We start from the raw sequence: 72,089 nt of genomic DNA, 5'->3' as shown, positions 1-72,089 counted from the left end.
GACCTGATTGCTGTGGACTCCTTCTTGGCCTCACCTGGAACTGGTGACTCTGATCCTAACTGGGCTTCACCCAGATCTGGTGACTCTGGTCCTCACCTGTGGACCATTATGACCTGGATACTCTGTTCCACACCTGAGCCTCACCTGGACATGATGACTCTGGATCCCCTCTGGGCCTCACCCTGACAGGATGACTCTGGTTCCCATCTGGATGTCACATGGACCAGGTGTTTCTGGTACCCCTCTAGGCCTCAACTAGACCTGGTGACTCTGGTCCTCAACTGGGCCTCACCGGGACCTAGTGAATATGCTCCCCACCTGCGCCTCATCTGGACCTGGTGACTCTGGTTCTACCTGGGCATCATCGGGACATGGTTACTCTATTCCCCACTGGGACTGACCTAATCCTGGTAACTCTGGTCCTGATTTTGGCCTCTTCTGTACCAGGTGACTCTGGCTCCACCTGGGCCTCACCTGGAACTGGTGACTCTGATCCTCAGCATGGCCTCACCTGACCTGGTGACTGTGGTTCCCATCGGGACCTCACCTGGACCTCATGTCTCTGGTCCCACCTGGGCCTCACCAGGACCTGGTGTCTCTGGTACCCACCTGGGTAGCATCAGGATATGGTTACATTGTTTACTAACAGTGACCCAGCTGGACCTATTAACTCTGGTCTTCACCTGGGCCACACCTGGACATTGTGACACTGGTTCCCACCTGGGTCTCAACCTGGACCTGGTGAGTCGGATCCCCACCTGGGCCTCACCTGTAACTGGTGATTCTCGTTCCCATATGGACATCATGTGGACCTGGTGGCTGCAGTGTTTCTAGCTTCTCATGTACCTCATGACTCTGGTCCCCACCAGGGCCTCACAGGGACCTGGTGAATGTGGTTGCCACCTGCAACTCACCTGGACCTGGTGATTCTGGTCTGCACCTGAGACTACCCTGGATCTGGTGACTGTGGTCCCCACCTAGGCTTCACCTGGATTTGGTGACTCCGATCCCCATCTGGGCCTCACCTGGCCCTGTTGACCATGGTCCTCAACTGGGCAAAATTGGGACCCGGTGACTGTGTTCCACAACTGGACCTCACCTGGACCAGGTGACTTTGGTCCCCCTCTGGGTCTCACCGTGCCCTAGTGACTGTGAACCCCACTTTGGCTTGACTTGGACCTGCTGACCCTGGTTGCCACCTGCGCCTGACCTCGAACTGTTGACTCTGGTTCTTTCAAGGGGCTTCCCTGTACCTGGTGATCCTGGTCCCCACCTGGGCCTCACCTGGACGTGGTGACTCTTGTCACCACCGGGGACTCACCTGGACCTGGTTACTGTGTTCCACACCTGGGCCTCAAGTAGACCTGTTGACCATGGTCCCCAAGCCTGCCTCACATGGACCTGTTGCCTCTGATCCCCACCGGGGCCTCACGTGTACCTGGTAACTCTGGTCCTCACCTGGATCTCAGCTGGACCTAGTGACTCTGGTCCCCACCTGGGCTTCACCTGGATCTGGTGACTCTGGTCCCCACCTGGACTTCACCTGGATCTGGTGACTCTGGTCCCCACCTGGACCTCTCCTGGACCTGGTGACTCTCTTTCCAACATGGACCTCACCTGGATCTGGTGACTCTGGTCCTCAGTTTGGCCTCACCTGGACCTGGTGTCTCTCATCCCCACTTTGACCTAACTCAGAACTGCTGAATCTTGCCCCACCTAGGCCTCACCCAGACCTGGTGACTCTTGTCCCCAGCTATGCCTCAATTCGACCTGATGAATCTGGTCCTCTCGTGGGCCTCACATGGACCTGGGACTCAGCTGGATAGATGGCTCTTGTTCCCACAAGGGGCTCACCTGATACTGGTGACTGTGGTCTTATTCTATGCCTCACCAGGGCCTAGAGATTCTGATCCCCATCTGGGCCCTGCATGGCCCTAGTGACTCTGGTCCTCACCCAGGCATCATTGGGACCTGGATACTCTATTCCACACCTGGGTCTCACTTTGACCAGGGACCTCTGGTCCCATTCTGGGCCTCAAACTAAAATGGTTACTCTGGTTCCCCCTCTGGGCCTCACCCTTACCTGGTGACTCTGGTCACCCCTTGGGCTTCACTTGGACCTGGTGAATCTGGTCCTTAGCTGGTCCTCACCTGGATCTGGTGACTGGTCACCACCTGGGCCTCACCTGGACTTGGTGAATCCTGTTGTCACCTGAGCCTCACCTGGACCTTGAGACTCTGGTCCCACCTGGACCTCACCTGGATCTGGTGGCTCTGGTTCCCATATGGGGCTCTCCTGGACCTGGTTCCTGGGGTCTCCATCTGGCCTCACCTGGAACAAAATGACTCTGATCCATATTTGGGCCTCACCTGGATCTGTTGACTCTGGTCCTTACCTGGGCATCATTGGGACCTGGTTACTCTCTTATATACCTGGGCCTCACCTGGACCTGGTGACTCTGGTCCCCCTCTGGACCTCACCCTGACCTGGTGACTGTGGTCTCACCTGGGCTTCACCTGGATGAGGTGACTGGTTCCCACAGGGACCTCACCTGGACCTGGTGACTCAGGTCCTCATATGGGCATCATGGGACCTGGTTTCTCAGTTCCACATCGGGGCCTCACCTGGACCTAGTGATTCTCGTCCCCCTCTGGGCCTCACCCTGACGTGGTGACTCTGGTCCCCACCTGGATATCACCAGAACCGGGTGACTCTGGTCCCCCTCTGGGACTCACCCGGAGCTGGGGACACTGGTCCTCAACTGGGCCTCAACAGGACCTGGTGAATCTACTCCTCACTTAGGCCTCGTCTGGACCTTGTGACTCTTGTCCCACCTGGCATCAATGGGACATGGTTACTCTGTTCCACACCTGGGCTTCACCTGGACATGATAACTTTGCTCCACACTTTGGCCTCACCTGGCCCTGATGACTCTGGGCCCCCGACCTAGGCCTCAATCTGGACCTGGTGACTGTGGTCCCCACCTGGGTCTCACCTGGACCTGGTGACTCTCATTCCCACATGAACCACACCTGGACCTGGTGACTGTGGTGTTCTTGTAGACTTAAATTTACCTGGTGACTCCAGTCCCCACCAGGGCCTCACCTGGATCTGGTGACTCTGGCCTGCAGGTTGGCCTCACCTGGACCTGGTGAGTGGGGTTGCCACCTGGGCCTCACCCATACCTGGTGACTCAGGTCCCCACGTGGGCCTCACTTGGACCTGGTGAATCTTGTCCTTACCTGGTCCTCACCCAGAGCCGGGGACTCTGGTCACCACCTGGGCCTCACCTGGACCTAGTGAATCTGGTCCCCATCTGGGCCTCACCCAGTCCTGGTGACTTTGTTCCCCACCTGGACCTGATTGCTGTGGACTCCTTCTTGGCCTCACCTGGAACTGGTGACTCTGATCCTATCTGCGTGTCACCCAGATCTGGTGACTCTGGTCCTCACCTGGGCATCATCGGTACCTGGTTACTCTGTTCCACACCTGAGCCTCACCTGGACTTGATGACTCTGGAACCTCTCTGGGCCTCACCCTGACCTGGTGACTCTGGTCCCCATCTGGATGTCACCTGGACCAGGTGTTTCTGGTACCCCTCTAGGCCTCAACCAGACCTGGTGACTCTGGTCCTCAACTGGGCCTCACCTGGACCTAGTGAATATGCTCCCCATCTGGGCATCATCTGGACCTGGTGACTCTGGTCCCTACCTGGGCATCATCGGGACATGGTTCCACTGCATGGCCTGCAGGTTGACCTCACCTGGACCTGGTAACTCTGGTCCGTACCTGGGCATCATCGGGACATGGTTCCTCTGCATGGCCTGCAGGTTGGCCTCACCTGGACCCGGTAACTCTTGTCCTCACTTTGGCCTCTTCTGTACCAGGTGACTCTGGCCCCACCTGGGCGTTACCTGGAATGGGTGACTCTGATCCTCAGCAGCATGCCTCAAATGCACCTTTCCACTAGCTGCGTTCATATGGCCGAGAGAATGTAGCTACATTGTAAGTCAGGAGGTTCCATGTATACCGCTCTACTGCACCTAGAGACACAAACATTGAAGCCTGCAGCTACCTCCTTTTGTCCTATGAGCTTCTGACCAACACGTCTAGTGAAGATGTTTGAAATTTCATCTGAAGGTCATGTGGAACTGTGAGGGACTGGAGGTGAGCTCAAGTCTCAGAAGAAAGTACCCTTTGGACACTGCGTTCCACTAGCTTCTCATGTATGGGACTTACTATGTAGCACCAATCGTAGAGTGCAGTTCCTCACATATCTCTGGATTGGGCTTGGACACACTAGGCGTGTGGGCCGGCACCTTGCACTAACCTCTCACAACCCTTCTGTCACGATTCAAGCCTAGGCCTGATAGGAGCGAAGTGTACCTGCAGTCAGCATGTGGGAGGTACAGGGCATAATTTCAACTCTCAGAAGTGTGTATGCTTTACAGGCAGATGTCTGCTAGACACTTATTGATGGGAGGTAGAACCGATGTATACTCTAATTAAATAAGGACGTTGGCAATCGCTCCATTTAACTCAGATATACGTGAGTCAGGCCTGTCACTTCCACATGCTTTTCACACAACCTCTTCCAGCACCTAACATAAAGATGCTAGGACTTATGTCTACAGGCAGTCAGGATGTGGGACGGTCCTGCCCTGACCTCAGCTCGTACAAAGAAGCATGCCTAGAAGTCAGCTTTCAACTAGCTGCGTTCTTATGGCAGTGAGAATGTAGCAGTATTCTAATTCAGGAGGTTCCAAGATTACCACTCTACTGCACCTGGAGACCCCTTCCAGGCCTGCATTATTCCACTTGCGTCTCACAAGCTTCTGACAAACGGCTCTGGTGAAGATGATCAAAACTCATTCTGCAGGCAGTGTGGAACTGTGAGAGACTGGGTGTGAGCTCAACTCTCAGAAGGGAGACTCTTTTGGACTCGGGGTTCAGCTAGTTTCTCACGTATGGAAATTAGTATGTAGCACCTAAGACAGGAATTACTAGGAAGTCGCTGGATTGAGCTTGGAGGCACTAGTCATGTGTGCCGGGACTTTCCACTTACCTCTCACAACACTTCAGTCATGCATCGAGCCTAGGCCTTTTAGCAGCAAAGTGTACCTGCAGGCAGGATGTGGGAAATACAGGCCATAAGCTCAACTCTCAAAAGTGTGTACGCCTGGGAGGCAGATGTCTGCTACCCACTCGTCCATGGGAGTTAGAAACTAGCTACACTCTTTGAAGAAGGCCGTTTGAAATCGCTGTATTCAATTCAGATAATCGGGAGTACGGGCCTGAAACTTCCACATGCATTTCACCGACCTCTCCCAGCACCTAACATAAGCATATTAGCAGGTATGTGTATGGGCAGGCAGGATGCGGGAGGGTCCTTCCATGAGCTCAGCTCTCAGAAGGAAGCATGCCTAGAAGCCAGCTTTTTACTAGCTCGTTCGGATGGCCGTGAGAACGTAGCAGCATTGTAAGGCAGGACGTTCCATGAATACTGCTCTACTGCACCTGGAGACACAACCATTGAAGCCTGCAGCTGGCCCTTGCATCTCATGAGCTTCGGACAAACATGTTTAGTGGCGATTTTCGTAACTGCATCTGCAGGCAGTGTGGAACTGGGAAGGACCGCGTGTCAGCTCATGTCCAAAAGGGAAGTTCCCCAGAGAGAGAGCTTTCAGCTAGGTACTCAAGGTTTTAAAGTTAGTATGGAGATCCCATCTGAGGGAGGAATTCCTCAGAATTCGCTGGATGGAGCTAAGAGACACTTGCCTCTCACAAAACTTGCATCCCGTATCGAACGAAATCCTTTAGAAGCATAGCGTACAGGCGGTCAACCTGTGGGAGGTTCAAGTCCTAAGCTCAATCCAAAGGAGTGTGCATGCCTGGGAGGCAGCTGTCCGCTAGGCGCGAAATTGACAAGGCAGACACTTGGTTCTCACTCCGCTCCTCTCCCGCATACACCGAAATGCTGTGGAAGTGGAACGTCCATGCAGTCAGGATGGGGGAGGTACAGGCCATAAGCTCAACTCTCAGTAGTGTGTATGCTTTGCAGGCCGATGTCTGCTAGACACTTATCGAGGCGAGGTATACCCGAGCTACACTCTAATTGAACAAGGACGTTGGCAATCCCTGTATTGAACTCAGATACACGTGAGTAGAGTCCTTACACTTCCATTGGCATTTCCCCAAACTCTCCCAGCACCTCACTTAAGGATGTTAGCAGCTATGACTATGGGCAACCAGGATTCGGGAGGGTCCTGCCCTGAGCTCAGATCTCACAAGTGAGCAAGGCTAGAAGCCAGTTTTCCACTAGCTTCGTTCTAATGGCCGTGAGACCATAGCAGTCTTCTAACACAGGAGGTTCAAAGAATACCACTCTCCTGCACCTGGAGATACCTTCCAGGTCTGCATTATTCCACTTGCGTCTTATAAGCTTCTGACAAACGTCTCAGGTGAAGATGTTCAAAACTCATTCTGCAGGCAGTGTGGAATTGTGAGGGACTGGGTGTGAACTCAACTCTCGGAAGAGAGATGCTTTTGGACTCAGGGTTCAGCCAGCTTCTCACGTATTGAACTAAGTAGGTAGCACCTGTCTAAGACAGGAATTACTAATAAATCGCTGGATTATGCTTGGAGGCACTTGTCTTGTGTGCCAGGACTTTCCACTTACCTCTCACAACAATTCCGTCACACCTCGAGCCTAGGTCTGTTTGCAGCAAAGGGTACCTGCAGGCAGGATGTGAGAAATACAGGCCATAAGCTCAACTCTCAATAGTGTGTACGCCTGGGAGACAGATGTCTGCTACCCAGTTGTACATGGGAGTTAGAAACTGGCTACACTCTTTGAAGAAGCCCGTTTGAAATCGCTGTATTCAACTCAGATAATCGTGAGTACAGGCCTGACACTTCCACAAGCATTTCACCGCCCTCTCCCAGCACCTAACATAAGCATATTAGCAGTTACGTCTACAGGCTGAAGGATGAGGGAGGGTCCTGACCTAAGCTTAGCTCTCAAAAGGAAGGATGCCTAGAAGCCAGCTTTCTACTAGCTCGTTCTGATGGCCATGAGAACGTGACAGCATCGTAAGGTGGTACGCTTACAATGAATACCGCTTTACTGCACCTGGAGACACAACCTTGAAGCCTGCAGATGGCCCTTGTATCCCATGAGCTTCTGAAAACCTGTCTAGTGAGGATGTTCATAACTGCATCTGCAGGCAGTGTGGAACTGGGAAGGACCGCGTGTAAGCTCGTCTCGCAGAAGGAAATTCCGCAGAGAGAGAGCTTTCAGCTAGGTACTCAGGTTTGGAAGTTAGTTTGTAGCACCCCTCTGAGGGAGGAATTCCTCAGAAGTCTCTGGATGGAACTAAGAGACACTTGCCTCTCACAAAACTTGTGTCCCGTATTGGACGAAATCCTTTGGAAGTGAAGCATACAGGCCGTCAGCATGTGGGAGGTAGAAGCCATAAGCTCAATCCAAAGGAGCGTGCATGCCTTGATGGCAGCTGTCCGCTACGCACAAAATTCACAGGGGAGACACGTGGTTTTCACTCCGCTACTGTCCCGGATACAACGAAATGCTGTGGACGTGGAACATACAGGCAGTCAGGATGGGGGAGGTACAGGCCATAAGTTGAACTCGCAGAAGTGTGTTTGCTTTGCAGGCCGATGTCTGCTAGACACTTATCGAGACGACGTATACAGGAGCTACACTCTAATTGAACATGGATGTTGGAAATCGCTCTATTGAACTCAGATACATATGAGTACAGTCCTGACACTTCCACTGGCATTTCTCCAGCCTCTCCGAACACCTAATATAAGGATGTTAGCAGCTAGACTACGGGCAGGCAGGATGCGGTAGGCTCCTGCCCTGAGCTCAGCTTTCAAAGGAGGCATGCCTGGAGGCCAGCTTTCTACTAACTGCGTTCTAATGGGCATGAGAACGTGGCAGCATTGTAATTCATGATGTTCCATGAATACCGGTTTACTGCACCTGGAGACACAACCTTGAAGCCTGCAGCTTGCCCGTTGCATCCCATGAGCTTCTGACAAACATGTATAGTGAGGATGTTTATAAGTGTATCTGCAGGCAGTGTGGAACTGGGAAAGACCACATTTCAGCTCATCTCCGAGAGGGAAGTTCCCCAGAGTGAGCTTTCAGGTAGGTTCTCAGGTTTGAAAGTTAGTATGTAGCTCCCATCTGAGGGAGGAATTCCTCAGATGTTGCTGTATTGAAAAGAAAGAAAAGAAAGAAAGAAAAAGAAAGAAAGAAAGAAAAAGAAAGAAAGAAAGAAAGAAAGAAAGAAAGAAAGAAAGAAAGAAAGAAAAAGAAAGAAAGAAAGAAAGAAAGAAAGAAAGAAAGAGAAAGAAAGAAAGAAAGAAAGAAAGAAAGAAAGAAAGAAAGAAAAGAAGGAAGGAAGGAAGGAAGGAAGGAAGGAAGGAAGGAAGAAGAAAGAGTGGCACCTGTGTGGCTCTGTCAGTTAAGCTTCTGCCTTAGGCTCAGATCATGATCCAGGTCCCAAGGCAGGCTCCCTGTTCAACAGAGAACCTGCTTCTCCCTCTCCCTCTTCCCCTCTCGCTCATGCTTTATCTCTACTCTCTCTCTCAAATAAATAAAAAACATCTTTGAAAAAGAAACAAACAAACAAATCCACAAGGAAGAGAAATTGCCCATGTAGAATAATTTCAAACAATTTGTGAAGACATTCCACCCTCAAGTTCATGAGCATAGCTTCCCACTCTTTTTTTTTTTTTTTTTTTTTATTGGTGTTCAATTTACTAACATACAGAATAACACCCAGTGCCCATCACCCATTCACTCCCACCCCCCGCCCTCCTCCCCTTCTACCACCCCTAGTTCGTTTCCCAGAGTTAGCAGTCTTTATGTTCTGTCTCCCTTTCTGATATTTCCCACACATTTCTTCTCCCTTCCCTTATTTTCCCTTTCACTATTATTTATATTCCCCAAATGAATGAGAACATATAATGTTTGTCCTTCTCCGACTGACTTACTTCACTCAGCATAATACCCTCCAGTTCCATCCACGTTGAAGCAAATGGTGGGTATTTGTCATTTCTAATAGCTGAGTAATATTCCATTGTATACATAAACCACATCTTCTTTATCCATTCATCTTTCGTTGGACACCGAGGCTCCTTCCACAGTTTGGCTATCGTGGCCATTGCTGCTAGAAACATCGGGGTGCAGGTGTCCCAGCGTTTCATTGCATTTGTATCTTTGGGGTAAATCCCCAACAGTGCAATTGCTGGGTCGTAGGGCAGGTATATTTTTAACTGTTTGAGGAACCTCCACACAGTTTTCCACAGTGGCTGCACCAGTTCACATTCCCACCAACAGTGTAAGAGGGTTCCCTTTTCTCCACATCCTCTCCAACATTTGTTGTTTCCTGCCTTGTTAATTTTTCCCATTCTCACTGGTGTGAGGTGGTATCTCATTGTGGTTTTGATTTGTATTTCCCTGATGGCAAGTGATGCAGAGCATTTTCTCATGTGCATGTTGGCCATGTCTATGTCTTCTTCTGTGAGATTTCTGTTCATGTCTTTTGCCCATTTCATGATTGGATTGTTTGTTTCTTTGGTGTTGAGTTTAATAAGTTCTTTATAGATCTTGGAAACTAGCCCTTTATCTGATATGTCATTTGCAAATATCTTCTCCCATTCTGTAGGTTGTCTTTGAGTTTTGTTGACTGTATCCTTTGCTGTGCTATACCCTCAAAACTATAGAACACTTCTGAAAGAAATTGAGGAAGACACAAAGAGATGGAAAAATATTCCATGCTCATGGATTGGCAGAATTAATATTGTGAAAATGTCAATGTTACCCAGGGCAATATACACGTTTAATGCAATCCCTATCAAAATACCATGGACTTTCTTCAGAGAGTTAGAACAAATTATTTTAAGATTTGTGTGGAATCAGAAAAGACCCCGAATAGCCAGGGGAATTTTAAAAAAGAAAACCATATCTGGGGGCATCACAATGCCAGATTTCAGGTTGTACTACAAAGCTGTGGTCATCAAGACAGTGTGGTACTGGCACAAAAACAGACACATAGATCAGTGGAACAGAATAGAGAATCCAGAAGTGGACCCTGAACTTTATGGGCAACTAATATTCGATAAAGGAGGAAAGACTATCCATTGGAAGAAAGACAGTCTCTTCAATAAATGGTGCTGGGAAAATTGGACATCCACATGCAGAAGAATGAAACTAGACCACTCTCTTTCACCATACACAAAGATAAACTCAAAATGGATGAAAGATCTAAATGTGAGACAAGATTCCATCAAAATCCTAGAGAAGAACACAGGCAACACCCTTTTTGAACTCGGCCATAGTAACTTCTTGCAAGATACATCCACGAAGGCAAAAGAAACAAAAGCAAAAATGAACTATTGGGACTTCATCAAGATAAGAAGCTTTTGCACAGCAAAGCTTCCCACTCTTAAGTGTGGAATACACATAGTAACTTCCTTCTACAAAATATATTATGAAAAACTTAAAATAATAATGATAATATAATAATAATAATTAATAATAATAATAAAGAATCAGTTTACTACTGAGAAAGCTGACAAACACTACTTCAGCAAGATGATCAGATCGATACCAAGACTGATAAATCATGTTGATAGTATCTATCCTTTATATGATATAATGAAAATGGCAGTATATCTCTGTATATAATCCACAAAAACAGTTCAGTCATGAGATAAACAACAGACATGTCCCAACTGAGGGAAATTTTACAAAATACTCTACTTGTCAAAGTGTTCCAGTTCAACAACAAGAAAAGGCTGAAAGACTGTCACAATCCAGATGAGCCTAAGGAAAGAGGACAAATGGAATGTGATTTGAGGATTGATAACTTAGCAAAAACTAAGGAAATCTGAATAAAGTATGGTCTTTGTTTTTTTTGTCTTTGTTTAGTGCGAATTTTTTAATATTGATTCATTAGCTCATATTTGTACCATACTAATATAAGATATCAATAATTGGAGAAATTGAGTGCAAGTGCATGCGAATGCTCTGTACTATCTTCTCAGTTTCCCTATAAATCTTTGTTTTTTTCCTAATAAATAAGATTTATTTTGAAAATTGACAAATGAATCAGGCTCCAAGTGTGAAGACATTTTAAGAATTGTTGAATTGACTTTTGCCTTATTCTTAAAGAGTTCCTTTGATGGAAACAATTAAGAATTTTAGATCAAAGGAAAGAAAAACACTTAAGAACACGTATAATGCCTCCTCAACCTGAAAAGCAGGAAAGGATAATAAATAGCAAAAATCAGATAAAAATACTTCTATTATAATAGACACCATATTGCAAGTACATTTAAAATTAGCAATGCATAACATTTATTTCCTTGACATTTGACTTCCAAAGAGTTCACAGTGTTTCAGTGTCAGTTGAAACAGGGGAAGAAAAAAAAAAAAAAAAGAAACAGGGGAAGAATCTCAGGGAAGGATCCTTCACATAAATAATAGGACCATTGGTAATAATGTCTCTCAGTTCTTTCCAAATCGATAAAGATGCATTTCCTGATGAGTGACTGAGCTGTGAAGAAAGAGATGAGAAACCCTCATCCCTCTGAATTACTTGTGTCAGAATATATTGACCATAGTACCACGGATAGTAAATTATCCTTATTAACAGGAAATATGTCTCAGATTGGAATCTGAGCAATCAGATGGGCAGAGAAAAAATGCTTTGACTCGCTCTTCATCTTTTAAAGACAAAGGAGAGCTTTTTTTTTATTTATGATAGTCACAGAGAGAGAGAGAGAGAGGCAGAGACACAGGCAGAGGGAGAATCAGGCTCCATGCACCGGGAGCCCGATGTGGGATTCGATCCCGGATCTCCAGTATCGCACCCTGGGCCAAAGGCAGGCGCCAAACCGCTGCGCCACCCAGGGATCCCAAGGAGAGCTTTTTTATGTACAAAGTCTATTGTCAAGCTAGCCTTAGGGAATAAGAGTCTGCAGCATCGAATCCCCCTGCACAACTGGGAAGCCCGTGCCCCAGGTCTTCCTGATTTGAAATCCCTGGGCCTGTCCCCCAACACAGGCTGCCACGCTGAGGTCATTTTCAATTGCTCTCTTAGGAGCTCTGGGGAAGGGAGAAGGAGCTAGAGAGGATGTGACTGGAAGCGTGGAGGCCTAGAAAATTAAGGCCATTCCAATTTAAATTCAGTGTTAGCACAAGTCCAGCCATCCCAGGTCCCTGTGAAGAACAGCTGAAATTAACATTACTTCAGTTACTGGAAAAAGCAAAAGTTTACAGCTTAATGTCCTAGAAAGTCTCACAATAGAAACAAAACTGAGTCAAGGCCAAGGACAGGAAGCCTCTATTAGAATGAGAACAGAGCTCAATGCCCTTGAATGTCCCATATCAAAATGTAAACAGAACTTGAGGAATTGCTCCACCCCTTCTGGAGGTCCCTGAGACCAGCCCTTAAAACTAAGCTAAAACCCACCTCGGGGTTCAAGTCCCTGCTCCACTCTGTCCGGTATACTTGCACACAAGCTCTAGCTTGTAAATAAACCCTCATGTGTTTGCATCAGTGTCAGCTTCTCGGTGGTTTCTTGGATTCACAATCTTGGGCACAACACTCTGAGATAAAAAAAACAAAGCCAAAAGAAGCTCAGACGCAGGTAGAGTAAATGCAGGGTTCTGAGAGAATCGGCGGAGACCCAGGGGCTTGGGAGCTCTTCTGTGGAGGCCCATGCAGACTGGGGGGCAGGATGCTCAGCCCCAGAGCCAGAGGACCCAGAGACCCCACCCGCATCCGGCCCATCAGGGGGGGTCTCAAGGAGCAGCACTGTGCTGCTCACGGGAGGCCAGAGGTGCTGATGCCCACCCCACCTCTGACCCCGCAGGTGCATCTACCACACAGATGTGCACCTGATAATCAGCGCCAGAGCCCATCCCCAGACCCTGCACAGACCACTCACTGCCACCAATTTGTCGGACCACAGAGGATGCATAGATTCAGCTCTGCCTGGAAAGTAGGATATAGCTTCCTTTGTACTTTGTGCTTTATTGTCATTTATTTTCCTTGATTTTTTTCTTAATTGACTTATTTTAATTTTATGTATGTACCTTATATATTTCTTTCTTTCTTTTTTTTACCTTATATATTTCTTAATTTTACTTTCATGGTACTTTAATTGTGTTTCATATTTGGGGTTTAGAATCTTTTGAAATGCAGGCCAAAATAATCTGGTGTTTTTTTTTGGAGAGCAGTTGTTATTGTTTTCCTTGGTTTTTCTTTTTCTTCCCTCTTTCTTTTCTGGAAAAGGTAATGAGATGGAGAAATTCACCTCCATAAAATAACATGAGATAGTACTCACAGCCAGGAAGTCCATCAATACACATATATGATGTCTAACTACATTTTAAAACAATGATTATAAAGATAGCAGCTGGGCTTGATAAAGAGCACAGAAGAAAACTAGAGAATCCCTTACTGTAGAAGTAAAACAACTAAAATCTAGTCAGGCCAACGTTAAAAATGTTATAACTGAGATGCAGTCCCACGTGGAAGCCATAAAAACAAGAAAGGTTATGGACCACAGAGACAGACGTAGGGAAGTCAGCCACTTATTAAAAAATAACATTCATATCTTAGGAGACTAGAAGATGAAGAGAGAGAACAGATGGGCCTTGCTCAGCCATTAGAAATGACAAATACCCACCATTTGCTTCAACGTGAATGGAACTGGAAGGTATTATGCTGAGTGAAGTAAGTCAATCAGAGAAGGACAAACATTGTATGTTCTTATTCATTTGGGGAATATAGATAATAGTGAAAGGGAATATAAGGGAAGGGAGAAGAAATGTGTGGGAAATATCAGAAAGGGAGACAGAACATAAAGACTCCTAACTCAGGGGATCCCTGGGTGGTGCAGCGGTTTAGTGCCTGCCTTTGGCCCAGGGTGCGATCCTGGAGACCCGGGATTGAATCCCACATCGGGTTGCCGATGCATGGAGCCTGCTTCTCCCTCTGCCTATGTCTCTGCCTCTCTTTCTCTCTCTCTGTGTGTGTGACTATCATAAATAAAATTAAAAAAAAAGACTCCTAACTCAGGGAAATGAATTAGGGGTGATGGAAGGGGAGGAGGGCGGGTGGTGGGCGTGAATGTATGATGGGCACTGAGGGGGGCACTTGACGGGAGCACTGGGTGTTATTCTGTATGCTGGCAAATTGAACACCAATAAAAAAAATTATTATTAAAATAAAAGAAAGAAAGAAATAAAGAAAGAAATAGAAAGAATGAATGAAAGAAAGAAAGAAAGAAAGAAAGAAAGAAGAAAGAAAGAAAGAAAGAAGAAAGAAAGAAGAAAGAAAGAAAGAAGAAAGAAAGAAGAAAGAAAGAAAGAAAGAAAGAAAGAAAGAAAGAAAGAAAGAAAGAAAGGAGTGGCACCTGGGTGGCTCAGTCAGTTAAGCTTCTGCATTAGGCTCAGATCATGATCCAGGTCCCAAGGCAGGCTCCCTGTTTAGCAGGGAACCTGCTTCTCTCTCTCCCTCTGCCCCTCTCGCTCATGCTTTTTCTCCTCTCTCTCTCTCTCATATAAATAAATAACATCTTTGAAAAAGAAACAAACAAACTCAGAAGGAAGAGAAATCTCCCATGTAGAAGAATTTCAAACAATTCGTGCAGACATACCACACTCAAGTTCATGAGCATAGCTTCCCACTCTTATGTGTGGAAAACATATAGTAACTTCCTTCTGCAAAATATATTATGAAAAACCTAAAATAATAATGATAATATAATAATAATAATAATAATAATAATAATAATAAAAGAATCACTTTACTATGGAGAAAGCTGACAAACACTACCTCAGCAAGATGATCAGATCGATACCAAGACTGATAAATCATGTTGATAGTATCTATCCTTTATATGATATAATGAAAATGGCAGTATATCTCTGTATATAATCCACAAAAACAGTTCAGTCATGAGATAAACCACAGACATGTACCAACTGAGGGAAATTTTACAAAATACTCTACTTCTCAAAGTGTTCCAGTTCAACAACAACAAGGAAAGCCTGAAAGACTGTTATAATCCAGAGGAGCCTAAGAAAACATGAGGACAAATGGAATGTGATATGAGGGATGGTAACTTAGCAAAAGCTAAGGAAATCTGAATAAAGTATGATCTTTGGTTAATGCGAATATTTTAATATTGATTCATTAGCTCATATTTGTACCGTACTAATATAAGATATCAATAATTGGAGAAATTGAGTGCCAATGCATGCGAATGCTCTGTACTATCTTCTCAATTTCCCTATAAATTCCCTCAATTCCCTATAAATCTTTGTTTTTTTCCTAAAAAATAAGATTTATTTTGAAAATTGACTCATTTCTTGATGAGTGACTGAGCTGTGAATAAAGAGATGAGAAACCCTCATCCCTTTGAATTACTTGTGTCAGAATATTTTAACCATAGTACTACGGATAGTAAATTATTCTTAGTAACAGGAAATACGTCTCAGATTGGAATCTGAGCAATTAGATAGGCAGAGAAAAATAACTGACTCGCTCCTCATCTTTTAAAGATAAAGGACAGCTTTTCTATGTACAAAGTCAGTTGTCAAGATAGCCTTAGGGAATAAGAGTCTGCAGCATGGAATCCCACTGCACAGTTGGGACGCCCATACCCCAGGTCTTCCTGATCCCAAATCCCTGGGCCTGTCTCCCAACACGGGCTGCCAAGCTGAGGTCATCTGCAATTGCTCTCTTAGGAGCTCCAGGGAAGGGAGAAGGAGCTAGATAGGATGGGACTGGATGCAAGGAGGCCGAGAAAATGAAGGCCTTTCTACTTTAAGTTCAGTGTTCGAACAAGACCAGCCATCCCAGGCCCCTGTGAAGAAGAGCTGAAATTTACATTACTTCAGTTACAGGAAAAAAAAAAAAGTTTACAGCTTAATGTCCTAGAAACCCCCACAATAGAATGAAACTGAGCCCATGCCAAGGGCTGGAAGCGCCTATTAGAATGAGAGCAGAGTTCAATACCATTGAAGGCCCCATAACAAAATGTAAACAGAACTTGAGGAATTGCTCCAGCCCTTCTGGAGGACCCCGAGACAAGCCCTTAAAACTAAGCTAAAACCCACCTCGGGGTCCAAGTCCCTGCTCCGCAGTGTTGGGTGTACTTGGACGCAAGCTCGAGTTGGAAATCAACCCTTGTGTGTTTGCATTGGTGTCAGCTCCTTAGTGGTTTCTCGGATTCGCAATCTTGGGCACAACACCCCCATGTCCCCTCCCACCTTGGTTGAACCGCTATCCCCTCCCACCCAGGGTGACACTCAGTCACCTCCCTCCCTACAACAGCTGGGCACAGGCCGTCACACAGGTCCCATGGGCACGGTGGGCACTCTCCCACATTTTCGGAACACGATGCTATGAAACTCGAAGTCGACAGTAAGAAAAAAAATTGGACAGACAAAAAATACGTGGAGATTATGAACATCCTACTAGAGAATGAATGGATCAACCAGGAAATTAAACAGGAAATTTAAAACAAATGAAAATGAAAATATGTTTTTCCAAAATTCTGGGATGTAGCAAAGGCAGTCCTAAGAGGGAAATACATAGCAATACAGGACTACCTCAAGAAATAAGAAGTATCCAATACACAACCTAACCCTACACCTAAAGGAGCTGGAAAAGAAATAGCAAACAAAGCCTAAAGACTACAGAAGAAGGGAAAAAATAATGATGAGAGCAGAAATAAACAATACAGAAACAACAAAACAGTAGAATGGAATAACGAAACTAAGAGCTGTTTCTTCAAAATAATTAATAAAATGGATCAAGCCCTAGCCAGCTTTATCAATGAGAAAAGAGAAAAGACCTAAATAAATAAAATAAAAGATGAGAGAAGAGAGATCACAATCAACACCAGCAAAATTAGACAATTATAAGGGAATACTATGAAATTATACACAAACAAACTGGAAGACCTGGAAGAAATGGACAAATCCCTAGAAATGTGCAAACGAGCAGAACTGAAACAAGACCCATCACTAATCAAAAACCAAACACAAACCCCAAGACCAAAATACATTCACTAAACCTTCCTGCCAACCCTCACCCTAACTCCTAAACCTATTCTAAACCCTTAAGCCTGACCCCTAACTTAAATCTAAACCTAAGCCTACCCTCTAACCCTAACCTTAACTTAATATACTCAAATACTATTCCTAACCTTAACCAGTACCCTAACCCTAACACTCTAATACTAATCCTATCTCATACCCAAACTGTACCCTAACCCATACCCTAAAACTAACCCCTAACCCACTCCCTAACCGTATCTCTTACCCTTTTCCAAATCCGTACCCTGACCCTGACCTGAACCTAAACCTAACCCATAACCAAACACTAACCCTAACCCTAGCCCTAATCCCTACCTAACCCTAACCCTAGCCCTAATCCCTACCTAACCCTAACCCTAACCCTCGCCCTAACTCACACCCTAACCCCTAACCTTAAATGCAAACCTAAGCTCAACCCTAACTCTAACCATAACCCTAACCCCAACTCCAAACCTCCTGCCCTAATCCCTAAAGTCTAAACCCTAACCCTAACTCTAAATCCTGTCCCTAACCCTAACCCCCATCCTAACTCTTAACTACTGACCCTTACACTTATGCCTCACCTAACCTCTAATCCGTAACCATAAGCATAATCATAACTCCTAACATCTAACCTAAGCCTAACCACCAACTGCCTCCCCTCCCCTGACCCTACCATTTATTCTACCCATTCACTTACCATATGGTTGTGAGTAGTCCCTTCTGATATGGACGTGGTCCCCAATGGCGCCTCCAGAGTCCTCCACGGGGTCCTGAGTAATCCAGGCTCATGTGAGTGCGGACGTGGCCCCACATATTCCTTAGTCATAGTCAGCAGGTCCTGAGGACGCTGGGTCTCCTATCACTGTGGACTATGCCTCACATCCTCTGGAACCCTCACAGCAGGTCCTTAGGAGGCCGAGGGGTCCTGTCAGCCTGAGCATGGCCCCACGTCCCCCAGAAAACTCACCGCAAGTCCTGAGGAAGGGCTCCTATCAGCATAGACACATCCCCATACGTCCGAAAGCCAAAGTGCAGGTGCTGAGGATGATGGGGGTCCTGTCACTGTGAATGTGGCACCCAGCTTCCAGAAGCCTCAACTTATGTCCGGAGGGGGCCTGGAGCTCATACCAGAGTGGAAGCGGTGCCACATCTTCCTGAAGTGTCCCCGTGGGTCCTGAAGCAGCTCAGGGGCTCCTGTCAGCATAGATGCGGGCCCACAATTTCCTGAAGCCTCCCCGCAGGACCTGAGGCGGCCCAGGCCTCCTGGCAGCGTGATGCGGGCCCACATCTTCCTGAACCTCACTGCTGGTCCTGAGGAGACCAGGGCTCCTGTCAGCGTGAACGCGGCCCAATTTCCTCATGAGACTTCCCGCGGGTCCTGAGGAGGCTGGGATTCATCAGCGTGGACTCGTCCCCATGTCCTCCTCAGGCCTCCCCAGCACAGGCTGGCTCCTGTTAGTGAAGGCAGAGGAGGCCTACTGCACATGTGCACCCCTGGGTGGGGCCTGGGGTCGGGCGCCCCCTGCGGGATGCTCAGGCGCTGCAGGAGGCCATGCAGGAAGAGTCGGGTGCTCCAGAGGCCACACCTGCCTCATCCAGGTTCCAGCTGTGGCCGGTTAGCTTCGGAAATATCTCACTGAAATGGAGCCCAACACCCGGATTTCCCAGAAATACTTAAGGACAAGGAATTGCAGCCACAGGACATGAAATGAAATGTAGACCAGACTTTTACCACGTCCTGCAAAACTCACTCAACCCTCTTCCACTGTAGGTGGGACTGCGGGCTAGTGTAGCCGCCCTGTACAGTGTGGAGGCTCCTCAGGATGTTACAAATAGAGCTGCCCTGTGACCAGCAGGTGAACGGCCTGGAGCTCACTCCGAAGATACAGATGCAGTGAGACTCGGGACACCTGCACCCCAATTTCCACTGCAGCCGGGTCCACAGTAGCCACACTGTGGGAGGAGCCTTGGTGCCCTCGGACAGATGATGGATAAAGAGGACGGGAGATAGATGATGGTCATAGAGAGAGGAATGGTACTCAGGTATCAAAGAGAAGGAAATCTTGCCATTTGCAATGATGTGGATAGAACTAGAAGGATCATGTTAAGTGAAATAAATCAGTCGGGAAAGAGAATGACCGTGTGGTGTCATTCATAGGTGGAATTAAAGAAGCAAAGCAGATAACAACTGTAAAGGGAAGGAAAAACAAATATGATAAAAACAGATGCAGGAAATACAGACTCTTAATGAAAGGAAACAAACTGAGGGCCGCTGGAGGTTGGGGATAACAGGGGACCGGCATGAAGGAGGGCACGTGATGTCATGAGCACTGCTGTTATCTCCAACTGGTGAATCCCTGAATTCTTCCTCTGAAAGTATAATACACTATACATTAATTAATTGGGTTTAAATTAAATTAAGTTAAAAAATCATTTGTATCAGAGCACATTTCCTTCTAGACTCTCAGTTTTGCTCATTCAGCTTATACCGGGACCACCCACCGTGGGTCTGGTTTGTCTAAATAGGCTCCATGCCTCATCCATGGCGCAGCCCAGGGCTAGAACTCATGACCCCTGAGATCAGGACCGGAGGTGAGGTCAGGAGTCGGATGCTTAACCAACAGAGCCAGCTGGGGGCCCAAGAACCACACTGCTTTATCCTGTGTCTCTGTGACATCATTTGAAATAGGAAAGTGCTGCGTTCTGCTCTCTCCTGCTTCTCCAATACTGAATTGCTGTCCGGGGTCATTTGTGGGGGCGGATGGATGTTATGGGTTTTTTTTTTTTTTTACTATTTTGAAGATCTGTCACCATGATTTTGATAGGAATGACATTGAATCTGAGGATGGATTCAGGAACTGCGGACATTTTCACAAGATGAGGCTCTCACCCCACAAGCCCAGGACGGCCTCCCAGAGCCTGGTATGGCTCAGTGCAGAAGTCTTGTGCTCCTTTGGTTCAGTCTCATTATTAATTCTCCTTGATGCTCCTGAGAAGGGAGTCACATACTTCATTTTTTTCCTGAGTGCTCATTGTCGGGACACAGCAAGGCTACTCTGCTCTGTAGGGTCAGTTTGTGTCCGTGACTTTACTGAACTCACTCCTTAGTTCTAACAGGTTTTGGTGGAGGCTCTCGGGTTTCCTTCTTCTAGCACTGCATCTTCAGCATATAGGGACTGTGTACGTCCCACTTCCAGGTGTGGAACCTTTGCTGTTTACAGTTTAATGTCCTAGAAATACCAACAATAGAATCAAAACTGAGCCCAGGACAAGGACAGGAAGGCCCTATTAGAATGAGAACAGAGCTCAATGCCCTTGAAGGCCCCATATCAAAATGTAAACAGAACTTGAGGAATTGCTCCAGCCCTTCTGGAGGTCCCCAAGACCAGCCCTTAAAACTAAGCAAAAACCCACATCGGGGTCCAAGTCCCTGTTCCACTCAGTCGGGTGTACTAGGACACTAGCTTGATCTTGTAAATAAACCCTCATGTGTTTGCATTCGTGTCGGCTTCTCAGTGGTTTCTCGAATTCGCAATCTTGGGCACAACAGACTGAGATAAAAAACAAAACCAAAAGAAACTCGCATGAGGGCAGAGTGAAAGCAGGATTCTGAGAGAAGTAGCAGAGACCCGGGGGCTTGGCGGCTCTTCTGTGGTGGGCCTGCAGACTGGGGGGCGGGATGCTCAGCCCCAGAGCTAGAGGACCCAGCGTCCCCACCCGCATCCCTCCCATTAGCACGGAGTCTCAGGGAGCAGCACAGTGCCACCCGCTGGAGGCCAGAGGCGCTGAAGCCCACCCCACCTCTGACCCCACAGGTGCATCTCTCAGGCAGATGTGCACCTGACAATCAGCGCCATGGGCCATTCCCAGACCCCGCACAGACCACTTGCTGCCAACGTTGTTGGACCGCAGAGGCTGTAGAGCTTCAGCTCTGCCTGGAAAGTAGGGTCTAGCTTCCTTTGTACTTTGTGCTTTATTTTCATGTATTTTCTTTGATTCTAGTTTATAAATTGCCTTATTTTAAATTTTATGTATGTACCTTATATATTTCTTATGTTTAGTTTCATGGTACTTTAATTGTGTTTCTTATTTTGGGATTTAGAATCTTTTAACAAGCAGGCCAAAATAATGTGGTGTTCTTTTAGGAGGGCAAATTTATTGTTTTTCTTGGTTTTTCTTTTTCTTCTTTCTTTCTTTTTTGGAAAAAATAATGAGATGGAGAAATTCACCTTCATAAAATAACATGAGGTAGTACTCACAGCCAGGAAGTTCATCCATTCACATATATGATGTCTAAATACAGTTTAAAACAATGATTATAAAGATAGCTGCTGGGCTGGAAAAAGAGCACAGAAGAAAACTAGAGAATCCCTTACTGTAGAAATAAAAGAACTAAAATCTAGTCAAGCCAACGTTAAAAATGCTATAACTGAGATGCAGTCCCAAGTGGAAGCCTTAAAAACAAGGAAGGTTATGGACCACAGAGGCAGACATAGGGAACTCAGCCACTTATTAAAGCAATAAGATTCATATCATAGGAGACTCAGAAGATGAAGAGAGAGAAAAGGTGGGCCTTGATCAGCCATTATAAATGACAAATACCCACCATTTGCTTCAAGGTGGATGTAACTGGATGGTATTATGCTGAGTGAAGTAACTCAATCGGAGAAGGACAAACATTGTATGTTCTCATTCACTTGGGGAATATAAATAATAGTGAAAGGGAATATAAGGGAAGGGAGAAGGAATGTGTGGGAAATATCAGAAAGGGAGACAGAACATAAAGACTCCTAACTCTGGGAAACGAACTAGGGGTGATGGTAGGGGAGGAAGGCTGGGGTGGGGGTGAATGTGTGATGGGCACTGAGGAGGGCACTTGATGGGATGAACTTTGGGTGTTATTCTGTATGTGGGCAAATTGAACACACACACAAAAATAAATTTATTATTAAGAAAAAAAAAAGAAGGAAGAAAAAGTGGCACCTGGGTGGCTCAGTCAGTTAAGCTTCTGACTTAGGCTCAGATCATGATCCAGGTCCCAAGGAAGACTTCCTGCTCAGCAGGGAACCTGCTTCTCCTTCTCCCTCTGCCCCTCTCGCTCATGGTTTTTCTCTCCTCTCTCTCTCAATTAATTAAATAGCGTCTTTGAAAAAGACACAAACAAACCCAGAATGAAGAGAAATCTCCCATGTAGAAGAATTTAAAACAATTTGTGCAGACACTCCACCCTCAAGTTCATGAGCATAGCTTCCCACTCTTATGTGTGCAATACACATAGTAACTTCCTTCTACAAAATATATTATGAAAAACTTAAAAAATAATGATAATATAATATTAATAATAACAATAACAATAAAGAATCACTTTACTACGGAGAAAGCTGACAAACACTACATCAGCAAGATGATCAGATGGATACCAAGACTGATAAATTATGTTGATAGTATCTATCCTTTATATGATATAATAAAAAAGCAGTATATCTCTGTATATAATCCACAAAAACAGTTCAATCATGAGATAAACAACAGACATGTCCCAACTGAGGGAAATTGTACAAAATACTCTACTTCTCAAAGCATTCCAGTTCAACAACAACAAGGAAAGGCTGAAAGACTGTCACAATCCAGAGGAGCCTAAGAAAACATGAGGACAAATGGAGTGTGATATGAGGAATGGTAACTTAGCAAAAACTATGGAAATCTGAATAAAGCATTGTCCTTGGTTAATGCAAATATTTTAATATTGATTCATTAGCTAATATTTGAACCATACTAATATATCAATAATTAGAAAAATTGAGTGCAAGTCAATGAGAATTCTCTTATTATCTTCTCAATTTCCCTATAAATCTTTGTTTTTATTTCAATAAATAAGATTTATTTTGAAAATTGAGTTAAATAAATCAGGCTCCAAGTGTGGAGACATTTCAAGAATAGTTGAAGTAACTTTTGCCTTATTCTTAGAGAGTTCCTTCATTGGGAACAAAGTAAAAATTTTATATCAGAAGGAAAGAAAAACACTTATGAACACGTACAATGCCTTCTCAACCTGAAAAGCAGGAAAGGATAATAAATAGCAAAAATCAGATTAAAAAACTTCTATTATAATAGACACCATATTGCAAGTGCATTTAAAATTAGCAAGGCATAACATTTATCTCCTTGACATTTGTCTTCCAAAGAGTTCACAGTGTTTCAGTGTCAGTTGAAACAGGGGAAGAATTTCAGGGAAGAATCCTTCACATAATAATAGGACCATTGGTAATAATGTCTCTCAGTTATTTCCAAATCCATAAAGATGCATTTTCTGATGAGTGACTGAGCTGTGAAGAAATAGTTGAGAAAGCCTCATCCCTCTGAATTACTAGTGTCAGAATATTTTAACAATACTACCACGGATAGTACATTATCCATATTAACAGTCAATACGTCTCAGATTGGAATCTGAGCAATCAGATGGGCAGAGAAAAAACGCTTTGACTTGCTCCTCATCTTTTAAAGGCAAAGGAGAACTTTTCTATGTACAAAGTCAGTTGTCAAGATAGCCTTAGGGAATAAGAGTCTGCAGCATCAAATCACGCTGCATAGCCGATACGCCGATCTCCAGGTCTTCCTGATCGCAAATCCCAGGGCTTGTCCCCCAACACAGGCTGCCACACTGAGGTCATTTGCAATTGCTCTCTTAGGAGCTCCAGGGAGGGCAGCAGGAGCTAGAGAGTATGGGACGGGACGCGTGGAGGCCGAGAACATTACGGCCATTCCACTTTAAGTTCAGCATTTGCACACGTCCAGCAATCCCAGGCCCCTGTGAAGAAGAGCTGAAATTTACATTACTTCAGATACAGGAAAAAAACAAAAATTTACAGCTTAATGTCCAGAATGCCCCAGAATAGAATAAAAACTGAGCCGAATCCAAGGGCTGGAAGCCCTTTTAGAATGAGGAGTGCTCAATGCCCTTGAAGGCCCCATATCAGAAAGTGAACAGAACTTGAGGAATTGCTCCAGCCCTTCTGGAGGTCCCCGAGACCAGGCCCTTAAAAGTAAGTTAAAACCGTCCTCGGGGTCCAACTCCCTGCTCTACTCTGTGGGGTATACTTGGACCCATGCTCCAGTTTGTAAAACACCCCTCGTTTGTTTGCATCAGTGTCGGCTCCTTAGTGGTTTTTCGGATTCGCCATCTTGTGCACAATACCCCCATGTCCCCTTCCCACCTGGACTGACCCCCTGTCCCCTCCCACCCAGGCTGACCCTCAGTCACCTCCCCACCCACAACAACTGGGCACAGGCCCTCACACAGGTCCATGGGCATGCTGGGCACTCCCGCCGTCCCCAGCTTCCCAGGGGAAGGAAGGAGGATTCGGCAAGACACAATCCCATGGTGGCCCCTGAGGTCCCTGCCCAGGATGGCACCTGGTGACATGTCGGGGTCTGAGTCCCTGACGCTGGCTCCTCCTCCATGGTATTCACACAGGAAATGAAATAAGAGGCCCTGGTCTCCTCCAGGGACATCAAGCAGGTGGACCTGGACATCAACATGATGTTCAACAGTCACATCATGTTTTGGGACTACTATGGGTTAGGGTGAGGCTGAGGGGCCAGGGGGGATTGGGACCCGGGGGAGGACTGGTGGCTTCTGGGAAGGGAACATGGGGCTTCTGAGGCCAGGGGAAGAACAGCAGCCAAGAAAACACAGCGGCATGGTAGGGTGCTGGGGATGACCTCCGTGTCTCTACCCCTGGTGTCTCAGGGATGAGGAGGCCACTAGGATGGGGCCTCCAGGGGTTGCCATGTGAGCTGATCCCCAAAGGGGTGACGGATGGCACCCTGAAAACCAGGTGCCTGGGTGGGGGCCATGGGGGGCATTAGGGACCTGGGGGCAGGTTGCATGGCTGTGACTGGAGGAGGACACACATTGATCCGATGAGGGTCTGAAGGGTCAGAGTGACACCCACCCTCGGTGCTTTATATATTGCTAAATTCTATGCATTTAATTTGAGACAATTTGCAATTTGTAAACATACATAGTATGATGACCCCCAGATAATGCGCCCAGTCCAGCCAGGGCCCTGAACTGACCACACGGGGCCCCTGAAGCAGGTGTCACAATAAACCTAAGACTGTGGTCGCCTTTATCTGTAAATGTCTCGGTGTGCATCTTAGAGAAAGCGGATGCCCTGTGTCTGCAGGCCCCCCACGCCATCCCCTTCATTCCCCACCCACACACTAACCCCCTACATCATTATCCCTCATGGTATCCCCCCTACACCATCCCCCTCAAACCCACACACCCCCACACAAACCCCACCCACACTATACCCCAACACCATCCCCCCTACACCATCCCCCTCAATCCACCACCATCATACCCCTGCCCCCACACCATCCACTCACACACCATCACCCCTCAGCAAGGACCCGGTGCAGCTGCCCCCTGTGGGACATGGTCATCCTCCCCATGGTTCTCTGGACAGCCTGCTACCATCAGAAGCCCGGTGTCCCATAGTGTATCCAGGGGTTGCAGGGAGGAGGAAAGACAGGGAGCCCCCGACAGGGTGGGTGCAGGTGCATGGAGCAGAGGAAGCACTGTGCCCTGCCTCCTCCTACTCTTCCTCCAGGAGGGCGGCACAACCTGCACAGGACACCAGCCCCTAACCCAGAGGGACCTGGGCTGACTTGGGCCCAGGCTCTTTGGGGGCTGGGTTGATTTGAGCCCACACCAGTCCCAACTCAAAGACTAATGGAATCAGGCCCCCATGGCCCTGGCCAGCCCTGGATTCTGGCCCTGGGTTGAGTGAGCCCTCTCAGAGCTGGATGTGACCTCCTGGGCCCTGGGCATGCCCCACAGATCCAGGTCGCTGATCTAGGGCAGCCCTGGGGATCCCAGGACACACCAGTGTGGGGAGAGGAGGGGTAAGCCGGTGGGGCCCACCCACACCCACACCAGGAGGCAGACTCCTCCAGGTGCTCCAGCCCCAGAGAGCCTGAAGCCGGGGTCCTGATGCCCTGCAGGGACCCAGAGCAGGAGGCCATGAGCGACAGGTCCATGTCAGCTCTGCTGTCCTCAGAACCGTCAATCAGGGTGAAACCTCAGGATACTTGCCCCCACCGGAGTCCACACATTCTCCCAGGTGGGGGACTCCAGCACCCGCCCCCCCACCCCGTGTGATTCTTGCCCCCCTTTAAGGACAGAAAGGTCTCCTTCCCCAGGGGAAGGCACGAAATCATGGCTCTGAGCCTTTGCTGTAGAAAGTCAATAAAGTGTTGTGGTGTGAAAATTCAGAGCCAACCCATTTCTGTGTCTCCAAGAACTATGTGCACGGGGCATGGAGAGACCCCAGAAAGGAGGAGGGAGCACCACCTAGGCGCCAACCAGCCACTGCTGGGGCACCTCCAGGCACACACAGCTGACCTCCCCACGTGCCTTCTAGGGGAGGCCGGACCCACTGCTGTACATGGGAATGTGGCTGAGCCGGAACTTCCAGCTCTGCTGACCCTCCAGCTGAAAGTTCCTGCACGAGTGAGCCCCAGCATGGCCATGAGAGCCCAGCTAGCCGCCCAGCGCCAGCACCAGAAATGATGTTCTGCCAACAATTTCGGGGTTTTGGGTGACACAGCCAGAGGATCTGATGGCTGCACGGGATAGCTGCATGTGATAGACACACACGCAGCTCAAAACCACAAAAGTCGGAATCCCCCCAATGTTGTCAAACAGCAGCCAGATGGTTACATACACTACAATGTTGTCCCCAATAGGATATTTGGAAAACGCTATAAGCCATGACTGCAGAGGTGTTGGAGGTACAGAGATGTCTTTGCTGTGTTCCAAAAAGGAGGACAGAGGGGCAGGAAGCATCCTCCGGAGGCGGGGGGCCCTCCTAGGAAAGGAAACCAGGTCCCTATGAAGGCTACGGAGGGTGAAACCTTTCCTCCTCTCTTTCAGCTTCTGCTTTTCCTCCTAAATGCCATTTTCCTCAATCATAATAGCAAAAATTTATTTTATGTTTTTAAATTTCTTTTTATTGGAGTCCAATTTGTATGAATTCTTTCTTCAGCAAGGGTGTCATACAGGAGAGAAGGAGGGAGAAAGATTAACCCAGACAGGCAACATATAAAGGAGTTCATGACCAATTAACCAGTCCAGTACGGAATTTTAAGATGGACTCTTCTAGTGGGGGAAAAAAAGAGACCAAAAGCAACAAAGATGAGAAAGGCCCAGAGAACGTCACCAGAAACACCATCTCTTCCGGTAACACAAATGCACAAAGTTCATATCTTTGAATAATCACTCTGAATGCTGATAGACTAAATCCTCCAATAAAAAGATATATGGTATCAGAGGGGCTTAAAAAACAGGATCCGGGATGTCTGGGTGGCTCAGGGGTTGAGCCTCTGCCTTTGAATCAGGGTGTGATCCTGGAGTCTTGGAACGAGTCCCATATTGGGCTCCTGGTGGGGAGCCTGTTTCTCTCTCTGCCTAATTTTCTGCCTCTCTCTCTCTCTCTCTCTCTCTCTCGCTCTCTCTCACACTATCATAAAGAAAATTATTATTAAAAAAACAACATCCATCTGTACGCTGACTACAAGATGCTCACCTTAGACCTATAGACACCAACAGATTGAAAGTCAGGGGATAGAAAATAATCTATGACGCTAATGGATATCAAAAGAAAGATGGAGGACCCATACTTATATCAGACAAATGAGATTTGAAACCAAACCCTGGGGGACACCTGGTGGCTCAGTGGTTGAGCATCTGCCTTCGGCTCAGGGTGTGATTCTGGGATCCCAGGATCAAGTCCCACATCAGCCTCCCTTTGGGGAGCCTGCCTCTCACTCTATGTTCCTTCCTCTGCTTCTCTGTGTAATTCTCATGAATAAATAAATAAATATTTTAAATTTCAAAAAAGAAAGAATACTGTAAGAAGAGATGAAGAAGGGCATTATTTCATAATTAAAAAGACTCTCTATCATGATCAAACAACAAAATATTTATGCTGCCAACATGGGAGTACCTAAATATAGAAACCACTGTTGGTGGGAATGTGAACTGGTGTAGCCACTCTGGAAAACTCTGTGGAGGTTCCTCAATGAGATAAAAATAGAATGGCACAACGACCCAGAAATTGCACTGTTGGGGATTTACCCCAAAGATTCAGATGCAATGAAACGCCGGGACACCGGCACCTCGATGTTTATATTAGGAATGTCCACAATAACCAAACTGTGGAAGGAGCCTCGGTGTCCATTGAAAATTGAATGGATAAAGAAGATGTGGTTTATGTATACAATGGAATATTACTCAGCCATTAGAAATGACAGATACCCACCATTTAATTCAACATGGATGGAACTGGAAGGTATTATGCTGAGTGAAGTAAGTCAATCGGAAAAGGACAAACAGTGTATGTTCTCATTCATTTGGTGAATATAAATAATAGTGAAAGGGAATATAAGGGAATGGAGAAGAATTGTGTAGGAAATATCAGAAAGGGAGAGAGAACATAAAGACTCCTAACTCTGAGAAATAAACTAGGGGTGCTAGAAGAAGAGGAGGGCGGGAAGTGGGGGTGAATGGGTGATGGGCACTGAGGGGGACACTTTATGGGATGAGCACTGGGTGTTATTCGGTATGTTGGTAAATTCAACACCAATAAAAAATAAATTTATTTAAAACAAAGATCCAACAACTAAATATTTATGCTGCCAACCTGGGAGTACCTAAGTATAAAAACCAATTAACAACAAACGTACAGGAACTCACTGATAATAATACAATGACAGGGGATTTTAACACCCACTTATGGTAATGGACCGATCGTCTATGCAGAAAACCAACAGGTGAACAATAGCCTTGACACACTGGACCACAGGGACTCAACACATATAGTCTGAATATTTTTTCCTAAAGCAGAATACACATTCTTTTCAAGTGCACATGGGACATTCTCCAGAACAGATCAAATCATGGCCCACAAATCAACCCTCAACAGGTACAAGAAGGTTGATATCACACGCTGTACATTTTCGGACCACGACGCTATAAGACTTGAAGCCAACAGTAAGAAAAAAAATTGGACAGACCAAAAATACGTGGAGATTATGAACATCCTACTAGAGAATGAATGGAGCAACCAGGAAATTAAAGAGGAAATTTAAAACAAATGAAAATGTAAACATGTTTCTCCAAAACTCTGGGATTTAGCAAAGGCAGTCCTAACTGGGAAGTACAAAGCAATACAGGCCTACCTCAAGAAACAAGAAGTCTCCAATACACAACCTAACCCTACACCTAAAGGAGCTGGTAAAGGAATAGCAAAAAAAGCCTAAAGCCTACAAAAGAAGGGAAAAAATAAAGATGAGAGCAGAGATAAACAATACAGAAACAACAAAACAGTAGAATGGAATAGCGAAACTAAGAGCTGGTTCTTCAAAATAATTAATAAAATGGATCAAGCCCTAGCCAGCCTTATCAACGAGAAAAGAGAAAACCTAAATAAATAAAATCACAAGTGAGAGAAGAGAGATCACAATCAACACCAGAAAAATAAGACAATTATAAGGGAATACTATGCAAGATTATACGCTAACAAACTGGGAGAACTGGAAGAAATGGACAAATCCCTAGAAATGTGCAAACGAGCAAAACTGAAATAGGAAGAAATAGAAAATATAAACAGATCCATAACTAGCAAAGGAATTGAATCAGCAAGGCACCTGGGTGCCTCAGTGGTTGAGCATCTGCTTTGGCTCAGGTCATGATCCCAGGGTCCTGGGGAATCAAGTCACACATCAGGCTCCCCGCATGGAGCCTCATTTTCCCTCTGCCTATACCTCTGCCTCTCTGTGTCTCTCATGAATACATAAATAAAATCTTTAAAAAAGACAAAAAGACAAAAAGATGAGAAAGGACCCAAATAAAATCACAAATGAGAAAAGAGAAATAACAACCAACACTAGAGAAATAGAAACGATAAGAGAATATGATGAAAAATTATATGCCAACAACCGAGAACCTGGAAGAAATAGATCAATTCCTAGAAATATATAACATAGCAAAAATGAAAAAGGAAGAAACAAGAAACTTGAACAGACAGATAACCAGCAGAGAAATTGAATCAGCAATAAGGGATCTCCCAACAGGAGATGCTTAGATCGATAGAACAGAATGGAAAGCCAAAAAAAGATAAAAACATGTAACTCTATGATCCATTAATGGACAACAAGGCAGAAATGAATATCCAATGGCACAAAGACAGTCTCTTCAAGAAACCGTAAACCTGACCCCAGGATAAGAACAAATGGTGTTGGGAAAACCAGGCAGCCACATGCAGAAGAATCAAACTGGACCACTTTCTTACACCATCTATATAAAAAATAAATTCAAAATGGATGAAAGACCTAAATGTGAGACCTGAAACTATACAAAGAAGAAAAGATAGGCAGCAACGTCGTTGACATTGGCCATTGGATCTTCTTTCTAGATATGCCTCTGAGGTGAGGGAAACAAAAGCAAAAATCCTATTGGGACTTCATCAAATTGAAAAGCTTCTGCAAAGTGAAAGAAACAACCAAATCTTAAAGGTAACATACAGGAGGAGGGGCAAGATGGCGGAAGAGAAGGGTCCCCAAGTCACCTGTCCCCACCAAATTACCTAAATAACCTTCAAATCATCCTGAAAATCTAGGAATTTGACCTGAGATTTAAACATATACCAGCTGGAATGCTACAGTAAGAAAAGTTTGTGCTTCTATGAAGGTAGGAAGATGGGAAAAAGAAATAAACAAAAGGCATCTAAGGGGGAGAGGCCACCGAGGAGCCGGGCTAAGGCCAGGGCAAGTGTCCCCCGGTCAGGAGAGCTCTGTCCCAGAGAATCAGGAGCTGCACCAATCTTCCAGGGTGGAATGGCGCTCGCAACAATTCAGAGCAGGACCCCAGGAGGGTGGGGAACCCTTGGGGTCCATGGAACACTAACAGACACCTGCACTCCTTGGAGAGTGCACCGAGCTCCCTAAGGGCTGCAGGGCACATGCATTGACCCAGGAGCAGCTCTGAGGGGCTCGGGTGGCCGCTCTGTGCGGAGGGGGCTGTGGGCCCCTGGGAGGAGCTAGGTGGCAGCACCTAGGGCAAAGGAAGAGGCTCCGTGTGGAGGGGGCTGCGCGGCTCCTGGAGCAGCTCAGAGGGGCTAGGGCGGCGGCTCTGTGGAGAGGTGGCTGCACGGCGGGGAGCGAGAATTCAACAGCGCTGGCCCCAGAGCATAGGGCGCCGAGACACAGCCCAGGATTCGGCCTCCCCCGGTACAGGCAGAGGCCCGGAGGGCCCAGGACAGCAAGGACGCTCCTGCCAAGAGCTCAGCAGACCAGCAGCCCCACGCCGGAGCCTCCAGGCCCTGCAGATGGATATCTCCGGAGTTACTGCAGGGCTGAATACTGGTTTTCAGACCTGGCCACTGCCACTGGGGTCGTTCCTCCTTGGGCTTCACGGGGTAAACAACCTCCACTGAGCACTTCACCAGGCAGGGGGAGAGGAGCTCCCCCAAGGGCTAACACCTGAAAATCAGCACAACAGGCCCCTCCCCCAGAAGACCAGCTAGACGTACAACTTCCAGGGGAAGTCAAGGGACTTAAAGTATACAGAATCAGAAGATACTCCCCCACGTTTTTTTTTTATTTCTGATTGCTTCCCCCACCCTTTTTCTCCCCGTTTCTTTCTATAATTTCTCCTTTTATTCTTTTTTTTTGCTTTTTTTCTTCCTTTTTACTTTTTTGTTTTTCTCTTCTCTTTCCTTCTTTCTCTCCTCTCTTTTTTTCTTAAGCCCAATACAACTTGTTTTTGGCCACTGTGCACTGAGCAAAATGACTAGAAGGAAATGCTCACCTCAAAAGAAAGAAACAGTCCTCTCTCCCACAGAGTTACAAATCAGGATTACAATTCAATGTCAGAAAACCAATTCAGAAGCACTATTATACAGCTACTGGTGGCTCTAGGAAAAAGCATAAAGGACTCAAGAGACTTCATGACTGCAGAATTTTGATCCAATCAGGCTGAAATTAAAAATCAATTGAATGAGATGCAATCCAAACTAGAAGTCCTAATGACGAGGGATAAGGAGGTGGAAGAACGAGTGAGTGACATAGAACACAAGTTGATGGCAAAGAGAGAAACTGAGGAAAAAAGAGACAGACAATTAAAAGACCAGGAAGACAGATTAAGGGAAATAAACGACACCCTGAGGAAGAAAAACCTATGTGTAAATGGGTTTCCTGAGGGCGCTGAAAGGGACAGCGGGCTGGAATGTGTATTTGAACAAATCATACCTGAAAACTTTCCTAATCTGGGAAGGCAAACAGGCATTCAGATCCAGGAAATAGAGAGATCCCCCCTAAAATCAATAAAAACCATCCAACACCTCGACATTTAATAGTGAAGCTTGCAAAATCCAAGGATAAAGAGAAGATCCTTAAAGCAGCAAGAGACAAGAAAATCCTGAACTTTATGGGGAGGAGCATTAGGATATCAGGAGAGGTCTCCAAAGCGACCTGGCAGGCCAGAAAGGGCTGGCAGGATATATTCAGGTCCTCCATGAGAAGAACATGCAACCAAGAATACTTTATCCAGCAAGGCTCTCATTCAAAATGGAAGGAGAGATAAAGAGCTTCCAAGACAGGCAGGAACTGAAAGAATATGTGACCTCCAAACCAGCTCTGCAAGAAATTTTCAGGGGCACTCTTAAAATTCTCCTTTAAGAAGAAGCTCAGTGGAACAATCCACAAAAACAAGACCTGAAAAGATATCATGATGACACTAAACTCATATCTGTCGATAGTAACTCTGAACGTGAATGGGCTTAATGACCCCTTCAAAGGCGCAGGGTTTCAGACTGGATAAAAAAGTAGGACCCAACTATTTTCTGTCTTCAAGAGACTCATATTAGACAGAAGGACACCTACAATCTGAAAATAATGTGTTGGAGAACCATTTACCATTCAAATGGTCCTCAAAAGAGAGCAGGGTTAGCCATCCTTATATCAGGTAAACTAAAATTTACCCCGAAGACTGTAGTGAGAGATCAAGATGGACACTAAATCATACTTAAGGATCTATCCAACAAGAGGACCTACCAATCCTCAATATATACGCCCTGAATGTGGGAGCTGCCAAATATTTAAACCAAATAATAACGAAAATGAAGAAATATTTAGATAATTATTATCTTATACTTGGTGACTTCAATCTAGGTATTTCTACCCTCGATACGTCTTCTAAGCACAACATCTCCAAAGAAACGAGATCTTTAAATGATACACTGGAGCAAATAGATTTCACAGATATCTACAGAACTTTACATCCAAACTGAATTGAATAAACATTCTTCTCAAGTGCACATGGAACTTTCTCCAGAATAGACCACATACTGGGTCACAAATCGCATCTGAAATGATACCAAAGATTCAGATCGTCCCCTGCATATTCTCAGACCATAATGCCTTAAAATTAGAACTAAATCACAACAAGAAGTGTGGAAGGACTTCACACACTGGAGGTTAAGGACCATCCTGCTTAAAGATGAAAGGGTCAACCAGGAAATTGAGGAAGAATTAAAAAGATTCATGGAAACTAATGAGAATGAAGACACAAATGTTCAAAATCTTTGGCATGCAGCAAAAGCAGTCCTAAGGAGGAAATACATCACAATAGAAGCATCCATTCAAAAACTGGAAAGAACTCAAATACAAAAGCTAACCTTACTCATAAAGGAGCTAGAGAAAAAAACAGCAGCTAGATCCTACACCCAACAGAATAAGAGAGTTAATGAAAATTTGAGCAGACCTCAAGGAAATCGAGACCAGAAGAAATGTGGAACAGATCAACAAAACCAGGAGTTGGTACTTTGAAAGAATTAATAACATACATAAACCATTAGCCAGTCTTATTAAAAAGAATAGAGAGAACACTCAAATTAATAAAATCATGAATGAGAAAGGAGAGATCACTACCAACACCAAGGAAATACAATCGATTTTAAAAACATATTATGAACAGCCATACGCCAATAAATTAGGCAATCTAGAAGAAATGGACGCATTCCTGGAAAGCCCCAAACAACCAAAACTGGAACAGGAAGAAATAGAAAACCTAAACAGGCCAATACCCAGGAAGGAAATTGAAGCAGTCATCAAAAACCTCCCAAGACACAAAAGTCCAGGGCCAGATGGCTTCCCAGGGGTATTCTATCAAATGTTTAAAGAAGAAACTATACCTATCCTAATAAAGCTGTTTGGAAAGATAGAAAGAGATGGAGTCCTTCCAAATTCGTTCTATGAAGCCAGCATCACCTTAATTCCAAAACCAGACAAAGACCTCACCAAAAAGGAGAATTACAGACCAATAGCCCTGATGAACATGGATGCAAAAATTCTCGACAAGATCCTAGCCAATAGGATCCAACAATACATTAAGAAAATTATTCACCATGACCTAGTAGGATTTATCCCCGGGACACAAGGCTGGTTCAACACTCGTAAAACAATCAATGTGATTCATCATATCAGCAAGAGAAAAACCAAGAACCATGTGATCATCTCATTAGATGCAGAGAAAGCATGTGACAAAATAGAGCATCCATTCCTGATCAAAACACTTCAGAGCGTAGGGTAGAGGGAACAATCCTCGACATCCTAAAAGCCATCTAGGAAAAGCCCACTACAAATATCATTCTCAATGGGGCAGCACTGGGAGCCTTTCCCCTAAGATCAGGAACAAGACAGGGATGTCGACTCTCACCACTGCAATTCAACGTAGTATTAGAAGTCCTAGCCTCAGCAATCAGACAACAAAAAGACATTAAAGGCATTCAAATTGGCAAAGAAGTCAAACTCTCCCTCTTCGCCGATGACATGATACTCTACCTAGAAAACCCGAAGCCCTCCCCCGCAAGATTGCTATAACTCATAGCAATTTGGTAGTGTTGCAGGATACAAAAATCACTGCCCAGAAATCAATGGCATTTCTATACACTAACAATGAGACTGAAGAAAGAGAAATTAAGGGTCAATCTCATTTACATTTGCACCGAAACCATAAGATACCTAGGAATATACCTAACCAAGGAGGTAAATGATCTATACACTAAAAACTATAGAAAACTTCTGAAAGAAATTGAGGAAGACACAAAGAGATGGAAAAATATTCCATGCTCATGGATTGGCAGAATTAATATTGTGAAAATATCAATGTTACCCAGGCAATGTACACGTTTAATGCAATCTCTATCAAAATACCATGGACTTTCTTCAGAGAGTTAGAACAAATTATTTTAAGATTTCTGTAGAATCAGAAAAGACCCCGAATAGTCAGTGGGATTTTATTTTTTTTTTAAGATTTATTTATTTATGATAGACATAGAGAGAGAGAGGCAGAGACACAGGAGGAGGGAGAAGCAGGCTCCATGCAGGAGCCTGATGTGGGACTCGATCCCAGGTCTCCAGGATCACGCCCTGGGCTGCAGGCAGCACTAAACTGCTGCGCCACTGGGGCTGCCCAGTCAGTGGGATTTTAAAAAAGAAAACGATATCTGGGGGCATCACAATGCCAGATTTCAGGATGTACTACAAAGCTGTGGTCATCAAGACAGTGTGGTACTGGCACAAAAACACACATAGATCAATGGAACAGAATACAGAACCCAGAAGTGGACCTTGAACTTTATGGTCAAGTAATATTCGATAAAGGAGGAAAGACTATCCATTGGAATAAAGACAGTCTCTTCAATAGATGGTGCTTGGAAAATTGGACTTCCACCTTCAGAAGAATGAAACTAGACCACTCTCTTTCACCATAAACAAAGATAAACTCAAAATGGATGAAACATCTAAATGTGAGACAAGAGTCCATCAAAATCCTAGAGGAGAACACAGGCAACACCCGGTTTGAAATTGGCCACAGCAAGTTTATGCAAGGTACATCCATGAAGGCAAAAGAAACAAAAGCAAAAATGAACTATTGTGACTTCATCAAGATAAGAAACTTTTGCACAGCAAAGGATACAGTCACCAAAACTAAAAACAACCTTCAGCATGGGAGAAGATATATGCAAAAGGCGTATCAGATAAAGGGCTAGTTTCCAAGATCGATAAAGAACTTCTTAAAATCAACACCAAAGAGACATACAATCCAATCATGAAATGGGCAAAAGACATGAAGAGAAACCTCACAGAGGAAGACATTGACATGGCCAAAATGCATATGAAAAAATGCTCTGCATCACTTGCCATCAGGGAAATACAAATCAAAACCACAATGAGATACCACCTCACACCAGTGAGAATGGAGAAAATTAACAAGGCAGGAAACCGCAAATGTTGGAGAGGATGTGGGAAAAGGGAACCCTCTTACACTGTTAGTGGGAATGTGAACTGGTGCAACCACTCTGGAAAACTGTGTGGAGGTTCCTCAAAGAGTTAAAAATAGACCTGCCCTACGACCCAGCAATTGCACTGTTGGGGATTTATCCCAAATATTCAGATGCAATGAAACGCGGGGACACCTGCACCCCGATGTTTATAGCAGAATGTCCACAATAGCCAAACTGCGGACGGATCCATGGTGTCCATCAAAAGATGAATGGATAAAGAAGATGTGGTTTATGTATACAATGGAATATTACTCAGCCATTAGAAACGACAAATACCCACCATTTGCTTCAAAGTGGATGGAACTGGAGGGTAGTATGCTGAGTGCAGTAAGTCAATCGGAGAAGGACAAACTGTATGTTCTCATTCATTTGAGGAATATAAATAATAGTGAAAGGGAATATAAGGGAATGGAGAAGAAACGTGTGGGAAATATCAGAAAGGGAGACAGATCATAAAGTCTCCTACCTCTGGGAAATGAACTAGGGGTGCTGGAAGGGGAGGAGGGCAGGGGGTGGGGGTGAATGGGTGACGGGCACTGAGGGGACACTTGATGGGATGAGCACTGGGTGTTATTCTGTATGTTGGTCAATTGAACACCAATAAAAAATAAATTTGGGATTCCTGGGTGGCGCAGTGGTTTGGTGCCTGCCTTTGGCCCAGGGCGTGATCCTGGAGACCTGGGATCGAGTCCCACATTGGGCTCTCCGTGCATGGAGCCCGCTTCTCCCTCTCCCTCTGTCTGTGTCTCTGCCTCTCTCTCTCTCTCTCTCTCTCTCACTGTGTGCCTATCATAAGTAAATAAAAATAAATAAAAATAAAAAAATTTATTTAAAAAAAAGACCAAACAACTAAATATTTATGCTGCCAACATGGGAGTACCAAAATATAGTAACCAATTAACAACAAATGTACAGGAACACACTGATAATAATACAATGATAGGGGATTTTAACACCCACTTATGTCATGGACCGATCGTCTATGCAGAAAACCAACAGGGGAACAACAGCCTTGACACACTGGACCACAGGGACTCAACAGATATAGTCTGAACATTTATTCCTAAAGCAGAATACACATTCCTTTCAAGTGCACATGGGACATTCTCCAGAACAGATCATATCACGGCCCACAAATCAGCCCTCAACAGGTACAACAGGTACAAGAAGGTTGGTATCACACCATATACATTTTTGGACAATGAGGCTATGAAACTCAAAGTCGACAGTAAGAACAAATTTGGACAGACCAAAAATACGTGGAGATTATGAACATCCTACTAGAGAATGAATGGAGCAACCAGGAAATTAAAGAGGAAATTTAAAACAAATGAAAATGAAAACATGTTTCTCCAAACCTCTGGGATGTAGCAAAGGCAGTCCTAAGAGGGAAGTAGATAGCAATACAGGCCTACCTCAAGAAACAAGAAGTCTCCAATACACAACCTAACCCTACACCTAAAGGAGCTGATAAAGGAATAGCAAACAAAGCCTAAAGCCTACAGAAGAAGGGAAGAAATAATGATGAGAGCAGAAATAAACAATACAGAAACAACAAAACAGTAGAATGGAATAGCGAAACTAAGAGCTGTTTCTTCATAATAATTAATAAAATGGATCAAGCCCTAGCCAGCCTTATCAACGAGAAAAGAGAAAACCTAAATAAATAAAATCACAAATGAGAGAAGAGAGATCTCAGTCAACACCAGAAAAATAAGACAATTATAAGGGAATACTATGCAAGATTATACGCTAACAAACTGGGAGAACTGGAAGAAATGGACAAATCCTTAGAAATGTGTAAACGAGCAAAACTGAAATAGGAAGAAATAGAAAATATGAACAGACCCATAACTAGCAAAGAAATTGAATCAGCAAGGCACCTGGGTGCCTCAGTGGTTGAGCATCTGCTTTGGCTCAGGTCATGATCCCGGGGTCCTGGGGGAGCACGTCCCACATCAGGCTCCCCGCATGGAGCCTCATTTTCCCTCTGCCTATACCTCTGCCTCTCTGTGTCTCTCATGAATACATAAAGGTGCAGCCACTGTGGAAAACAGTCTGGAGGGTCCTCAAGAAGTTAAACATAGGGGATCCCTGGGTGGCACAGCCGTTTGGCACCTCCCTTTGGCCCAGGGCGTGATCCTGGAGACCCAGGATCGAATCCAACATCGGACTCCCGATACATGTAGCCTGCATCGCCCTCTGCCTGTGTCTCTGCCTCTCTCTCTGTGACTATAACAAAAAAACTTAAAAAAAAGAAGTTAAAAATAGAGCTACCCTACGATACCAAAATTGCACAGCTAGGTATTTACCCTGAGGATACAAAAGTAGTTTAGTAGATTTGAAGAGGAACACACAGCCTAGTGTTGGTAGCAGCGTTATCAACAACAGCGAAACTGTGTATACAGCCCAGGTGTCCATCGACAGATGAATGGGCAGAGACGATGTGGTAAATATACACACTGCGACATCACTCTGTCATCAGAAGGGATGAAAGGAAGCCATTTACAATGACGTGGGAGAAGTGGAAGGGACCTATGCTAAATGAACTCAGTCAGAGAAAGACAGATACAAAATACCATACAATTGCATTCACATGTGAATTTTAATAAACCAAACAAACTGGCAAAGGGGCCAAGGGAGGGATGAGAGATGCAAACCAAGAAACACATTTTAACCACAGTGAATAAACTAATAAATACTAGAGGAAGGAGGGGGGATGGGGAATCAGGGGATGGGGATAGTGGAGGTCACCTCTGACCAGAACCAGGCGTTGGATTCAAGGGTTGAATCACTATGTGTAAACCTGAAACTACATCATACTGTGTTTATAAAGAGGAATTCAAATAAATCTTTCAAATAATAAATGGAAGTATAGAGGAAACATGTGTGCACAAGAGATAAAGTCAGAAAGGCAACTGAAAATCCAAACAAAGAGTCTTTAGAGCCACAAATCCCCTCCTTAGCTCAGCTCAGGAGAAGCCTGCCATGCCTATTCTCACCCCAGCAGAAGCATGGATTTTGATTCTCTGGGGAGACCACTGACTTGGTGGAGTCAGGCTATCTTTGAACCCAAAACCTAAATAGAGTGCATAAAACTAAACTGCCCAAGATGCTAGGAGTCCCAGTGCAGGCACATGCCAAGACACAAACTCTAACCATACACAGACATAAGCCTAACCCTCCACTTAAGTCTAATGTTAACCTAACCCTTCAACAAGGACTATCACTAATCAAAAACCAAACACAAACCCCAAGACCGAAACACATTCACTGAACCTCCCTACCAACCCTCACCCTAACTCCTAAACCTATTCTAAACCCTTAACCGTGACCCTTACCTTAAATCTAACCCTAACCCTAACCTCTAACCCTAACCTTATCTTAATGTACTCAAATCCTATTCCTAACCTTAACCTGTACCCTAACCCTAATACTAATCCTAATTAATTAGGATTAATTAATATTAATCCCTAATATTAATCCTAATTAATTAATCTAATACTAATCCTATCTCATATCCCAAAGTGTACCCTAAACCTACCCTAAAAGAAATCCCTAACCCACTGCCTAACCCTCTCTTACCCTTTTCCAAAACCATGCCCTGACCCTGACTTAACCCTAACCATAACCCCTAATCAACACTAACCCTAACCCTAGCCCTAACCCCTATCCTAAAACTAACCCTCGCCCTAACCCTAAACCTAGCCCTAACTTTAACTCTAAACCCTAAACCTAACCCCTAACCCTAACTCACACCCTAACCCCTAACCCCAACTGCAAACCTAGCCTAAACCTAACTCTAACCATAACCCAAACCCCAACTCGTAACCTCCTGCCCTAATCCTTAAAGTCTAAACCCTAACCCTAACTCTAACTCCTGTCCCTAATCCAAACCCCTATCCTAACTCCTAACAACTGAACCTTACCCTTATCCCTCACCCTAACCTTTAATCCGTAACCATAAGCATAATCACTAACCCCTAACATCTAACCTAAGACTAACCACCAACTGCCTCCCCTCCCCTGTCTTACCATTCATTCTACCCATTCACTTACCCAGGGTTCTGAGGAGTCCCTTCTGACATGGACGTGGCCCCCAACGGCGCCTCCAGAGTCCTCCAGGGGGTCCTGAGGAAGCCGGGCTCCTGTGAGTAGGGACGTGGCCCCACGTGTTCCTGAGTCATAGTCAGCGGGTCCTGAGGACCCGGGTCTCCTGTCAACCTGGATTATGCCTCACATACTCTGGAAGCCTCACAGCAGGTTCTCAGGATGCTGGAGGCTCTTGTCAGCCTGGACATGGACCCACGTCCCCCAGAAAACTCACCGCGCATCCTGAGGAGGCTGTGGGTTCCTGTCAGCCTAGACGCAGCCTCATGTGTCCCAAAGCCAAAGTGCAGGTCCTGAGGAGGACATGGCCCCACATTTTCCTCTGCCTCACTGTAAGACTTGAGGAGCCTGGGAGCTCCTGTCAGCACTGACGTGGCCCCAAATCATCTCGATCCTTCACAGTGTGTCCTGAGGAGTCTGGAGACTCCTGTCAGTGTGGATTCAGCATCCACATCTTCCTTAGGCCTCACCACAGGCTCTGACAAGACTGGGGTCTTCTGTCTGCATGGACGCATCCCCATATTTCCTGAAGACTACACCGGGTGTCCTGAGGACATCAGCGTCTGTTGTGTGGACGTGACCCACATCCTCCCAAAGCGACACCGCAGGTTCTGAATGGCTGGGGCTCCTGTCACTGTGGATGCTGCCCCCAGCTTCCAGAAGCCTCAACTTATGTCCTGAGGAGCCAGTTAGCTCCTGCCAGAGTGGACACAGCGCCACATGTTTCAGAAGCCTCCAGGCATGTCCTCAGGTGGCCCAGGGGCTCCTGTCAGCGTGGATGCAGGCCCACATCTTACTGAAGCCTCCCTGCGGGTCCTGAGGCAGCCCAGGGGCTACTGTCAGGGTGGGTGCGGGCCCACAATTTCCTGAAGCCTCCCTGCAGGGCCGGAAGCGGCCCAGGGTCTCTTGTCAGGGTGGATGTTGGCTCACATCTTCCTGAAGCCTCACCGTGTGTCCTGAAGAGACTGAGGCTCCTGTCATCATGAACGCTGCCCAATATCCCCCTGAAGACTCCGCGTAGTTTCTGAGGAGGCTGTGGCTCATCCACGTGGACGTGTCCCCACGTCTTCCTCAGGCCTCCCCTGCACAGGCTGGCTCCTGTTAGTGCAGGCAAAGGAGGCCTACTGTGCATGCGTGCCCCCTGGGCGGTGCCTGGGCTCGGGCACCCACTGCGGGATGCTCAGTCGCTACAGGAGGCTGTGCAGAAGGCAGCGTGCCCGTCTCTGGGCCCACCTCTGCCACCTTCCATGCTCTAGCTGTGGCCTGTTATCTTCGGAAACATCTGCCTGAAAAAGAGCCCAACACCCGGCTTCCCCAAAAATACTTAAGGAGAAAGAATTAGAGCCCAAAGGATGCGAAATGAAATGTGGACCAGACTTTTACCACGTCCTGTAAAACTCACTCAACCCTCTTCCACTGTGGGCGGGACCGTGGGCTGCTGCAGGCACCCTGGAAACAGTGTGGAGGCTCCTCAGGAAGTTGCAAATAGAGCCGCCCTGCGACCAGCAGGTGTACGGCCTGGAGCTCACTCCGAAGATACAGATGCAGTGAGACGTGGGACCACTGCACCCCAATGTCCACAGCAGCGGGGTCCACATTGCCACACTGTGGGAGGAGCCTCGGTGCCCTGTGGCAGATGAGGGATAAAGAGGATGGGAGATAGATGATGGTCATAGAGGAATGGTACTCAGCTATCAAAGAGAAGAAAATCTTGCCATTTGCAATGTCATGCATAGAACTAGAGGGATCATCCTAAGTGAAATAGGTCATTCGGAAAACAGAATGACCCTGTGGTGTCATTCATAGGTGGAATTAAAGAAGCAAAGCAGAACATCTGTGAAGGGAAGGAAAAACAAATAAGATGAACACAGATGCAGGAAATACAGACTCTTATTATAGGAAACAAACTGAGTGTTGCTGCAGGGGAGGGGACGGGGGAGAGGATAACAGGGGACTGGCATGAAGGAGGGCACGTGATTTCACGAGCCCTGTGGTTATCTCCAACTGGTCAATCCCTGAATTCTTCCTCTGAAAGTATAATACACTATACGTTAATTAATTTGGTTTAAATTAAATTAATTTTAAAAAATCAGTTGTATCAGAGCATGTTTCCTTCTGGACACTCTGTTCTGCTCCTTCAGCTTATGCTGGGACCAACCCTCGTGGGTCTGGTTTGTTTAAGTAGGCGTCAGGCCTCATCCATGGACCAGCCCAGGGTTAGAACTCACGACCCCATGATCAGGACCGGAGGTGAGGTCAGGAGCCGGATGCTTAACTTACAGAGCCAGGTGGGATCCCGAGGACAACACTGCTTTATCCTGTGTCTCTGTGACATCGTTTGAAATAGGAAAGTGTTGCGTCCCGCTCTGTCCTGCTTCTCCAATACTGATTTGCTGTCCGGGGTCATTTGTGGGGGCGGATGGATGTCACAGGGTTTTTTTTTTTTTTCCTATTTATAGGATCTGCCACCATGATTTGACAGGAATGACATTGAAATTGAGGGTGGCTTCAGGAACTGCGGACATTTTCACAAGATGAGGCTTCCAACCCCCTTTGGTTCAGTCTCATTATTCTCTGTGATGTTCCTGAGAGGGAGTCATGTCTGTCATTTCCTTCCTGAGTGCTCATTGTCAGGACACAGCAAGCCCAACAGTAGAATAAAAACTGAGCCCAGGCCAAGGGCAGGAAGGCCCTATTAGAACAGCTCTCAATGCCCTTGAAGGCCCCATATCAAAATGTAAACAGAACTTTAGTAATTGATCCACCCTTCGGGAGTTCCCCGAGACCAGCCCTTAAAACTAAGCTAAAACCCACCTGGGGGTCCAAGTCCCTGCTCCACTGTGTCGGGTATACTTGGACACAAGCTCGAGCTTGTAAATAAACCCTCGTGTGTTTGCATCAGTGTCGGCTTCTCGATGGTTTCTCGGATTCACAATCTTGGGCTCAACAGTCTGAGATTAAAAAAAAAAAAAAAAAAAAAAAAAAAAAAAAGAAGCTCGGACACAAGTCGAGTGAATGCAGGGTTCTGAGAGAAGAGGCGGAGACCCGGGGGCTTGGGGGCTCTTCTGTGGAGGCCCCAGCAGACTGGGGGGCGGGATGCTCAGCCCCAGAGCCAGAGGACCCAGCGTCCCCACCGGCATCCCGCCCATCAGGGCCGGGTCTCAGGGAGCAGCACAGCGCTGCCCGCTGGAGCCCAGAGACGCTGATGCCCACCACGCCTCTGCCCCCGCAGGTGCAACTCCCAGGGAGATGTGCACCTGACAATCAACACCACGGCCCATCCGCACACCCACACAGACCATTCGCTTTCCTACCTGGAAAGTAGGGTCTAGATTCCTTTGTACTTTGTGCTCTACTTTCAATCATTTTCTTTGACTTTTTTATTAATTGCCTTATTTTAATTTTTATGTATGTACCTTAGATATTTCTAATTTTTACTTTCATGATACTTCATTGTGGTTTTTTTTTGTTTTGTTTTGTTTTAATTTTTATTTATTTATGATAGTCACAGAGAGAGAGAGAGAGAGGCAGAGACACAGGCAGAGGGAGAAGCAGGCTCCATGCACTGGGAGCCCGACGTGGGATTCGATCCAGAGTTTACAGGATCATGCCCTGGGCCAAAGGCAGGCGCTAAACCGCTGCACCACCCACGGACCACCTTAATTGTTTCAATTTTGGGATTTAGAATCTTTTAACAAGCAGGCCAAAATAATCTATTGGTTTTTTTGTGGGGGGGGGAGGGCAGTTGTTATTGTTTTTCTTGTTTTTTCTTTTTTTTCCTTCTTTCTTTTCTGGAAGAAATAATGAGATGGAGAAATTCACCTCCATAAAATAACATGAGGTTCTACTCACAGCCAGGAAGTTCATCAATACACATATATGATGTCTAACTACAGTTTAAAACAATGATTATAAAGATAGCATCTGGGATGGAAAAAGAGCACAGAAGAAAACTAGAGAATCCCTTCCTATAGAAATAAAACAACTAAAATCTAGTCAGGCCAATGTTAAAAATGCTATAACTGAGATGCTGTTCCAAGTGGAAGCCTTAAAAACAAGAAAGGTTCTGGAGCACAGACACAGAAGTAGGGAAGTCAGTCACTTATTAAAACAGTAACATTCATACCGTAGGAGACTCAGAAGATGAAGAGAGAGAAAAGGTGGGCCTTGCTTAGACATTAGAAACGACAAATAACCACCATTTGCTTCAACATGGATGTAACTGGAAGGTATTATGCTGAGTGAAGTAAGTCAATCAGAGAAGGACAAACATTGTATGTTCTCATTCATTTGGGGAATATAGATAATAGTGAAAGGGAATATAAGGGAACGGAGAAGAAATGTGTGGGAAATATCAGAAAGGGAGACGGAACATAAAGACTCCTAACTTAGGGAAATGAACTAAGGGTAATGGAAGGGGAGGAGGGCGGGCGGTGGGGGTGAATGTGTGATGGGCACTGAGGGGGGCACTTGATGGGATGAGCACTGGGTGTTTTTCTGTAGGTTGGCAAATTGAACACCAATTCAAGAATAAAATTATTATAAAAAACGAAAGAAGAAAGAAAGAAAGAAAGAAAGAAAGAAAGAAAGAAAGAAAGAAAGAAAGAAAGAGTGGCACCTGTGTGGCTCAGTTAGTTAAGCTTCTGCATTAAACTCAGATCATGATCCAGGTCCCAAGGCAGGCTCCCTGTTCAGAAGGGAACATAGTTTGCCCTCTCCCTCTGCCCCTCTCGCTCATGCTTTTTCTCTCCTCTCTCTCTCAAATAAATAAAAAACATCTTTGCAGAAGAAACAAACCCACAAGGAAGAGAAATCTCCCATGTAGAAGAATTTTAAACAATTTGTGCAGACATTACACCGTCAAGTTCATGAGCATAGCTTCCCACTCTTAAGTGTGGAATACACATAGTAACTTCCTTCTACAAAATATAATATGAAAAACTTAAAATAATATTGATAATATAATAATAATAAAAATAATAATTAATAATAATAATAATAATGAATCAGTTTACTGTGGAGAAAGCTGACAAACACTACCACAGCAAGCTGACCAGATCGATACCAAGACTGCTAAATCATGTTGATAGTATCTATCCTTTATATGATATAATGAAAATGGCAGTATATCTCTGTATATAATCCACAAAACAGTTCAATTATGAGATAAATGAAAGACATGTCCCAACTGAGGGAAAGTTTACAAAATACTCTACTTCTCAAAGTGTTCCAGTGCAACAACAACAAGGAAAGGCTGAAAGACTGTCACAATCTAGAGGAGCCTAAGAAAACAGGAGGACAAATGGAATGTGATATGAGGGATGGTAACTTAGCAAAAACTAAGGAAATCTGAATAAACTATGGTCTGTGGTTAATGCGACTATTTTAAATTTGATTACTTAGCTAATATTTGTACCGTAGTAATATAAGATATCAATAATTGGAGAAATTGAGAGCAAGTGCATGTGAATGCACTGTAATATCTTTTCAATTTCTCTATAAATCTTTGTTTTTTTCCTAATTAATAAGATTTATTATGAAAATCGACTTAAATGAATCAGGCTCCAAGTGTGAAAACATTTTAAGAATCGTTGAATTAACTTTTGCCTTATTCTTAAAGAGTTCCTTTGATGGAAACAAAGTAAGAATTTCATATCAGAAGGAAAGAAAGACACTTATGAACACGTATAATGCCTCCTCAACCTGAAAAGCAGGAACAGATAATAAATAGCAAAAATCAGATAAAAATACTTCTAGTATAATAGACACCATATTGCAAGTGCATTTAAAATTATCAATGCATAACATTTATTTCCTTGACATTTGTCTTCCAAAGAGTTCACAGTGTTTCAGTGTCAGTTGAAACAGGGGAAGAATCTCAGGGAAGAATCCTTCACAAAATAATCGGACCATTGGTAATAATGACTCTCAGTTCTTTCCAAATCCATAAAGATGCATTTCCTGAGGAGTGACTGAGCTGTGAAGAAAGAGATGAGAAACCCTCATCCCTCTGAATTACTTGTGTCAGAATACTTTAACCATAGTACTACGGATAGTAAATTATCCTTATTAACAGGAAATATGTCTCAGATTGGAATCTGAGCAATTAGATAGCCAGAGTAAAAACACTTTGACTCGCTCCTCATCTTTTAAAGATAAAGGAGAGCTTTTCTATATACAAACTCAGTTGTCTAGATAGCCTTAGGGAATAAGAGTCTGCAGCATGGAATCCCGCTGCACAGCTGGGACGCCCACGAGCCAGGTCTTCCTGATCCCAAATCCCTGGGCCTGTCCCCCAACACACGCTGCCAAGCTGAGGTCATTTGCTCTCTTAGGAGCTCCGGGGAAGGGGGAAAGAGCTAGATAGGATGGGACGGAACGCAAAGAGGCCGAGAAAATGAAGGCCTTTCTACTTTAAGTTCAGTGTTTGAACAAGTCCAGCCATCCCAGGCCCCTGTGAAGAAGAGCTGAAATTTACATTATTTCAGTTACAGGAAAAAAACAAAGTTTACAGCTTAATGTCTTAGAAAGCCCCACAACAGAATGAAACCGAGCCCATGCCAAGGGTTGGAAGTGCCTATTAGAATGAGAGCAGAGCTTAATACCCTTGAAGGCCCCATATCAAAATGTAAACAGAACTTGAGGAATTGCTCCAGCCCTTTTGGAGGACCCCGAGACAAGCCCTTAAAACTAAGTTAAAACCCACCTCGGGGTCCAAGTCCCTGCTCCGCTGTGTTGGGTGTACTTGGTCGCAAGCTCGAGTTTGGAAATCAACCCTTGTGTGTTTGCATTGGTGTCAGCTCCTTAGTGGTTTCTCGGATTTGCAATCTTGGGCACAACACCCCCATGTCCCCCTCCCACCTTGACTGAACCCCTATCCCCTCCCACCCAGGGTGAAACTCAGTCACCTCCCTGCCTACAACAGCTGGGCACAGGCCGTCACACAGGTCCCACGGGCACGGTGGGCACTCCCGCCTTCCCTGGCCTCCCAGAGGAAGGAAGGGGGTTTCGGCTGGACACACTACCATGGTGGCCCCAGGGCTCCCTGCCCAGCACGGCACCTCGTGACAGGTCGGGTCTCTGTTCCTGACGCCTGCTCCTCCTCCCCGGTTTTCCCACAGGAAATGAAGAAGGATGCCCTGGTCTCCTCCAGGGACATCATGCAGGTAGACCTGGACGTCATCAGGAAGTTCAGCAGCCACATCATGTTTTAGGACTGCTAGGCGGACGGGTGAGGCTGCTGGGCCAGGGGGCTTCCGGGCCTCGGAGGCTTTTGGGTAAGGTAAACGGGGCCTCTGAGGCCAGGGGGAGCAATAGCAGCCAACAACACACGGCTCCATGGTAGGGTGATGGGGATGACCACACCCCCGGGGCCTCAGGGATGAGGAGGCCACAAGGATGGGGCCTCCAGAGGTTCCCATGGGAGCTGAACACCAAAGGGGAGAGGGATGGCCCCCTGAGAAGCAGGGGATGGGGTGGGAGACATGGGGGGTAGGAACCAGACCTGGGGGCCGAGTGGCATGTCCGCGGCTGGAGCAGGACACACATTGATCCCATGAGGGTCAGACGGTTCAGAGTTCACCCAGACGGTTGAACTGAGAGACGGTTCACCCACTCTCAGTGTTTTATATATTTCTAAATTCTGTGCATTTAATTTGAGACAATTTGCAATTTGAAAACATACATATTATGATGACCCCCAGATAATGTCCCTGGTACAGCCAGGGCCCTGCACTCACCACATGGGGCCACAGGGGCAGGTGTTACAACAAACCCCAGAATGGGGTCACCTTTATTTGTAGACGTCTCTGTGTGCATCTTAGAGAAAGGGGATGCCCTTTGTCTGCCGGCCCCCCACGTCATCCCCCCATTCCCCAGACCCACACCATCCCCCTACATCATCATCCCCCATGGCATCGCCCCTACCCCATCCCCCTCAAACACACACAGCCTCACACAATACCCAACCACAGTATACCCCAACACCATCCCCCTACACCATTCCCCACATTCCACCACCATCATACCCATGCCCCCACACCATCCACCACCACACCATCGGCCCCGAGCAAGGACCCAATCTAGCTGCCCCCTGTGGGACATGATCAGCCTCCTCGGGGTTCTCTGGATACCCTGCTCCCATCAGAAGCCCGGGTGTCCCATAGAGTACCCAGGGGTTGCAGGGAGGAGGGACGGCAGGGAGCCCCTGACAGTGTGTGAGCAGGTGAGTGAATCAGAGGAACCACTGTGCCCTGCCTCCGCCCACTGTCACTCCTAGAGGGCAGGACACCCTGCACAGGACACCAGGCCCTAAACCAGAGGTACCTGGGCTGATTGGGCCCAGGCTCTGTAGGGGCTGGGTTGACTTGAGCCCCCACCAGTCTCAACACAAAGACTAATGGAATCAGGCCCCCATGGCCCTGGCCAGCCCTGGATTCTGGCCCCAGGCTGAGCAAGCCCTCTCACAGCTGGATGTGGCCTGCAGGGCCCTGGGCATGCCCCACAGATCCAGTTCGCTGATCTAGGGAAGCCCTGGGGATCCTGGGACACCCCAGTGTGGGGAGAGGAGGGGCAAGCTGGTGGGCCCCACCCACACCCACACCAGGAGGCAGGCTCCTCCAGGTGCTGGGGCCCAAAGAGGCTCCAAGGCCAGGATCCAGCTGCCCTTTAGGGACCCAGCACAGGAGCCCATGAGTTGTAGGTTCAGGTCAGCTCTGATGTCCTCAGTACCATCACTCAGGCTGAAACCTCAGGACACACGCCCCCACCCGGAGTCCACACATGCTCCCAGGTGGGGGACTCCAGCACCTGCCCCCCCACCCCGTGTGATTCTTGCCCTCCCCTTAAAGGACAGAAAGGTCTCCCTCCCCAGGGGAAGACACACAACCATGGCTCTGAGCCCTTTGCTGTAGAAAGTCAATAAAGTGTTGTGGTGCGAAAATGCACAGGCAGCCCGTTTCTGTGCCTCCCAGAACTCTGTGCACGGAGCGTGTAGAGACCCCCAGAGAGAGGAGGGGGCACCACCTTGGCCCCAACAAGCCCCTGCAGGGGCGCCACCAGGCACACACAGCTGAAGTCCCCACGTGCCTTCCAGGAGTGGCCAGACCCACTGCCGGACATGGGAATGTGGCCGAGCTGGAACTTCAAGCTCAGCTGACCCTCCAGCTGAAAGTCACTGCACGAGCGAGCCCCGGCACTGCCAGGAGAGCCCAGCTAACTGCCCAGAGACAGGACCAGAAATGATTTTGTGCCAACCATTTCGGGGTTTTTTGGTGATCCAGCCAGAGGATCCGATTGCTGCACGGGATAGCTGCATGTGATAGAGACACACACACCTCAAAAGCAACAAAAGTCGAAATCCCCCCAATGTTGTCAGACAGCAGCCAGTTGGTTACATACACAACGCTGTGGTCCCCAATAGGATAAATGGAAAACGCTATAAACCACGACTGTAGAGGTGCTGGAGCTGTGCCTGCTATGTTCCAACAAGGAGGGCAGAGGGGCAGGAAGCATCATCCTGAGGGGGGGCCACTCCTAGGAAAGGAAACCAGGTCCCTGTGAAGGCTACGGAGGGTGAAATCCATCCTCCTCTCTTTCTGCTTCTGGTTTTCACCCTAAATACATTTTCCTCAATTATATTAGCAAGAATTTACTTTATGTTTTTAAATTTCTTTTTATTGCCATCCAATTTGTATGAATTCTTTCTTCAGCAAGGGTGTCAACAGGAGAGATAAAGATTTTCCCAGACAGTCAACATATAAAGGAGTTCATGACCACTTAACCAGTCCAGTAAGGAATTTTAAGAGGGACTCTTCTAGTGGGGGAAAAAAGAGACCAAAAGCAACAAATACTAGAAAGGACCAGAGAACGTCACCAGAAATACCAACTCTTCTGGTAACACAGAGGCACAAAGTTCATATCTTTGAATAGTCACTCTGAATGGTGATGGACTAAATGCTCCAATAAAAAGATATAGGGTGGGATCCCTGGGTGGCACAGCGGTTTGGCGCCTGCCATTGGCCCAGGGTGCGTCCTGGAGACCCTGGATTGAGTCCCACATCGGGCTCCCGGTGCATAGAGCCTGCTTCTCCTTCTGCCTGTGTCTCTGCCTCTCTGTCTCCCTCTGTGTGACTATCATGAATAAATAAATAAATAAATCTTTTAAAAAAAGATATAGGGTAGGGAGTAGTTAAGAAACAGGATCCGGGATGCCTGGGTGGCTCAGGGATTGAGCCTCTGCCTTTAACTCAGGGTGTGATTCTGGAGTCTGGGATCGAGTCCCACATTGGGCTCCTGGTGGGGAGCCTGCTTCTCTCTCTGCATAATTTTCTGCCTCTCTCTCTCTCTCTGTCTCTCTGATAAATAAAATTATTATTAAAAAAACAACATCCATCTGTACGCTGCCAACAAGATGCTCACCTTAGACCTATAGACACCAACAGATTGAAAGTCAGGGGATGGAAAATCGTCTATCACGCTAATGATATCAAAAGAAAGGTGGAGGACCCATACTTATATCAGACAAACGAGATTTGAAAACAAACCCTGGGGGACACGTGTTGGCTCAGTGTTTGAGCAACTGCCTTCGGCTCAGGGTGTGATCCTGGGATCCCAGGATCAAGTCATCATCGGCCTCCCTTAGGGGAGTCTGCCTCTCACTCTGCTATGTTTCTTCCTCTGCTCCTCTGTGTATCTCTCACGAATAAATAAATAAAATATTTAAATTTCAATAAAGAAAGAACAAATAGTGTAAGAAGAGATGAAGAAGGGCATTATTTCATAATTAAAAAGACTCTCTATCAAGATCAAACAACTAAATATTTATGCTGCCAACATGGCAGTACCTAAATATAGAAAACAATTAACAACACAGGAACTCACTGATAATAATACAATGAAAGGGGATTTTTACACCCACTTATTTCAATGGACCAATCGTCTACGCAGAAAATCAACAGGGGAACAATAGCCTTGACAAACTGGACCACAGGGACTCAACAGATACAGTCTGAACATTTCATCCTAAAGCAGAATACACATTCCTTTCAAGTGCACATGGGACAGTCTCCAGAACACATCATATCATGGCCCACAAATCAGCCCTCAACAGGTACAACAGGTACAAGAAGGTTGATATCACACCATGTACATTTTCAGAACACGACGCTATGAAACATGAAGTCGACAGTTAGAAAAAAAATTGGACAGACCAAAAATACGTGGAGATTATGAACATCCTACTAGAGAATGAATGGAGCAACCAGGAAATTAACGAGGAAATTTAAAACAAATGAAAATGAAAACATGTTTCTCCAAACCTCTGGGATGTAGCAAAGGCAGTCCTAAGAGGGAAATACATAGCAATACAGGCCTACCTCAAGAAACAAGAAGTCTCCAATACACAACCTAACCCTACACCTAAAGGAGATGGAAAAGGAATAGCAAACAAAGCCTAAAGACTACAGAAGAAGGGAAAAAAAGATGAGAGCAGAAATAAACAATACAGGAACCACAAAACTGTAGAATGGAATAACAAAACTAAGAGCTAGTTCTTCAAAATAATTAATAAAATGGATCAAGCCCTAGCCAGCCTTATCAATGAGAAAAGAGAAATGACCTAAATAAATAAAATCACAAATGAGAGACGAGAGATCACAATCAACACCAGAAAAATTAGACAATTATAAGGGAATACTAAGAAATTATACGCTAACAAACTGGGAGACCTGGAAGAAATGGACAAATCCCCAGAAATGTGCAAACGAGCAAAACTGAAATAGGAAGAAATAGAAAATGTGAATAGACCCATAACTAGCAAAGGAATTGAATCAGCAAGGTACCTGTGTGCCTCAGTGGTTGAGCATCTGCTTTGGCTTAGGTCATGATCCCGGGGACCTGGGAGATCAAGTCGCACATCAGGCTCCCCGCATGGAGCCTCATTTTCCTTCTGCCTATCCCTCTGCCTCTCTGTGTCTCTCATGAATCTATAAATAAAATCTTTAAAAAAGAAAAAGATAAAAAGATGAGAAAGGACCCAAATAAAATCACAAATGAGAAAAGAGAAATAACAACCAACACTACAGAAATACAAACGATTATAAGAGAACATTATGAAAAATTATATGCCAAAAAAAAAAGAAAAATTATATGCCAGCAACCTAGAACCTGGAAGAAATAGATCAATTCCTGGAAATATATAACATAGCCAAAATGATAAAGGAAGAAATAAGAAACTTGAGCAGACAGAATACCAGCAAATAAATTGTATCAGCAATCAAGAATCTCCCAACATGGGATCCCTGGGTGGCGCAGCGGTTTGGCGCCTGCCTTTGGCCCAGGGCGCGATCCTGGAGACCCGGGATCAAATCCCACGTCGGGCTCCCGGTGCTTGGAGCCTGCTTCTCCCTCTGCCTATGTCTCTGCCTCTCTCTCTCTCTCTGTGACTATCATAAATAATAAATAAAAGGAAAAAAAAGCCCAAATTTAAAAAAAAAAAGAATCTCCCAAAAGGAGACGCTTAGATCAATAGTACAGAATGGAAATCCGAAACAAGATACAAACCTGTAACTCTATGATCCATTAATCGACAACAAGGCAGGAAGGAATATCCAAAGGAACAAAGACAGTCTCTTCAACAAACCCTAACCCTGACCCCAGGATAAGAACAAATGGTGTTGGGAAAACCAGGCAGCCACATGCAGAAGAATGAAACTGGACCACTTTCTTACACCATCTATATAAAAAATAAATTCAAAATGGATGAAAGACCTAAATGTGAGACCTGAAAGCATACAAAGAAGAAAAGATAGGCAGCAACATCTTTGACATTGGCCATTGGATGTTCTTTCTAGATATGCCTCTGAGGTGAGGGAAACAAAAGCAAAAATACTATTGGGACTTCATCAAATTGAAAAGCTTCCACACAGTGAAGGAAACAACCAAAGCTAAAAGGCAACATACAGGAGGAGGGGCAAGATGGCGGAATTGTAGGGTCCCCAAATCACCTGTCCCCACAAAATTACCTAGATATCCTTCAAATCATCCTGAAAATCTACGAATTCAGCCTGAGATTTAAACAGAGACCAGTTTGAATGCTACAGTGGAAAAGTTCATGATTCTATAAAGGTAGGAAGACGGGAAAAAGAAAGAAACAAAAGGCATCCAAGGGTGAGGGGCCCTGTGAGGAGCCTGGCTATGGCCGGGGCGAGTGCTCACAGGGCAGAGGAGCTCTGTCCTGGGAGAAGGAGGAGCTTCACCAATCTTCCAGGGCAGAATGACCCTTCAAGGAGTCAGAGCAGGACCCCAGGAAGGCGGGGATGCCCTAGGGCACCCTGGGACACTAATAGAAACATGCACTCCCAGGAGAGTGCAGCGAGCTCCCTAAGGGCTGCAGGGCACATCCATTGACCGGGGAGCAGCTCTGAGGGGCTCGGGTGGCGGCTCTGCACAGAGGTGTTTGCACGGCCCAGGAGCAGCTTGGCAGCGGCGCCTCCTGCAATGGAAGAGGCTCCATTCAGAGGGGGATGTGGAGCTCTGGGAGCAACTTGGAGGAGCTCGGGCGGTGGCTCCACAGTGAGGTGGCTGTACAGCCGGGAGCGAGAATCCAACAGTGCAGGCCCCGGAGCACAGGGCGCCGAGACACAGCCCAGGATTCGGTCTCCCCCGGGACAGGCAGAGGCCCAGAGGGCCTAGGACAGCAAGGACGCTCCTGTCCAGAGCTGAGCAGATCAGCGGCCCAGCCCCAGAGCCTCCAGGACCTGCATTGGACTGCTCCCGTGTTACTGCAGGGGCTGAATACAGGATTCCAGAGCTGGTCGCTGACACTGGGGTTGTTCCTCCTGGGGCCTCATGGGGTAAACTACCCCCACAGAGCCCTGCACCAGGCAGGGGACAGAGCAGCTCCCCCACGTGCTAACACCTGAAAATCAGCACAACAGGCCCCTACCCCAGAAGACCGGCTAGACGGACAAGTTCCAGGGGAAGTCAAGGAACTTAAAGTATACAGAATCAGAAGATACCCCCCATGTTTTTTTTATTTATGATTGCTTCATCCTCCACTTCCCCCCTTTCTTTCTTTTTCTTTCTCTTTTTATTCTCTTTTTTCCTTCTTTCTTCCTTTATTCTTTTTCGTTTTCTCTTTTCTTTCCTTCCTTCTCTCCTCTTTTTTTCTCCTTTTCCCAATACAATTTGTTTTCGCCACTCATCACTCAGCAAAATGACTAGAAGGAAAACCTCACCTCAAAAGAAAGAATCAGAAACAGTCATCTCTCCCACAGAGTTACAAAATCTGGATTACAATTCAATGTCAGAAAGCAAATTCAGAAGCACTATTATACAGCTACTGGTGGCTCTAGGAAAAAGCATAAAGGACTCAAGAGACTTCATGACTGCAGAATTTAGATCCAATCAGGCCGAAATTAAAAATCAATTGAATGAGATGCAATCCAAACTAGAAGTCCTAACGACGAGGGATAACGAGTTGGAAGAACGAGTGAGTGACATAGAACACAAGTTGATGGCAAAGAGAGAAACTGAGGAAAAAAGAGACAGACAATTAAAAGACAAGGAAGACAGATTAAGGGAAATAAATGAGAGCCTGTGGAAGAAAAACCTACGTGGAATTGGGGTTACCGAGGGTGCCAAAATGGACAGAGGGCCAGAATATGTATTTGAACAAATCCTAGCTGAAAACATTCCTAATCTGGGAAGGGAAACAGGCAATTAGATCCAGGAAATAGAGAGATCCCCCCTAAAATCAATAAAAACTGTCCAACACCTCGACATTTAATCGTGAAGCTTGCAAATTCCAAAGATAAAGAGAAGATCTTTAAGCAGCAAGAGACAAGAAAATCCTGACCTTTATGGGGAGGAGCATTAGGGTAACAGAAGACCTCTCCACAGTGACCTGGCAACCCAGAAAGGGCTGGCGGGATATATTCAGGGTCCTCCATGAGAAGAACATGCAACCGAGAATACTTTATCCAGCAAGGCTCTCATTCAAAATGGAAGGAGAGATAAAGAGCTTCCAAGACAGGCAGGAACTGAAAGAATATGTGACCTCCAAACCAGCTCTGCAAGAAATTTTATGGGGGACTCTTAAAATTCCCCTTTAAGAAGAAGTTCAGTGGAACAATCCACAAAACAAGAGCTGAAAAGATATCATGATGACACTAAACTCATATCTGTCGATAGTAACTCTGAACGTGAACAGGCTTAATGACCCCATCAAAAGGCATAGTGTTTCAGACTGGATAAAAAAGCAGGACCCATCTATTTTCTGTCTACAAGAGACTCATATTAGACAGAAGGACACCTACAACCTGAAAATGAAATGTTGGAGAAAAATTTACCATTCAAAGGGTCCTCAAAAGAGAGCAGGGGTAGCCATTCTTATACCAGATAATCTAAAATTTACCCCGAAGACCGTAGTGAAAGATGAAAAGGGACACTAAATCATACTTAAACGATCTATCCAATAAGAGGACTTAACAATCCTCAATATAAATGCCCCGAATGTGGGAGCTGCCAAATATTTAAACCAATTAATAACCAAAGCGAAGAAATACTTAGATAATAATACACTTACACTTGGTTACTTCAATCTAGCTCTTTTTTTTTAAGATTTTATTTATTCATGATAGACACAGAGAGAGAGAGAGAGGCAGAGACACAGGCAGAGGGAGAAGCAGGCTCCACGCAAGGAGCCCGATGTGGGACTCAAACCCGGGACTCCAGGATCACACCCTGGGTTGAAGGCAGGCGCTAAACCGCTGAGCCACCCAGGGATCCCCTCAATCTAGCTCTTTCTACCCTCTATAGGTCTTCTAAGCAAAACATCTCCAAAGAAACGATACCTTTAAATCATACACTGGACCAGATGGATTTCACAGAAATCTACAGAACTTTACATCCAAACTCAACTGAATACACATTCTTCTCAAGTGCACATGGAACTTTCTCCAGAATCGACCACATACTGGGTCACAAATCGGGTCTGAACCGATACCAAATGATTGGGATTGTCCCCTGCATATTCTCAGACCATAATGCCTTGAAATTAGATCTAAGGTATCCCTGGGTGGCGCAGCAGTTTGCCGCCTGTCTTTGGCCCAGGGCGCGATCCTGGAGACCCGGGATCGAATCCCACGTCGGGCTCCCAGTGCATGGAGTCTGCTTCCACTCTGCCTATGTCTCTGCCCTCCCCTCTCTATCTCTCTCTCTCAGTGTGGCTATCATAAATAAATTAAAAAAAGAAAAAAAAGAAAAAAACACACCTTCCCTACAATCAAGCAATTGCAGTGTTGGGGATTTACCCAAAGATTCAGATGCAATGAAACGCCGGGTCACCTGCACCTCGATGTTTATAGCAGGAATGTCCACAATGGCCAAACTGTGGAAGGAGCCTGGTGTCCATTAAACATGAATGGATAAAGAAGATGTGGTTTATGTATACAATGGAATATTAATCAGCCATTAGAAACGACAAATACCCACCATTTGCTTCAATGTGGATAGAACTGGAGGGTATTATGCTGAGTGCAGTAAGTCAATCGGAGAAGGACAAACAGTGTATGTTCTCATTCATTTGGGGAATATAAATAATAGTGAAAGGGAATATAAGGGAATGGAGAAGAAACGTGTGGGAAATATCAGAAAGGGAGACAGAACATAAAGACTCCTAACTCTGGGAAATGAACTAGGGGTGCTGGAAGGGGAGGAGGGCGGGAAGAGAGGGTGAATGGGTGACGGCCACTGAGTGGGACACTTGACGGGATGAGCACTGGGTGTTATTCTGTATGTTGGTCAATTGAACACCAATAAAAAATAAATTTATTTTAAAAAAAAGTTCCAACAAATAAATATTTTTGCTGCCAACATGGGAGTACCTAAATATACAAAGCAATTAACAACAAACATACAGGAACTCACTGATAATAATACAATGACAGGGGATGTTAACACCCACTTACGTCAATGGACCAATCATCTATGCATTAAATCAACAGGGGAACAATAGCCTTGACACACTGGACCACAGGGACTCAACACATATAGTCTGAACATTTCAACCTAAAGCAGAATACACATTCCTTTCAAGTGCACATGGGACATTCTCCAGAACAGATCATATCATGGGCCACAAATCAGCCCTCAACAGGTACAACAGGTAGAAGAAGGTTGATATCACACCCTGTACATTTTCGACCACGACGCTATGAAAGTCGAAGTCGACAGTTAGAAAAAATTTGGACAGACCAAAAATACATGAAGATTATGAACATCCTACTAGAGAATGAATGGAGCAACCAGGAAATTAAAGAGGAAATTTAAAACAAATTAAAATGAAAACATGTTTCTCCAAACTTCTAGGATGTAGAAAAGGCAGTCCTAAGGGGGAAGTAGAATAGCAATACAGGCCTACCTCAAGAAACAAGAAGTCTCCAATACACTACCTAACACTACACCTAAAGAGTCTGGAAAAGGAATAGATAAAAAAGCCTAAAGACTACAGAAGAAGGGGAAAAAAAGGTGAGAGCAGAAATAAACAATACAGAAACAACAAAGCAGTAGAATGGAATAATGAAACAAAGAGATGGTTCTTCAAAATAATTAACAAGGGATCCCTGGGTGGCGCAGCGGTTTGGCGCCTGCCTTTGGCCCAGGGCGCGATCCTGGAGACCCAGGAACGAATCCCACGTCGGGCTCCCGGTGCACGGAGCCTGCTTCTCCCTCTGCCTGTGTCTCTGAGCCTCTCTCTCTCTCTCTGTGACTATCATGAATAAATAAATAAAATCTTTAAAAAAAAAAAAAATAATTAACAAAATGGATCAAGCCCTAGCCAGCCTTATCAACGAGAAAAGAGAAAAGACTTAATAAATAAAATCACAAATGAGAGAAGAGATCACAATGAACACCAGAAAAATTAAACAATTATAAGGGAATAGTATGAATGATTATATGCTAACAAACTGGGGGACCTGGAAGAAATGGACAAAGCCCTAGAAATGTGCTAATGAGCAAAACTGAAATGGGAAGAAATAGAAAATGTGAGCAGACCCATAATTTGCAAAGGAATTGAATCAGCAAGGTACCTTGGTGTATCAGGGGTTGAGCATCAGCTTTGGCTCAGATCATGATCCCGGGGTCCTGGGGAATCATGTCCAACATCAGGGCCAGCTGGAGCCTCATTTTCCCCTCTGCCTTTACCTCTGCCTTCCTGTGTCTCACATGAATACATAAATAAAATATTTAAAAAATAAAAAATATAAAAAATGAGAAAGGACCCAAATAAAATCACAAATGGGAAAAGAGAAATAACAACCAACAATAGAGAAATACAAACGATTATAAGAGAACATTATGAAAAATCATATGCCAGCAACCTCGAACCTGGAAGAAATAGATCAATTCCTAGAAATATATAACATAGCAAAAATGAAAAAGAAGAAATAAAAAACTTGAACAGGAAGATAACCAGCAAAGAAATTGAATCATCAATCAAGAATCTCCCAACAGGAGACGCTTAGATCAATAGAACAGAATGGAAAGCTGAAACAAGATACAAACCTGTAACTCTATGATGCATTAATCGACAACAAGGCAGGAAGGAATATCCAATGGCACAAAGACAGTCTCTTAAACAAACCCTAACCCTGACCCCAGGATAAGAACAAATGGTGTTGGGAAAACCAGGCAGCCACATGCAGAAGAATCAAACTGGACCACTTTCTTACACCATATATATAAAAAATAAATTCAAAATGGATGAAAGACCTAAATGTGAGACCTGAAACCATATACAAAGAAGAAAAGATAGGCAGCAACGTCTTTGATATTGGCCATTGGGTCTTCTTTCTAGATATGCCTCTGAGGTGAGGGAAATAAAAGCAAAAATACTATTGGGACTTCATCAAATGTAAAAGCTTCTGCAAAGTGAAGGAAACAACCAAAGCTAAAAGGCAACATACAAAATGAAAGGAGATATTTGTAAACAACACATCCAATAAACAGTTAGTATGCAAAATACATAAAGCAAGTATAAATCTCAGCATCCTTTTTTTAATTTTTTTAAATTTTTATTTATTTATGATAGTCACACAGAGAGAGAGGCAGAGACATAGGCAGAGGGAGAAGCAGGCTCCATGCACAGGGAGCCCGACGTGGGATTCGATCCCGGGTCTCCAGGATCGCGCCCTGGGCCAAAGGCAGGCGCTAAACCACTGCACCACCCAGGGTTCCCAAATCTCAGCATCCTAAATACAAATTATCCAACTACAGATTGGCAGAAGAGATGAATGGACTTTGTCTCTGACAAGACATCTAGATGGCTACCAGACACACTGAGAGACACTCAGCATCACCCATCATCAGGGAAATGCAAACCACAATGAGATGTCACCTGACAGCCGTCAGAATGGCTAAAATTAACAACATAAGAAACAACAGGTGTTGGTGAGGCTATGCAGAAGAGGGAGCCCTGTTACACTCCTGGTGTGCATGCGAACAGGCGCAGCCACTGTGAAAAACAGTTTGGAGGGTCCTCGACAAGTTAAAAATCGGGGATCCATGGGTGGCACAGTTGTTTGGCACCTGCCTTTGGCCCATGGCACAATCCTGGACACCCAGGTTCGAATCGCACGTCGGACTCCTGGTTTATGGAGCCAGCTTCTCCCTCTGCCTGCGTCTCTGCCTCTCTCTCTGTGACTATCATAAATAAAAATAAAATAAAAAGAAGTTAAAAATAGAGCTACCCTACGATTCCAAAATTGCACAGCTAGGTATTTACCACGAGGATACAAAAGTAGTTTAGTAGATTGGAAGAGGGACACGCAGCCCAGTGTTTCTAGCAGTGTTATCAACAAAAGCCAATCAGTGGATCCAGCCCAGATGTCCATCGACAGAAGAATTGGCAGAGACGATGTGCTAAATATACACACTGCGACATCACTGGGTCATCAGAAGGAATGAAATGAAGCCATTTAAAATGACGTGGGAGAAGTGGAAAGGACTTATACCAAATGAACTCAGTCAGTCAGAGAAAGACAGATACCAAATACCATACAATGGCATTAACATGTGAATTTTAAAAAAACAAACAAACTGGCAAAGGGGCAGAGGGGGGATGAGAGAAGCAAACCAAGATACACACTCTTAACCACAGAGAATAAGCTAATCAACACCAAAGGAAGGTGGGGGAATGGGGAATCAGGGGATGGGGATACTGGAGGGCACCTGTGACCAGTACCAGGAGTTGTATCCAAGGATTGAATCACTATGTGGTAAATCTGAAACTATATCATACTGTGTTTACAAACAGGAATTCAAGTAAAACTTTAAAATGATAATTGGTAGGATTGATGAAACATGTGCACACAAGAGATAAAATCAGAAAGGCAACTGAAAATCCAAATAGAGTATTTAGAGGCACAAATCCCCTCCTTAGCTCAGCTTGGGAGAAGCCTGCTATGTCTATTCTGACCCCAGCAGAAGCCTGAATTTTGATTCTCTGGGGAGGCCACTGACTTGGTGGAGTCAGGCTATCTTTGAACCCAAAACCTAAATAGAGTGCGTAAAACTAAACTGCCCAAGATACTAGGAGTCCCAGTGCAGGCACAAGCTAAGACCCAAACTCTAACCATACACAGACATAACCCTAACCCTACACTTAATCCTAATGTTAACCTAACCCTTAAACAAGAACTATCACTAATTAAAAACCAAACACAAACCCCAAGACCGAAACACATTCACTGAATGTTCCTGCCAACCCTCACCCTAACTCCTAAACCTATCCTAAACCCTTAAGCCTGACCCCTACCTTAAATCTAACCCTAAGCCTACCCTCTAACCATAACCTTAACTTAAGTACTCAAATCCTATTCCTAACCTTAACCAGTACGATAACCCTAACACTCTAATACTAATCCTATCTCATATCCCAAACTGTACCCTAACCTGTACCCTAAAACTCAGCCCTTTCCCACTCCCTAACCGTATCTCTTACCCTTTTCCAAATCCGTACCCTGACCATGACCTGACCCTAAACCTAACCCCTAACCAAAGACTAACCCTAACCCTACCCCTAATCCCTATCCTAACCCTAACCCTAACCCTCACCCTAACCCTAAACCTAGCCCTTCTTTACTCTAACCCCTAACCCTTAACCCTAACTCACACCCTAACCCCTAACCTTAAATGCAAACCTAAGCCCAACCCTAACACTAACCATAACCCTAACCCCAACTCCAAACCTCCTGCCCTAATCCCTAGAGCCTAAACCCTAACCCTAACTCTAAATCCTGTCCCTAACCCTAACCCCCATCCTAACTCTTAACTACTGACCCTTACACTTATGCCTCACCTAACCTCTAATCCGCAACCATAAGCATAATCATAACTCCTAACATCTAACCTAAGCCTAACCACCAACTGCCTCCCCGCCCCTGACCCTACCATTTATTCTACCCATTCACTTACCCTATGGTTGTGAGTAGTCCCTTCTGATGTGGAAGTGACCCCCAATGCGCCTCCAGTGTCCTCCACGGGGTCCTGAATAATCCAGGCTCATGTGAGTGCGGACGTGGCCCCACATGTTCCTGAGTCATAGTCAGCAGGTCCTGAGGACGCCGATTCTCCTATCACTGTGGACTATGCCTCACATCCTCTGGAACCCTCACAGCAGGTCCTCAGGAGGCCGGGGCTCCTGTCAGCCTGGGCATGGCCCCACGTCCCCCAGAAAACTCACCGCACATCCTGAGGAGGCTGTAGGCTTCTGTCAGCATAGACGCATCCCCATACGTCCCGAAGCCAAAGTGCAGGTGCTGAGGAGGATGGGGGTCCTGTCACCGTGAATGGGGCACCTAGCTTCCAGAAGCCTCAACTTATATCCTGAGGGGGCCGGGAGCTCCTGCCAGAGTGGAAGCGGTGCCACATCTTCCTGAAGTGTCCCCGTGGGTCCTGGGGCGGCTCAGGGGTTCCTGTCAGAATAGATGCGGGCCCACAATTTCCTGAAGCCTCCCTGCGGGACCTGAGGCGGCTCAGGGCTCCTGGCAGTGTGGGTGCGGGCCCATATCTTCCTGAACTTCAAGGCTGGTCCTGAGGAGACCAGGGCTCCTGTCAGTGTGAAACACGGCCCAATTTCCCCCTGAGACTTCCCGCGGGTCCTGAGGAGGCTGGGATTCATCAGCGTGGACGCGTCCCCATGTCCTCCTCAGGCCTCCCCAGCACAGGCTGGCTCCTGTTAGTGAAGGCAGAGGAGGACTACTGCGCATGCGCACCCCTGGGTGGGGTCTGGGCTCAGGTGCCCCCTGCGGGACACTCAGGTGCTGCAGGAGGCCATGCAGGAGGAGTTGGGTGCTCCAGAGGCCGCACCTGCCTCATCCAGGCTCCAGCTGTGGCCTGTTAGCATCGGAAACATCTCACTGAAACGGAGCCCAACACCCAGCTTCCCCAGAAATACTTAAGGACAAGGAATTGGAGCCCACAGGACACGAAATGAAATGTGGACCAGACTTTTACCACGTCCTGCAAAACTCACTCAACCCTCTTCCACTGTGGGCGGGACTGCGGGCTAGTGCACCAGCCCTGGACAGTGTGGAGGCTCCTCAGGATGTTACAAATAGAGCCGCCCTGCGACCAGCAGGTGTATGGCCTGGAGCTCACTCCGAAGATACAGATGCAGTGAGACGTCGGACAACTGCACCCAATGTCCACAGCAGCCGGGTCCACAGTAGCCACACTGTGGGAGGAGTCTTGGTGCCCTCAGGCAGATGATGGATAAAGAGGATGGGAGATAGATGATGGTCATAGAGAGAGGAATGGTACTCAGCTATCAAAGAGAAGGAAATCTTGCCATTTGCAATGACGTGGATAGAACTAGAGGGATCATGTTAAGTGAAATAAATCAGTCGGGAAAGAGAATGACCGTGTGGTGTCATTCATAGGTGGAATTAAAGAAGCAAAGCAGATAACAACTGTAAAGGGAAGGAAAAACAAATATGATAAAAACAGATGCAGGAAATACAGACTCTTAATGAAAGGAAACAAACTGAGGGCCGCTGGAGTTTGGGGATAACAGGGGAGGTGTTGTCACGTGCACTGCTGTTATCTCCAACTGGTGAATCCCTGAATTCTTCCTCTGAAAGTATAATACACTATACATTAATTAATTGGGTTTAAATTAAATTAAGTTAAAAAATCATTTGTATCAGAGCACATTTCCTTCTAGACTCTCAGTTTTGCTCATTCAGCTTATACCAGGACCACCCACCATGGGTCTGGTTTGTCGAAATAGGCTCCATGCCTCGTCCATGGCCCAGCCCAGGGCTAGAACTCATGACCCCTGAGATCAGGACTGGAGGTGAGGTCAGGAGTCGGATGCTTAACCAACGGAGCCAGCTGGGGGCCCGAGAACCACACTGCTTTATCCTGTGTCTGTGTGACATCATTTGAAATAGGAAAGTGCTGCGTCCCGCTCTCTCAGGTTTCTCCAATACTGATTTGCTGTCCGGGGTCATTTGTGGGGGCGGATGGATGTTATGGGTTTTTTTTTTCCTATTTATAGGATCTGCCACCATGATTTTGATAGGAATGACATTGAATCTGAGGGTGGATTCAGGAACTGCGGACATTTTCACAAGATGAGGCTCCCACCCCATGAGCCCAGGATGGCCTCACAGAGCCTGGTATGGCTCAGTGCACAAGTCTTGTGCTCCTTTGGTTCAGTCTCATTATTAATTGTGAATGGAGAAGGGAGTCATATCCTTCATTTCCTTCCTGAGTGCTCATTGTCGGGACAGAGCAAGGCTACTCTGTTCTGTAGGGTCAGTTTGTGTCCCGTGACTTTACTGAACGCACTCCTTAGTTCTAACAGGTTTTGGTGGAGGCTCTTGGGTTTCCTGCTTCTAGTACCGCATCTTCAGCATATAGGGAGAGTGTGACGTCCCCCTTCCAGGTGTGGAACCTTTGCTGTTTACAGTTTAATGTCCTAGAAAGACCCACAATAGAATCAAAACTGAGCCCAGGACAAGGACAGGAAGGCCATATTAGAATGAGAACAGAGCTCAATGCCTTTGAAGGCCCCATATCAAAATGTAAACAGAACTTGAGGAATTGCTCCTGCCCTTCTGGAGGTCCCTGAGACCAGCCCTTAAAACTAAGCAAAAACCCACCTTGGGGTCCAAGTCCCTGCTCTGCTGTGTCGGGTATACTTGGACACAAGCTCGATCTTGTAAATTAACCCTCGTGTGTTTGCATTCGTGTCGACTTCTCGGGGGTTTCTCATATTCGCAATCTTGGGCACAACAGTCTGAGATAAAAAAAACAAAACGAAAAGAAACTTGGATGAGGGCAGAGTGAAAGCAGGGTTCTAAGAGAAGCGACAGAGACCCGGGGGTTTCGCGGCTCTTCTGTGGTGGGCCTGGAGACTGGGGGGCAGGATGCCCAGCCCCAGAGCAAGAGGACCCAGCGTCCCCAACCGCATCCCTCCCATCAGCGCTGAGTCTCAGGGATCAGCACAGTGCGACCCGCTGGAGGCCAGAGGCGCTAAAGCCCACCCCACCTCTGACCCCGCAGGTGCATCTCTCAGGCAGATGTGCACCTGACAATCAGCGCCATGGCCCATTCCCAGACCCCACACAGACCACTCGCTGCCACCAAGCTGTTGGACCACAGAGGCTGCAGAGCTTCAGCTCTGCCTGGAAAGTAGGGTCTAGCTTCCTTTGTACTTTGTGCTTTATTTTCATGTATTTTCTTTGATTCTATTTTATAAATTGCCTTATTTTAATTTTTATGTATGTACCTTATATGTTTCTTATTTTTAGTTTCATGGTACTTTAATTGTGTTTCTTATTTTGGGATTTGGAATCTTTTAACAAGCAGGCCAAAATAATCTGGTGTTCTTTTAGGAGGGCAGTTTTTATTGTTTTTCTTGGTTTTTCTTTCTTCTTTCTTTCTTTTTTGGAAAAAAAATAATGAGATGGAGTAATTCACCTTCATAAAATAACATGAGGTAGTACTCAAAGCCAGGAAGTTCATCCATTCACATATATGATGTCTAAATACAGTTTAAAACAATGATTATAAAGATAGCAGCTGGGCTGGAAAAAGAGCACAGAAGAAAACTAGAGAATCCCTTACTGTAGAAATAAAAGAACTAAAATCTAGTCAAGCCAAAGTTAAAAATGCTATAACTGAGATGCAGTCCCAAGTGGAAGCCTTAAAAACAAGGAAGGTTATGGACCACAGAGGCAGACTTGGGAACTCAGCCACTTATTAAAGCAATAACATTCATATCATAGTAGACTCAGAAGATGAAGAGAGAGAAAAGGTGGGCCTTGCTCAGCCATTATAAATGACAAATACCCACCATTTGCTTCAAGGTGGATGTAACTGGACGGTATTATGCTGAGTGAAGTAACTCAATCGGAGAAGGACAAACATTGTATGTTCTCATTCACTTGGGGAATATAAATAATAGTGAAAGGGAATATAAGGGAAGGGAGAAGGAATGTGTGGGAAATATCAGAAAGGGAGACAGAACATAAAGACTCCTAACTCGGGATCCCTGGGTGACGCAGCGGTTTGGCGCCTGCCTTTGGCCCAGGGCACGATCCTGGAGACCCGGGATCAAATCCCACGTCGGGCTCCCGGTGCATGGACCCTGCTTCTCCCTCTCCCTGTGTCTCTGCCTCATTCTCTCTCTCTCTCTCTCTGTGACTATCACAAATAAATAAAAATTTAAAAAAAGACTCCTAACTCTGGGAAACGAACTAGGGGTGATGGTAGGGGAGGAGGGCTGGGGTGGGGGTGAATGTGTGATGGGCACTGAGGGGGGCACTTGACGGGATGAGCACTGGGTGTTACTCTGTATGTGGGCAAATTGAACACACACAGAAAAATAAATTTATTATTAAGAAAAAAAAAAGAAGGAAGAAAAAGTGGCACCTGGGTGGCTCAGTCAGTTAAGCTTCTGACTTAGGCTCAGATCATGATCCAGGTCCAAGGAAGGCTCCCTGTTCAGCAGGGAACCTACTTCTCCCTCTCCCTCGGCCGTCTTGCTCATGGTTTTTCTCTCCTCAATTAATTAAATAACGTCTTTGAAAAAGACACAAACAAACCCAGAATGAAGAGAAATCACCCATGTAGAAGAATTTCAAACAAATTGTGCAGACATTCCACCCTCAAGTTCATGAGCATAGCTTCCCACTCTTATGTGTGCAATACACATAGTAACTTCCTTCTACAAAATATATTATGAGAAACTTAAAAAAATAATGATAATGTAATAGTAATAATAATAATAATAATAATAATAATAAGAAGAAGAAGAAGAACAATAAAGAATCACTTTACTACGGAGAAAGCTGACAAACACTACATCAGCAAAATGATCAGATCGATACCAAGACTGATAAATTATGTTGATAGTATCTATCCTTTATATGATATAATAAAAATAGCAATATATCTCTGTATATAATCCACAAAAACAGTTCAATCATGAGATAAACAACAGACATGTCCCAACTGAGGGAAATTTTTTTTTCTTTTTTATTTTATTATTTTTTTTTTATTATTTTTTTTTATTTATTTTTTTTATTGGTGTTCAATTTACTAACATACAGAATAACACCCAGTGCCCGTCACCCATTCACTCCCACCCCCCCGCCCTCCTCCCCTTCTACCACCCCTAGTTCGTTTCCCAGAGTTAGCAGTCTTTACGTTCTGTCTCCCTTTCTGATATTTCCCACACATTTCTTCTCCCTTCCCTTATTTTCCCTTTCACTATTATTTATATTCCCCAAATGAATGAGAACATATAATGTTTGTCCTTCTCCGACTGACTTACTTCACTCAGCATAATACCCTCCAGTTCCATCCACGTTGAAGCAAATGGTGGGTATTTGTCATTTCTAATGGCTGAGGAATATTCCATTGTATACATAAACCACATCTTCTTTATCCATTCATCTTTCGTTGGACACCGAGGCTCCTTCCACAGTTTGGCTATCGTGGCCATTGCTGCTATAAACATCGGGGTGCAGGTGTCCCGGCGTTTCATTGCATTTGTATCTTTGGGGTAAATCCCCAACAGTGCAATTGCTGGGTCGTAGGGCAGGTCTATTTTTAACTGTTTGAGGAACCTCCACACAGTTTTCCAGAGTGGCTGCACCAGTTCACATTCCCACCAACAGTGTAAGAGGGTTCCCTTTTCTCCGCATCCTCTCCAACATTTGTTGTTTCCTGCCTTGTTAATTTTCCCCATTCTCACTGGTGTGAGGTGGTATCTCATTGTAGTTTTGATTTGTATTTCCCTGATGGCAAGTGATGCAGAGCATTTTCTCATATGCATGTTGGCCATGTCTATGTCTTCCTCTGTGAGATTTCTCTTCATGTCTTTTGCCCATTTCATGATTGGATTGTTTGTTTCTTTGGTGTTGAGTTTAATAAGTTCTTTATAGATCTTGGAAACTAGCCCTTTATCTGATATGTCATTTGCAAATATCTTCTCCCATTCTGTAGGTTGTCTTTGAGTTTTGTTGACTGTATCCTTTGCTGTGCAAAAGCTTCTTATCTTGATGAAGTCCCAATAGTTCATTTTTGCTTTTTTTTCTTTTGCCTTCGTGGATGTATCTTGTAAGAAGTTACTATGGCCGAGTTCAAAAAGGGTGTTGCCTGTGTTCTTCTCTAGGATTTTGATGGAATCTTGTCTGACATTTAGATCTTTCATCCATTTTGAGTTTATCTTTGTGTATGGTGAAAGAGAGTGGTCTAGTTTCATTCTTCTGCATGTGGATGTCCAATTTTCCCAGCACCATTTATTGAAGAGACTGTCTTTCTTCCAATGGATAGTCTTTCCTCCTTTATCGAATATTAGTTGCCCATAAAGTTCAGGGTCCACTTCTGGATTCTCTATTCTGTTCCACTGATCTATGTGTCTGTTTTTGTGCCAGTACCACACTGTCTTGATGACCACAGCTTTGTAGTACAACCTGAAATCTGGCATTGTGATGCCCTCAGATATGGTTTTCTTTTTTAAAATTCCCCTGGCTATTCGGGGTCTTTTCTGATTCCACACAAATCTTAAAATAATTTGTTCTAACTCTCTGAAGAAAGTCCATGGTATTTTGATAGGGATTGCATTAAACGTGTATATTGCCCTGGGTAACATTGACATTTTCACAATATTAATTCTGCCAATCCATGAGCATGGAATATTTTTCCATCTCTTTGTGTCTTCCTCAATTTCTTTCAGAAGCGTTCTATAGTTTTGAGGGTATAGATCCTTTACATCTTTGGTGAGGTTTATTCCTAGGTATCTTATGCTTTTGGGTGCAATTGTAAATGGGATGGACTCCTTAATTTCTCTTTCTTCAGTCTCATTGTTAGTGTATAGAAATGCCACTGACTTCTGGGCATTGATTTTGTATCCTGCCACGCTACCGAATTGCTGTATGAGTTCTAGCAATCTTGGGGTGGAGACTTTTGGGTTTTCTATGTAGAGTATCATGTCATCGGCGAAGAGGGAGAGTTTGACTTCTTCTTTGCCAATTTGAATGCCTTTAATGTCTTTTTGTTGTCTGATTGCTGAGGCTAGGACTTCCAGTACTATGTTGAATAGCAGTGGTGAGAGTGGACATCCCTGTCTTGTTCCTGATCTTAGGGGAAAGGCTCCCAGTGCTTCCCCATTGAGAATGATATTTGCTGTGGGCTTTTCATAGATGGCTTTTAAGATGTCGAGGAATGTTCCCTCTATCCCTACACTCTGAAGAGTTTTGATCAGGAATGGATGCTGTATTTTGTCAAATGCTTTCTCTGCATCCAATGAGAGGATCATATGGTTCTTGGTTTTTCTCTTGCTGATATGATGAATCACATTGATTGTTTTACGGGTGTTGAACCAGCCTTGTGTCCCAGGGATAAATCCTACTTGGTCATGGTGAATAATTTTCTTAATGTACTGTTGGATCCTATTGGCCAGTATCTTGTTGAGAATTTTTGCATCCATGTTCATCAGGGATATTGGTCTGTAATTCTCCTTTTTGGCGGGGTCTTTGTCTGGCTTTGGAATTAAGGTGATGCTGGCTTCATAGAACGAATTTGGAAGTACTCCATCTCTTTCTATCTTTCCAAACAGCTTTAGGAGAATAGGTATGATTTCTTCTTTAAACGTTTGATAAAATTCTCCTGGGAAGCCATCTGGCCCTGGATTCTTGTGTCTTGGGAGGTTTTTGATGACTGCTTCAATTTCCTCCCTGGTTATTGGCCTGTTCAGGTTTTCTATTTCTTCCTGTTCCAGTTTTGGTAGTTTGTGGCTTTCCAGGAATGCGTCCATTTCTTCTAGATTGCCTAATTTATTGGCGTATACCTGTTCATAATATGTTTTTAAAATCGTTTGTATTTCCTTGGTGTTGGTAGTGATCTCTCCTTTCTCATTCATGATTTTATTAATTTGAGTCTTCTCTCTCTTCTTTTTAATAAGGCTGGCTAATGGTTTATCTATCTTATTAATTCTTTCAAAGAACCAACTCCTGGTTCTGTTGATCTGTTCCACAGTTCTTCTGGTCTCGATTTCGTTGAGTTCTGCTCGAATCTTTATTAACTCCCTTCTTCTCTTGGGTGTAGGATCTATTTGCTGTTTTTTCTCTAGCTCCTTTATGTGTAAGGTTAGCTTTTGTATTTGAGTTCTTTCCAGTTTTTGAATGGATGCTTGTATTGCGATGTATTTCCCCCTTAGGACTGCTTTTGCTGCATCCCAAAGATTTTGAACAGTTGTATCTTCATTCTCATTAGTTTCCATGAATCTTTTTAATTCTTCCTTAATTTCCTGGTTGACCCTTTTATCTTTTAGCAGGATGGTCCTTAACCTCCATGTGTTTGAGGTCCTTCCAAACTTCTTGTTGTGATTTAGTTCTAATTTCAAGGCATTATGGTCCGAGAATATGCAGGGGACAATCCCAATCTTTTGGTATCGGTTCAGACACGATTTGTGACCCAATATGTGGTCTATTCTGGAGAAAGTTCCATGTGCGCTTGAGAAGAATGTGTATTCAGTTGAGTTTGGATGTAAAGTTCTGTAGATATCTGTGAAATCCATCTGGTCCAGTGTATCATTTAAAGCTCTCGTTTCTTTGGAGATGTTTTGCTTAGAAGACCTATCGAGTATAGAAAGAGCTAGATTGAAGTCACCAAGTATAAGTGTATTATTATCTAAGTATTTCTTCACTTTGGTTAATAATTGATTTATATATTTGGCAGCTCCCACATTCGGAGTATATATATTGAGGAATGTTAAGTCCTCTTGTTGAATAGATCCTTTAAGTATGATATAGTGTCCCTCTTCATCTCTCACTACAGTCTTTGGGGTAAATTTTAGTTTATCTGATATAAGGATGGCTACCCCTGCTTTCTTTTGAGGACCATTCGAATGGTAAATGGTTCTCCAACCTTTTATTTTCAGGCTGTAGGTGTCCTTCTGTCTCAAATGAGTCTCTTGTAGACAGCAAATAGATGGGTCCTGCTTTTTTATCCAGTCTGAAACCCTGCGCCTTTTGATGGGGTCATTAAGCCCGTTCACATTCAGAGTTACTATTGAGAGATATGAGTTTAGTGTCATCATGATATCTATTCAGTCTTTGTTTTTGTGGACTGTTCCACTGAACTTCTTCTTAAAGGGGAATTTTAAGAGGCCCCCTTAAAATTTCTTGCAGAGCTGGTTTGGAGGTCACATATTCTTTTAGTTGCTGCCTGTCTTGGAAGCTCTTTATCTCTCCTTCCATTTTGAATGAGAGCCTTGCTGGATAAAGTATTCTTGGTTGCATGTTCTTCTCCTTTAGGACCCTGAATATATCCTGCCAGCCCTTTCTGGCCTGCCAGGTCTCTGTGGAGAGGTCTGCTGTTACCCTAATACTCCTCCCCATAAAAGTCCGGGATTTCTTGTCTCTTGCTGCTTTAAGGATCTTCTCTTTATCTTTGGAATTTGCAAGCTTCACTATTAAATGTCGAGGTGTTGAACGGTTTTTATTGATTTTAGGGGGGGATCTCTCTGTTTCCTGGATCTGAATGCCTGTTTCCCTTCCCAGATTCGGAAAGTTTTCAGCTAGAATTTGTTCAAATACATATTCTGGCCCTCTGTCCCTTTCGGCGCCCTCGGGAACCCCAATTAAACGTAGGTTTTTCTTTCTCAGGCTGTCGTTTATTTCCCTTAATCTATCTTCATGGTCTTTTAATTGTTTGTCTCTTTTTTCCTCAGTTTCCCTCTTTGCTATCAACTTGTCTTCTAGGTCACTCACTCGTTCTTCCACCTCGTTAACCCTCGTCGTTAGGACTTCTAGTTTGGATTGCATCTCATTCAATTGATTTTTAATTTCTGCCTGATTAGCTCTAAATTCTGCAGTCATGAAGTCTCTTGAGTCCTTTATACTTTTTT

The 72,089-nt window shown here is 45.2% G+C and overlaps 2 long non-coding RNA genes across 3 annotated transcripts; both read right to left on the bottom strand.

The window, feature by feature from the left end:
- Positions 1-22,568: 22,568 nt before the first annotated feature.
- LOC144322919 (uncharacterized) lies at positions 22,569-52,647 on the bottom strand. Of its 2 annotated transcripts, none has more exons than XR_013388506.1 (4): positions 52,501-52,647; positions 43,475-43,611; positions 40,610-42,287; positions 22,569-23,943 (listed from the first exon to the last, which is right to left on the bottom strand). It is a non-coding gene; the product is annotated as an uncharacterized LOC144322919 (long non-coding RNA). The 2 variants fall into 2 exon arrangements; XR_013388507.1 differs by having other exon boundaries at positions 40,878-42,287.
- A 9,496-nt stretch (positions 52,648-62,143) lies between these two features.
- LOC144322918 (uncharacterized) lies at positions 62,144-64,962 on the bottom strand. The gene is made up of 3 exons (XR_013388505.1): positions 64,831-64,962; positions 63,198-63,797; positions 62,144-62,755 (listed from the first exon to the last, which is right to left on the bottom strand). It is a non-coding gene; the product is annotated as an uncharacterized LOC144322918 (long non-coding RNA).
- Positions 64,963-72,089: the final 7,127 nt, after the last annotated feature.

The sequence above is a fragment of the Canis aureus genome, chromosome 11 (genome assembly GCF_053574225.1).
Source record: "Canis aureus isolate CA01 chromosome 11, VMU_Caureus_v.1.0, whole genome shotgun sequence".
NCBI classification, from domain to species: Eukaryota; Metazoa; Chordata; class Mammalia; order Carnivora; family Canidae; genus Canis; species Canis aureus.
Note: the sequence above shows the minus strand (reverse complement) of the source record. Positions and strands in the feature narration are given on the sequence as shown.